The following is a 70,809-nucleotide window of genomic DNA, read 5'->3' on the forward strand; positions in this document are numbered from 1 at the left end:
AAGCCGTTGGCGCTCACCATCTCCGTGGTCCTGTCTTTGCCACCACCAGCTGGGCTGACCCTCCAGCTGTCTGAGCGGGGGTTGTAGCGCAGCAGCACGTAGCGCAGGGTGCCCCCCGTCACGTAGATCTCTCCATCGCACACCGTGGCCGTGTGGGCCACGGCGAAGGTGTCGTGGGGCAGGGGGGCTGTGAAGGTCCAGCGGTCCTGCCGGGGGTTGTAGCGTTCCACGGTGTGGAGGCATTCGCCACCAATGGCGTAGAGGTGGTTGTCCAAGGCCACGAGCTTGCAGCGTGGCCGGGCTTGGTTCAGGGGACAGATCTCCCTCCAGGTGTTAGTCAGGGGGTCGTAGCAGAAGACACGGTTGGAGCATCGCTGTGCCCGGCCTGTGCCTTCAAAACCGGCCACCACAAAGAGGTAGTTGAACATGCTGCACATGGCACAGCCCCGGGAAACCACCTCTGGTGGCATGTGACAGAGGGGATGCCAGCGGTCTTCTCCGTCATCATAGGAGCAGAGGCGGCTGGCGTGGAGGTCGGGCTCCTTCACGTTGACATCAGCTACGACCATACACTTCTTCCCCTTCATCCTCTGTGACAAGATGAGTTCCCTCTCACGAGCATTGAGGCGGCTGTAGATGGAATGTGTCCTCAGGACCTGCAGGTAGTTGTCACTCATCACCTTGTAGGCAGCCTTCTGGAGGTGGACAAGCTTCTGTGCTTTGGCTGTGCAGAGGGCCTCATAGCAGTTCCCCAGGTCCAGGTGGGTTGGTGGTGGCATGTGGAAGAAGCTGTCGCTGGCCACCAGCCCTGGCTGAGGGCTTGCTGGAGGTGTGACAGCTGCTTCCATGACCCCAAAACCCTCCATGGGCAGCTGGAGGTGGGGGCTGTTGGCAATCTGGAGGATGCTGTCCTTGTGGACAGGAGATGGTGGCTCGGGGGAAACATCCAAGCTCACTGTAGGTGGTGGGACTGTGGAAGAAGTGGTGGAATCCCACACTGCCAAAGCTGTGTCCAGCTCCTGGGTTGCAAAGCCCCGCAGCTCTTCATTGACCCCCTCCAAGCTGTGGTGCTGTGGTGTTCTCAGAGGGATGTAGGAAGGCCTCTTTGACACTGACTGGGAGATAGATTGGACGTAGTAGTCGTAGACTTTGCCTTTGAGGCTGGGGACTGGCTGCCCAGCCCCATCCTTCACCCGCTGCTCACTGATGTAGTTTTCCTTCACCTGGATCTTCGCAATTGAGGAGAAAGAATAGGAGGCATCTGATCCCGTGTTGCTTGTCATCATTGTTAGCCCCAGGTCCGAGGTGACACTGAGGGTCTGGATGGTCCCCCTGCACTCCTGGGTCTCCTGGATCACATCTGTGGCAGCCAAATTCTGCTCCATGCTTTGGGTGCAGCCATCACCTGCCATCTGGGGATCAGTGATCCCATAGGAAAGCCCAGTGTCTGGGGCAAGCATGCCCTCCTCCCCACGGCCACTCAGCGGTTTGGCCATGTCCCCAGGGCCAAAAGAGCTTGGCTCACATCCTGGCTGGCTTGCCAGATCACTTCCCAGCTTATTTCCTGGCTTGCTTGTCAGATTACTTCCTAGTTCAGTTCCCAGCTGGCTTGACAGATCACTTTCCATCTTACTTCCCAGCTTGCTTGCCAGATTACTTCCTGACTCACTTTCCAGTGTACTTCCTAGCTCACTTCCCATCTGGCTTGTCAGATTACTTCCCATCTTACTTGCTGGCTTGCTTACCAGGTAACTTCCCAACTCGCTTCCCAGCTCAGTTCCTGGCTTGATTGCCAGATTACTTCCCCACTTGCTTCCCAGTTCACTTCCTGGCTTGATTCCTGGCTTGCTTCCCAGCTCACTTCCCAGTTCACTTCCCGGCTTGATTCCTGTTGCACTTCCCGACTTACCTCCCATCTTGCTCCCCCTCGTGACCATCCCACCTCTCCCTCGAGACAACCCCAGATCAGAACCCCTCTCCTCTCCATCCTCTTCCTCCTCACCCCTTGGCAGTCCTCCATCCCCCTGGAAAGGCGTGTGCCGTGGTGTCCCAGAGGCACTCCCACTGCCGCTTCCTTGGCCATCCCCACCATCCCTCCTCACCTCCTCACCAAACACCCTCCTCCGGCGCAGACCCGCTGTGCCATCCCCATCCGGGGCAGCGTTTTCCCTCTGTTCTCCTCCCGGGTCAGACGGTGGGATTTTGGTCCCAGCAAGCGAACGGGCCTTATAAAACCTGTATGCCAAAGTCAGGAGGAGGAAAGCAGCAGCGGAGAGGACCAGCTTGCCAGCCAGCTGCATGTCGGACTGCCAGGGCAGGGTTATCCGCTGGGGCATTATTCCATGCTGGGAATGCAGAGGAGCCGATTAATGATTGCCGGAGCGAGCCCGGAGCGTGGAGCTGAAGGTTTGGGGCAAGGTGACTTTGTGCTGGTGAAGTTGGCAGGAGGTTCCCGGACAAGATTTGCATGTTTGGGATGGGTTGGGCTCCGAGGGAAAGGTGCAGCCCGGAGCTGGTGGCACAGGGGTGGCTTTATTAGCTTGGTAAACAGAGAGGCTCAGAGCAAGGCAAAGGGAAGCATGAAAGGGAGGAAAAGTATCTCCTCTGCCCAGCCTGGTGGGCTGGCTTTCATTTTACTATTTAAAAAGGATTAGAATGGGAAAAGAACTTATTTTTCTTCATCCAGGCAAGATTCCTTGTTCTGGGGTGCAGGCTTGGGGAAAGGAGGGGGAACCAGCCTGATATCAGGGAGACCTTTGGGCGGATGCTGAGCAGCTGCTCTGCGGCAGAGGTGGGTGACTAATTCTGTAGCCTTCGTTTGTGTCACGCTAGCTAATGAAGGGTGATGGGAAACAACATGAAAGCTTCTGGGGGTCTCTTTGAGACCAGCTTGGAAGTGGTGGGGGAATTAGGAGCTGGGGGCTTTGGGAGGAGGGAAAAAAATCTATCACTGAAGAGGAAATAAAGGCAGGAGTGAAACTGTGGCTTGTGGCCACCACCTTTGGAGACCTGTTTCTGTGTGCATGGGGGAGAGGGCTGAACAAAGGAAAGTAAACAAAATCAGTGGGACCAGGAAGAAATTTGTGGTGGGAAGGGATGGGAGAGGTGTGGGTCATCATTTCGAAGGGATGCGCTGCTGTGCGTGGGAAGTCCACAGGGGCTGGAGTCGCTGTGGGGAAACTGAGGCACGGAGGATGGCAGATTGTGTTATGCTTGCTGGCTTTTCTCCCCCTGGAAAGGTGTTGGTGATGTCTGGTTCTGATCTGAATTTCAAAGAGTTAGGGGAATCGTTGTCTCTCTCATTCCCAAGGCAGCTGGGTCCCCATGCCTGGGCCGCAGTGGGGGGGAGCAGAGAGGAGGGGGCCTGGAGAATGGGATCCCTCTGCAACCGCCGCCAAGTGAGCTGAATTCAAAGGGATAAAATTAATTTCCTTTTCCCTGAGGGGTATGTCTTGCATGCTGAGAGATGCATAAAGAAGCGAGGCTCTACAAGGCAGCAAAGAAACAGCCCAAATGTGGGTGGGGGGGGTGGGTGGCTGCTCCTCTTGGTATGCAGGGACTCACTTCTCACTGCCTTGGTCTTGATCTGGTGGGATTTGTTGGAGAAATGAGCACAGGGGATGCGAAAGCAAGTTCTTGTATGAGGTGTGGGTGATGTGGTCCCACCTGCATGGGTTAGGGGTATGTGAGGTGGGAGGAGGTCTAATGGGTGATGGGTGCTCATGCTGGGTATCCACAGCCTCCCAAACCACATCCCGTGCAGTGTCTGACCTTCACCAGCCATTGAGTGAGCTCAAGTGCTGCCTTTTGCCATGGGGGAGGAGAATTCGAACCTCCTTGGGGCACATTCCCCACCATCACTATCAACTGGAAGTGCTGGGGTGCTGAATGTCACCTGATGGCATTGCAGGGGGGCTGTTGTGGTGCTGAAGGGGGAGGCACTAAACTTGCAGGGATGGTTGTTAGGTGGAGGACCACATGCTAATTGTATTTTTATATACACACACGATCCCTGCTGTGAAGGGGATGAGTCCACCAGCAGCTTTCAGGGGTACCTTTGGGAAGCCATCACCTTGTGTGGGTGCAGCGTGGGGGGAGAAGTAGCAACCAGGAGGCTGGGGAATGAGGATGTTTAGATGAAGCGCTGGACTTTGGAGCAGGATAAGTGCTGGTGTGACACATCCCTTGGGCACATATTGAGCTCATGCCAGGTGCCAGAACATCACCAAAACCCACCCAGCTGCTCCCCTCCATCCTATTTGTTGTGGGGACCCAAAATCTATCACTGGGGGTGCTTTGTCTAGCAAAAAACCTCTGGGAAGGGGCATCTCCGAAACCCAGAGGGGCCTGAAGCTGGGGCTGGAGCAGAGGATCAGGGATGTGCATGTGTTCCAGGGCTTGGCTAATTGGCAAAGGGTCTGGCTACACACGTGCAGCCATGACTCCCAGGTTCCTTCATCTCTCTGTGCCGTGGTTTTTAATCTGCAGGTAGATCTGCAAAGATCCTTGGGGTTGGGAGCTGGGAAGGAGGAATTGCACAGGCACTGGGCAACCCGCTCGTGAACCTGGCCATGGCAATAGCTGTGCCTGGTAATGAGGTGGGGAGGCAGGGGAGGAACTGAGTGAAGCCCAACAGCATTCCCAGCCCCACTGAGCCAGAGCATCCCTGGTTTTCTGCTCTCCCACCTTGATATCCCAAAGGGGTTTGGATGTGCCACATCCTTGAGACCTGCAGGGCTGGGCTGCCAAACCCCAAACTGGCATTATCGCCAGGATGAGCATGGTTATCCTTATCCACAGCAGGTCCTTGGGGTGGTGAACTACTTAGTGTTGGGGGAGTGGAGGCATTTTTGGCTGGCAGCGTGTTCCAGGACAGCAGGATGTGGGGACAAGAGCCCAGCTGCTGAGGTCAAGCAGTGAGGGATGAAGTCAGGAAGATCCCTGGAGCAAAAAAGCAGGTACATATCGGTGTATATTTATGTATACATTGCAGAGAGGAGGGGGATGGCTGTGTAGGAGAGCAGGGCTGTGGCCGTGGTGTCTCTGAGCAGCGGTGACGTCCTGGCACTTGTGACTCTAATTGAATGTAATTGCCTCCTCCAAATTTTGCTAAAACCTTTTCAAAGTCCCCTGAAATTAGGGACCATGGCTAACGCCACTCCTTGGGGTTTTTCAGCCCACGTCAGCCCTAAGAAGCGGCGATTAATTTTTTACAAGCTAATCATCTCTCTTAGGCAGGTTGTCAGCCGCTGATCTGTCATCTCTCATCAATAATGAAACAACCTGAGCAGCTCTTTTCCCCCCTCCAGCATCCTGCATTATTCACTGCCAGGTCCTCAAACAACGGGGTGTGTGGTGGTTGGAGAGGGGAGATGGAAGGATTTAATTGATGTCCTTTGTAATTACCTGTAGGAAGGTGGAAAGGGGTGGGGAGGCAGGGCTGGTAGGTGGTGGGAGAAGGATGAGAGAGGCAGGAGGTGAAGGCAGGGTCCAGCATCATGGGGGAGCTTTTCTTTGGATTGCTGCTTTGGTGGGATGTCATCTCTGTGTGTGTGTGTGTGTCCCCACCACCCTCAGGGGGTACTTTGGGGAAAGCAGGCAGCATCTCTACCCAAAATGAAGAGAAGGTGCTGTGTCCCCTTGCCCAATGCTTGGCCATGCTGAGACTGTCCCAGCCTACAGCCCCCCTTCTCATTCCCCAGGATAAGAGCAAGGCATCCTGAATCCATACAGAGGGATGCAGGACCACTCAGCCCACTGCTCCTCTCCCAGCTGCAGGATGGGGAGGTCCCATCACTCCTGAGCTGGCCCCAAGCAGTGCTGGACAACGGTGGCCCTGCCTCTGTAATGCTCCTCATTTCCATGGTTCCGGGCTAAAAACTGCCACATTTGCATTTAAATGGAGGTTTGGGTGTCTGTAAATCCTCATTTTTTTTCAAAGCTTGGAAGGCCTAATGGTTGTTTAATCATGTTGGGATGAGGCCCTTGGAGCATCTCCAATGCAGGGAGGAGGGTAAGAAGCATCTCCACCACAGGGTATAACTCAAGTCATGCAGATTGCCTTAAAAATATAGATTCCTCTAAAACAAGAAAGAGAGAAAAAACATAAAGAAGGTGGTTCCCTCGTGCCCAGGGAGGTGCAGTGGGCTGGAGCCATAAAACTGGTCAGGAAGGGTGCAGGGACTTGGGCAGTGGCTCCAAAGGGCTCCCCATGCTTGAATGCTGTGGTTTCAGCTGCATCGCAGCCAGCCCCAGCCTGTACCCGTGTTGCTTCCAGCCCAAGTTACAAACCCCTGGGGCTTTTGCCTCTGGAAAGGAACTCCTGAGCCTGCTGCCTGTCTGCTCAGCTCCTCGGAGGCTGGGAAATCGCTTGCAGTGAGGTTGGCAACCAGAGCACGGTAGGGACTGAATCTGCTTAATAATAATTAATCATAATAGTAATAATAATGCTGAGCAGTCGTACGGGGCTTGGAAAGATGAAGCTGCAGGCTAATCTTCGAGGACTAAAGAGTTCCCAGAGGAAAAGGCAGGGGAGAGCTGTGGCCTCTTTGCTCCTCTCTCCAGGGCTGCTGGCCTGGGGCTGGATGCTCTCTGAGAATCATGGGGAGGGAAAGCTGCTAGGCACCTCCTGGCACACGCGTGCACACAAAACCGCATGCGCACACCCCTGTACCCGCGCACACCCGCACGCGCAAGCACACACCCACACACTCAAGCACGCGCAAGCTACCGCACGCGCACACACCCGCAAGCGCACACACCCGCAAGTGCGCACACACCCGCACGCGCAAGCACACACACCCGCACGCGCAAGCACCCGTACGCGCAAGCACACACACCCGCACGCGCAAGCACCCGTATGCGCAAGCTACCGCACACCCGTACGCGCAAACACACACCCCCGCAAGCTACCGTACGCGCAAACACACCCGCACGCGCACACACCCATACGCGCAAACACCAGCACGCGCAAGCACCCGCACGCGCAAGCACACACCCGCACGCGCAAGCTACCGTACGCGCACACACCCGCACGCGCAAACACACCCGCACGCGCAAACACACCCGCACGCTACCGTACGCGCAAACACCCGCAAACACCCGTACGCGCAAGCACTCACCCGCACGCGCAAGCTACCGCACGCGCACACACCCGTACGCGCACACACCCGCACGCGCAAGCACACACCCGCACGCGCAAACACACCCGTACGTGCAAACACCCGTACACGAACACACCGGCACGCGCAAACACCCGCACACGCACACACCCGCACACACCCGCACGCGCAAGCTACCGCACGCGCACACACCCGTACGCGCGCACACCCGTACGCGCAAACACCCGTACGCGCAAGCGCACACACCCGTACGCGCACACACCCGCACGCGCAAGCTACCGCACGCGCAAGCTACCACACGCGCAAGCACCCGTACGCGCAAGCACACACGCGCAAGCTACCGTACGCGCACACACCCGCACGCGCACACACCCGTACGCGCAAGCACACACACCCGTACGCGCAAGCACACACCCGCACGCGCACACACCCGTACGCGCAAGCACACACCCGTACGCGCACACACCCGTAAGCGCAAACACCCGTACGCGCACACACCCGCAAGCGCACACACCCGCACGCGCACACACCCGCACGCGCTAACACCCGCATGCGCAAACACCCGCACGCGCACACACCCGCACGCGCAAGCTACCGTACGCTCAAGTGCACAGACCCGCACGCGCACACACCCGCACTCGCAAGCTACCATACGCGCAAACACCCGCACGCGCAAGCACACACCCCCGTACGCGCACACACCCGCACGTGCAAGCACACACCCGCACGCGCACACCCGTACGCGCAAGCACACACCCGTACGCACACACACCCGTACGCGCAAGCTACCACACGCGCAAGCACCCGTACGCGCAAGCACACACACCTGTAAGCGCAAACACCCGCACGCGCAAGCACACACCCGCACGCGCACAGACCCGTACGCGCAAACACCCGTACGCGCAAACACCCGTACGCGCACACACCCGCACGCGCACGCGCAAGCACACACCCGCAAACACACGCGCACACACCCGCATGCGCAAACACCCGTACGCGCACACACCCGCACGCGCAAGCTACCGCACGCGCACACACCCGTACGCGCACACACCCGTACGCGCAAGCACACACACCTGTAAGCGCAAACACCCGCACGCGCAAGCACACACCCGCACGCGCACAGACCCGTACGCGCACAGACCCGTACGCGCAAACACCCGTACGCGCACACACCCGCACGCGCACACACCCGCACGCGCAAACACACATACGCGCACGCGCAAGCACACACCCGCAAACACACGCGCACACACCCGCATGCGCAAACACCCGTACGCGCACACACCCGCACGCGCAAGCTACCGCACGCGCACACACCCGTACGCGCACACACCCGTACGCGCGCACACCCGCACGCGCAAGCTACCGTACGCGCACACACCCGCACGCGCAAGCTACCGTACGCGCAAACACCCGCACGCGCAAACACCCGTACGCGCAAGCACACACACCCGTACGCGCACACACCTGCACGCGCAAACACCCGTACGCGCACGCGCAAGCCCACGCCCGCAAACACACCCGCACGCGCACACACCCACACGCGCAAGCTACCGCACGCGCACACACCCGTACGCGCACACACCCGCACGCGCAAACACCCGTACGCGCAAGCGCACACACCCGCACGCACAAGCTACCACACGCGCAAACACCCGTACGCGCAAGCACACACACCCGCACACACCCGTACGCGCAAGCTACCACACGCGCAAACACCCGTACGCGCAAGCACACACACCCGCACACACCCGCACGCGCAAGCTACCACACGCGCAAACACCCGTACGCGCAAGCACACACACCCGCACACACCCGTACGCGCAAGCACACACACCTGTATGCGCACACACAGATGCGCAAACACACCCGTACGCGGACATACATGCACGCGCTCACACCACACACACCCCTCCCACACCCCCCCTTCCCCAGCACTGGTGGGGCAAACCACCTGTTTTTTTTTTCCAAACAGCCGTCCTACAGCAGGACTAATGATGTGCCCAGCAGCATGGGGTACCACAGGAATGGCCAAGCTCCACCTGTTATCTGTTTCCATGGTGACAAAGAGCCAAGAGGGCTGGAGAAGGTGGCAGGGACCAAACCCAGTGCAGCTCTTTAAACTCAGCTGGTGCCTTGGTGTGGGCACTGCCTGATGGGACGTGTGCTGCCCGCTCATGTGTGAGCGCTGACATTTGGTGTTGGGAGCCGCCTGTCACTAGAGATTGACTGTCCGGCCTGGGACAAGCGTTGTGCACAACACCCATCCTCCAGCAAAGACAATTTGCCCCCACCAAGGTCTGGATAAGGCCGGTGATCCGCAGCTTCTAGGCCCCCAGTGTTGTTTTCCATGTGCGTGCGGGCTGAGCAGGGCTGGTCCTCAGTATCCCTGATGTTGGGGACATGTGTGGTCTGTACCCTGGGTAGCTGAGACCTGGAGCAGCTCATTGCACTGGGAATGGTGTAAATGGATTTTTTAATTTTTATTTTTCTTTTTTCCAGGGAAAATCTGGTCCTTCCACCCACCAACCCCACCCAAGACCTCACAAAGACTCTGGGTACCCCACACCGGTGCTGGGTACCCCAGTATAAGGCAAAACCATTAAGCACACTTTTCAACTGGGGGAGGTTTTTCATTTTCCTTTTAATTAAATCATCTGAGGAAGCCAAGACACAGAAAGAGATCGAGACTGTAAATAGTATAGAAAAAAATGAGAGAAAAGAGAGAGAGAGAGAGCAAGAGAACTGATTGACAGAGGTGTAAATGCTGGGTGGAGCCATACGGAGGAAGAGGAGGAGAAGGAGGAGGAAGAGGCAGGCGAAGCTTCACGTTAGCTCCAGGATCACTGTTAGGGTGAGTGCCAAAACCAGTCTGAAGCCGCAGTGGCTGGTAAGTGAACCTAGGCAGGAGGAGAGAAGGGATGGGGTGGTGAGGGAGATGTGCTGGGCTCTGAGCAGGTTGGGGTCACCACCTCATCTTGGGGGGGATCCCCTTCCTCAGCTTGGTATAGAGCTTGTGTGGGGTGGGGAGCGGGTCAGGGGTGCTGCAGGGAGCATCACAGGCTCCTTTTTGGTGCAAGGACATCCCTGCTGCTGAGGTCAAGGGGAGATGCTCTCTGCATCGTCCTTCCTTCCCTTGGGGGGGGGATTTCAGGTCACAATACCAGCACCACCACCACTCACCATTGGAGTCCTCTGTTCCTCTGGGAATATTTGGGTTTTCTAATGGGAAAGAAGCAGCAGAGAGACAAATTTTACTGGGGCTGGGGTTGGAGGGGGGAAGATGAATGAGGATTTGTGGAGGGAAGGTTGACCCCCCCCCCCCCCCACCCCTGTGGTGCCACCATACCAAAAACGATGAGCCGGGTGTGGGTGTCAGTGGAGCCCAGGGGGTTCTGGGCTGTGCAGCGGTACATGGAGCCGTTGAGCTCAGCTGGCACCCGCTCCAGCACCAGTTCCTTGCCGTCGTGCTCAGCGCTGCCATCGAGGAGCCGGCTCCCCACCCTTGTCCAGGTAAAGAGGGGCTCAGGGAAGACTTCGTTCTGTGGGCAGATGGGGAGGTTCTGAGATGATGTATGTAGGTGGTGACCAAACCCCATCTTGTGTCTGGAGCAAGGGTGGGGTTGTACCAATGTAGGGACCATGATGCAAGCCAAGGCCACCAATGCAACCCCAAAAAGTGCTGGTGTGGATGCAAGGCTGGCTGGGTGTCCCCATTCCCAGCGATGGGGAGGGATGGGGATGCTGACCTGGAAGCCCTGCACCAAGATCCGCACGGTGTCTCCGACACGGGCTCTCGTTGGGGTCATCGTGATCTTCGGGCCCTTGGGAGCAACTGCAAGGGAAGAGGACAAGGGACATGAGTCAAGAGAGGGCTTTTGGGTGCTGGTGGGTGCCCTTGGGCAGGGTTAATAATGGTTTGATGAATGATTGTGGTGAGGGGGAAGCATGGCCTGTGCCAGCTGGGGGAGGTGAGCCTGATGGCAGGTGATCGATGGACAGGCTGTTGGACGTCAAAATGATTGATAGACAGGTATGCAAGGACCCTTCAGGCAGATGAATGAGAAAACTGAGATTGATGGATGAATGTAATGGGATGCATCCATGGTGAAGGATGTATTCCCTAATCAAGCCCCTCTCTGCTCAGAAACAGGGGTCAAGAGGGGTCAGGCTGGTTTGAAGCCATGGAGAAAGCACCTCAGAAAAGCATACCCATGTGGCCTCAGGGAGTATGGGAGACAGCCACAAGTCCTTGCTGGCACACAATTCCAAGCACAGCCCTGTAGAGAGGATGGGGGGGGCCCTTTTCCCGTGCCAGACTCAGAGTGCCCTTGCCCACTAACCTCCCTATTGCCACCAACCTCCCACTAATTGAGGTGGTTGATGAGCTGAAGGAAAAGAGATGGAGCACCAGCACTAAGAGGACTGTGCACACTGAAGCTTGTGCCAAAGATGGGTGGAAAGCCAACGAGGCAAAGCTCTCCAGCTCTCCAGGAGATCATTGCTAACACAGTGAGCCAACTGCCCTACTTGGCCAGGAGTTAAAACCAGTCTTCTCCACCCAGTTTGAGGGGAGGAAGGCTAGAGGAACCTAACCAGGAGGGTGCTCCAAAGCTGGGACAACCCTAGCTCAGCCTCACCTGCCAGGGAACAAGGAGAAGGCTAGGGCTTGATCATCTTTAGGGGGCACTCTGAGGCAATGAGGATTAGGGGGGAGCATCCCCAGAGCCCCTTTCTATACACAAGAGGCTCTGCACCCCGCAAGACCTTGGGGCACCCAACCTTAGAGCATCACCCCCTCTACAACCACCCCTATTGCTAGTGCTCAGCCCTGGCTTGCCCTCAGAAAAACTGCTCTTGTCCTCCAGCTCCCTGCCCCCCCTTCTGCTCCCTCCAGTGCTCTGCTTCTCCTAGAACAGTTCCCAAAGCTCTTCTCCTGTCTTGAGGGACCCGTCCCCATCCCAGTTGCAAAAAATATGAGAAAAGGGGTAATAAAAAGGGGAAAAAATGTGGTGAAAGCACAAATAAAAAGGCCAAAAAAGCCAAGAAACACCCCACCCCCATCCCCAAACCTACCCACGGTGGCTGCGCTTACCAAGCGTCACCTCGGACTGCATGGGCATGGAGAGGGCTGGGTGCTTCACCTCGCAGCTGAAGAGTGCCTCATTGTCGATTTGGGGGTTGAGGGTCCAGGTGAGGGTGGCTCGTGCCTCTACCGTCCCATCGCTGACGGGCGCGTGCGTGTGGCGGAAGTAATAGATGGGCTCCGCCACGTGCACCCAGCGCGGGAACTCCCGGCTCACCACGGTTTCGGGGATGGTTTCGGTCACGGGACCCCGCTCGGCTGCCAGCCCCCTTGGGGGGTCTGCTGTGGCTGGGGGTCTCCCGCCCCCCACCTCCCCTTCAGCCGCCAGTGATTTTGGCACCTTGGTGTCATCCAGGTCGCGGTGAAGGAGGTTACGGGGTGCCCAGCTCCCAGCGCCGGCCGGCGGCTCGGGCAGCGGGGTGGCCTCAATGGGCTCCCCATCCCGCTTGAAGTACACCTGGTAAGGGGACAGAAGGGACAGTGAGGAGTCATCCACCACCCTGGACATCCCCAGCATCCCATCCACTTGGGTCACTTTGGGTGGAGCTCCTTCCCACAGAAAGATGGGGCAGGACAAGATTTGGGGTAGCAGGCACCTATTTGCCTTATTTTGCCTCCAAGAGCAGCACATACATGTGATATATTTTATAGTGCTCTATTTTTATATTTTCTTTATATATAGGAAAGATACCCCCCACCCCCCCCCCCATCCTCGGGGGACTCACCAGCGGGGCAGGCTTGCCACCAGAGACCACACACACCAGGGTGAAGTTCTGCGCCTGGTAGCGGCTGAAGGGCGCCGGCGTGTCGGCAGCGAGGACGGAGATGGATGTCGGAGGAGCTGCCGGGGAGCAGAGCCAGGAGGTTAGCACAGCATCCTAGATCCCCACCCACCTCCATCCCCAACCTCTCATCCCCATCCCCTGGAGAGGGGGATGGGGAAAATGAGCCCAATTCCTGCTGTCCCCACACCCAGAGACACCACCCCCCACCCCCCGCCCCCCAATTGCCATTTCCCCTCTGGGGACCAGAGTCAAGGGGTTAGCACAGCATCCTCGATACCCACCCACCTCCATCCTCATCTTCAGGGTGGTAGGGAAAATGAGCCAAATTCCTGCTGTCCCCACACCCAGAGACCCCCTCCCCTAGCTATTTCCCTTCCAGTCCCACCCAGCCAGGGGCCACACTCACCCATCACATTGAGGAATACGTTCCCAGAGGCCAGGACCACCTTCTCCCTCGTGGCTCGGTCATATATCCCCACATGGCATTCATAGGGACCATTGTCCGAAATGCGAACCTCGGGGAGGCTGGGGAGGAGAGACAGGGCTCACCACTTGCTCCCCTCTGCATCCTGACCCCCTTTTCCCAGGGGATGCAGCAGCCAGCATCCGGATCTCAAGGCGTCGGGACGGCGTTGCCTCTCGCCAGCGATGGGGGATCAATAAACTATTAATAACTGCAAAGGCTGCAGGAGGGAGCTGTGTAATGCGGTTTAGCAGCTGGAGTTTACCGGCACTGACAGCTCCTCAGGAGGGTAAGTAATTGCATTATTGAAAGGAGAAGTGTAAGGGAGGTAAAGGCACCGCCGAGAGCACAAACCCACCAAGCGTGGACATTAAACGCCTGTGAACTGCTGCTGTTAGAGGCTCAGTGATGGTACAGACCACTTGGGCAACCCAACGGCTGTAGCAAAGAGTGGAGGGTAGAAAGCATCAAAAGCACAAACTCTGAGCAGCTCCAGAGCATGCTCCAACTGATATGTAATTTGGATTCTTTATATATATTTATATAGATGCAAAGCAGGAGAAGAGGAGATGTGCAAATGGATCGGTGCTGCTGGAGGTGGAAACACTCATGGCAGCTGCCTTGCTGTTTGGCAGCATTGTCCCACCTCACCAGCAGCACTGTTCCACTTCATGTGTGAGCAGCATCTCACCTCACCCAGCAGCGCATCATCCTACCTCACCAGCAGCACCGTCTCACCTCATAGGCTACCAGCATCCCACCTCACCAGCAGCACCGTCCCACTTCATGGGCTAGCAGCATCTCACCTCACCCAGCAGCATCATCCTACCTCACCAGCAGCACCGTCCCACTTCATGGGCTAGCAGCATCTCCCCTCACCCAGCAGCATCATGCTACCTCACCAGCAGCATCGTCCCACCTCATGGGCTAGCAGCATCCCACCTCACCAGCAGCACTGTCCCACTTCATGGACCAGCAGCTTCCCACTATGACAACGCAGACAGGGGCAATTCCCCCACCAAGCACCTGGCAAAGCCACCCTGTAGCTTAAACCTTCCCAACTTTTCTAGACAAACCCAGGGCTGCCGCATCCCCGCTAGGAAACATGGTGCTGTTTTGCCAGATCACTTCTGAAAGCCCCTGGCTGCCTTCCCGTGCCTCCTCCTCACCACACGAGCCCCCCGCCAATGCAAACAAGACCCCGCTGCAGTGAACAGTCACTTGGCAGCTCCTTTTAACGGCCGAGACGCTTTCAACTAAGCCTCCACCATCTGTTCCAGCCTCTAATTACCCACGCAGGAAATCATCCACACCCTTCATTAGCAGCACAGGAGGGAGGGTGGTCTCAGTCCCAACCAAGCTGGGGACCATCTCCATCCCAACGGTAGCCCCTTCACCATGAGGGACAAGCCCTTTGGGTTTGTGTACAGATCTGGGTGTAAAACTGGTCCTAACTGGGTCAGTTTGAGGCTCCTGTAATGGGTAGGGACCAGAGAAAGAGCTCTGCAATGCAAAACCGCCGCCTGCCATGTCCTTTACGTCCTCTAAGCATGCTGGAAATAAAGAAGGGGAGGAAAAAAAAGTCATATAGATATTCATAAAGCGGTGCCTTATTTGACGAGGGTGGGTTTTTAATCAGAGGAGGGGAGGGGGAAAAGAAAAATCATCATCATCATCCAGGGTTGGATATCTCCCGGCTTTGCTCTTCCACATCTGAGCAGGCAGCGTTCAAAGCCGGTATGAAAAGAGGCAGCCCTGGCAGCCCTCTGTGCTGAGCAGATAAGAGCCACGCCGCTTGGGATAACGCTCCGTGGGACGGCACCGACGTGACCGTGCCATTAAAAAGATGAAAAAAAAAGAAAAAGAGGGGAAAAAAAGAGCTGAAAATACAGAAGAATCAAATAAAAGGGAAAAAGGGAAAAAAAAAAACCTGAGTGGAAACAGCTGGGAAGCGACTGACCCATCACCAAACCCTTCCCAATTATTGCTCCTCTTCTTCACCAAGGAAAAGGCAGGAATCCTCAATAAAAAAAGCATCGAGGCAACAGAAAAAAACAAGCTCTTTTTCATCCCCTCTGAGAAATCTCCTTTCTCCCCAGGCCTGTTGCTGTTTTTCCCCTGGTAAAAAAAAATAAGGCAACTGTGTGAAAAGGCTTTTTACCCACGAACATCAGCAGCTCTACGGACGATTTGGCGGCGCTGGGCTGACGATTCCTGATGCTTTTAAGTGCTTGGTCCTAGGGCAGTGAAATTTTCTGCTCACAAATTCTATTAGTTCTACAATATGTGGTGAAAGGGAGAAAAATAGGGAGGGTTTTGATCCCCCCCCCAAAGAAATAGCAGCTGCTTTTGCCTTGCTGGGATGGTGTGATGGTTTCGTCCCTTGCTCAAGGTTGGGATGTCTTGCTCTGTGCAAGGGGAATGGTTTATCCTGCTTTAGTTCCTTGGGTTTCCTGGTGCTGCCTGCTTGAGTAAAACCCCTGGGTTTATGGCAGGGAAGCCAGGTTGTTGAGTTAGGCAGTGTGTAATCTGCTCGTGAAGCCGCCAAAACAGCCTCTAAACAATAATTAGTCGTGTCAGGAATTTGTACAGCGACGAAGCAAGCGGCTGAGCGGAGCCTGTAGTACATGGGGAAACAAAGCTCAAGGAGTGGAACAGCCCCTGAGCATCTCCTGAGCACTGTCTGAGCATCCTCCTGAGCATCTCACCTGAACATTCTCTGATCGTTGCTTGAGCAGCCCCTGAGTATATACTAAGTACACCTGAGCAACCCCTGAGCACCCTGAGCATCATCTGAGCATCCCCCTTGAGCAACCCTATAGCATCTCCTGAGCATCCTGAGTCTTTCCTTAGACTTCCCCTGAACAAACCCTGTGCATCCTCTTGAACAACCCAAGCAACCTCTGAGCATTTCCTGAACCTCCTGAGCATCCTCTGAGCCTCACTCTGAGCATCTCCCGAGTATCCCCCGAGCAAGCCCTGTGCATCCTCCCAAGAAACCCTTGAGCAACCCCACAGCATCTCCCGAGCAACATCTGACCACCCCAAGCATTTCCATAGACACATAGACATCCCCTGAGCAAACCCTGTGCATCCTCCTGAACAACCCCTGAGCATCCTGAGCAACCTCTGAGTAACTCCTCAGAAGCACCAACCATCACCTCTCCACCCATTTTCTGCTTCTTTTCTCTATATACCACAACATAGCTCTGAGCATAGCAGAAAAAAATCCTCTAAAACCCCCCAAAAAATCAAATTCCAAAGAATTTGAAAGAATTTCATGCTTGTAACATGCCCAGCTGGTGGGATGAGCCATGCTGAGCCCTTTCCAACCCATACATGGACATTTGCAGGTGCAAACCAGCACATCACCTTGAAGAAACCCCTGTATTTTCCTCACCATACACAGAATTTTTATTACCCCACGCTGGGATAAAAAGGAAAAAAAAACCCCAAAAGCTTTGAAATTAGCAAAATCTAGTTTAAAAAGGAAACAAAGGTTAAAAAAAAATATAAAATAGCACAAAATAAATACTTCACCCCAGCCTTTGGGCCTGGAATTAAGTCTCCCCCTGACATTTTTTTTTTCCAGGCTCTAGTTTTGTTTTTATAACACTGGCAATAAAGCAAGTGTGTAATTAGTAATAAAGCTGACACTCCTGCAAGTGATTTCGCACTTGTTAGAGAGGCAAAGACAAGCTTCTATGCTGCCTATTTAATATATATCATAGAATCACAGACTGGTCTGGGTTGGAAGGGACCCCAAGGATCACAGAGCTCCAACCCCCTGCCACAGGCAGGGACACCAACCTCCAGGCCTGGAGCTACACAAGGTTGCCCAGGGCCCCAGCCAACCTGGCCCTGAACACCCCCAGGGATGGGGCACCCACCCCCTCTCTAGGCAGCCTGTTCCAGCCCCTCACCACTCTCTCTGTAAAAACCTTCCCCCTAATATCTAATTTAAACCTCCCCTCCTTTGGATTTAATCCATCCCCCTTGTCCTGCCAGTCTCTGCCCTTTAACAAGCTGATTCCCCTCCTGTTCCTTTGCTCCCTTCAGGTACTGGAGGCTGCAATGAGATCCCCCCACAGCCTTCTCTTCTCCAGGCTGACCCAGCCCAGCTCCCTCAGTCTCTCTCCATAGGGGAGCTGCTCCAGCCCTCTGAGCATCTCTGTGGCTCCCCTGGACCCTCTCTAACAGCTCTACATCTTTATATATGCACATATATATTTATATCTACATATATATATATTATTTTTTTCCCTCCCAAGTTGTCTTTTTCTCTGCCTGTTTTCACCCCTGGAACTCCCCACTGGTGCCACCTTTTCCCTAGGGACAAGTAGAACCACAGGGACAGAGATCAGATGTTTGGTGAGGGCGCATTAAGGGACGGCAGTTTCTTTGTGGAGGGCTGAATCCCCACCGACAGACAAAGGGGACCCTCAAATATCACCATAAGACCCTCATCTGCCCCAAAATGGGGAAAAAAACCCCTTGAAGGCATTAAAAAGCAGCTGGCATGGAAAAGGAGGCAATATCAGGGTGACTCACCGCACGGTGGACTGGTAGACCAGATCTTCCCGCTTCCGATAATTCTCCATGTGTGAGAAGTTGGTGGAGAACATGGCATCAAAGGTGAAGATCTTCTGCTTGATGGTGCCACCATCGGTGACCTACCAAAAAAACAAGATGCCCATGGTCACTTCTGGCAAAAGCACTCCTATTTCAATTTTAAATATATTTTTCTGGTTCCTATTCTGCTTGTTCAGCTGGTTTTTTGTTCCTATTTTCCCCCTGTTCCTACTGTAATTAAGAGTCAATAAATACCACCTCGTTACTACGAGCCTGCTGAGTTTCAAAGCAAAGCCCACACGTTTCTGTCTGGTTATGGTGTTGCCAACTCCTACCTCCAGTTGTTTACTGGAGTTGGGATTTTTAAGGGGAAAAAGGCTCTTTTTAGGACCAGGGAGGCCTCGTTTCTTCCCCATTGTCCCCCCAGTGCCTTCAGGTTTCTCTTACAAGGAGCAAGGCTTAGTGGAAGAAAAGGAGAAGAAAAGGCAGAGGAAAGTAATGCAGATGGAAGATGGGCATTTTGGGGCTAGAACAGCTCAGATTGATCCATCAAAGGGTGAGAATAGTCTGGTTTTAAAAGGCCAGGCACAGGAGAAGAGGATTTTGGGGATTAATCCCCCAAAAGCAGGGAGACCCTGCTCTCCCCACCCAACACTTCTTCCCCTGCTTGGGTAAAAACTCAACTTTTGACTCAAAAAAAAAAAGGGAGAAAAGAGAAAATTTAAATCAGAAAAAGGGGAAAAAAAAAGGAAGCAAAAGGCTGTCACTAAAACTATCTCTTCAAATTTATTCTCTGAAGCTGAGGCTTTTATGGCAAAGAAAATACACACGCTGGCACAGACATGGGATAAGGAACTGCAAGAAGAATTATCAGAGCCATAAATCTCCAGCCTTGGGAACCAGGGGAAGTTTTCAAGGACACATTGGATTTTTCCCAACTTTTATTTATGCCCCAGGATGGTTTTAGGGAGAAAAACGTGGTGCTGCTCCTGGTGTATCTTCATGGAGCAGCTCAAGGGCTTTTCCAGGGATTATTTTGGGGATACAGCAGTGAAGTTGCTGTGAGGAGGGATGCTCAGGAGAAGGGGATGGGGAGTGGTGGAGATGATGCCTGTGGACTAGGTGGTTTGCAGCCACAGGAGTTCCCCAGCAAAGCTGGAAAGCACCAAATTCAATCTGAGGATGGGAATGGGAAAAATCACCCCTCAAAGCATCCCCTGTGCTGCCACTCACCGCTCAGGACCCCTCACATCCCCCCTGAGGAGGCACAGTAAGGGAAGATGCCGCAGTCCTGCTCCATCCCTGAGGGATTACAGGCAGCTAATAGGCTCCTCTGAAAAAGCACATGGAAAATAGCCTCTCTCCAGGGATTAGACCTACTTTCAGCCTTTTATCTGCACCCTGGGGTCAACTTTTGGGGGAGAGGAGCTACATATAAACTTGTCAGTGAACTCACGGGGTTGCAGGAGCAGCCAAGCCCACTGATTCTTGCTGGGGAGGGAAAATAAAAAAGAAGGGAGGATAATTTGGCAGCACCTGATGGCAATTGCCCCAAATTATGTGAGGAGCAGGAGGTAAAGGGGCACGGGGAGAGGAAAAGGCACATTTAAGGCACCAGAGCTGAGCTCAGGCAGCCTGAGGCTGCCTGCTGCATTATTTATAAACCCAAGTAAAAACCTTATTCCTGACAAAACCCCAGCAATTGCCACTGTGCAGGGAGACATTAACCTCCTGCTCCTTCCTGCTGCTGCAGAGGCAGCCCCCTCCTGCCTTTCCCCCCCCCCCATCTCTCTCACCTCTCCAGCGACCCAGCAGTTTGCTGTCCCCAAAAGACGGTGGCACCATTAATATTGTGGGAGCTTCTTGTCGGGATGCTCGGTGGGTTAGATAAGGTATCTGAGAGTGATGGATGAGGGACCAAAGGGATGAAGGGTGGGGGGAAGGATTTTGGAGGACAAAATGGGTTGTAATGCCCTATAGCACCCTGGGGCATCGGGTTCCTTCAACAACCCACACCCTCAGGCTGGATTTACACCTCCAAACAAACTCAACAAGAACTTGCTGTGGCAAGAGGGAAAATACCCTAAAAGGGGCTGCTTGGGGTGACCACAATGCTCAGTGTGCTCAGTGCTTGCAGCATCCCCAGACTGCACCTAAAGCCATGTGTGGCTGCTGGGAGAAATGCTGGAAAAACCCTCTTTTTCAGCTTTTTTCCTGCCTCCCTCTCCAGCTCGCTCAAGCACCTGCACTTAGCTCAAGTAGCTGATGTTCCTCCTCCCTCCCTGAGTTTGCTGGACCACACAGTCCTAACTTTGCTCCAAACCACCCCAAAACACCTCAGGTGGCAGATTTGTCTTCCAAAAATACACAGTCACTGATTTATTTGCCCAAACCTGGATGGTTTGATCTCAGAATGAAATCAAACTCATCTCCATCTCCCAAAAGCCAGCAGCACCCATGCCCATACCCCCCCCTCTCTCCAGCATCACTAAACCACATGCAGGATCAAATTGGTATCGCAACAGGGTTGTGCAATGTTGGGAGGTGCATCCCAGGGCTCCCCCACCACCTCCCCAGAGCAATGCCCTGGCCCAGCAGTAATAGAGAGCTCAAATAAACTGTGCTGATGCTCGTGACCTTCTTTCCCCGCCAGAGTATGAGGAATTAAAAGAGTTTCCCATACTGACATTTAAATTATCATCTCCGAGGCGCGGCGACGACCCAGCTGGCGTGGAGATGAATGGCACGAGTCAGACCTCTCACAGTCACCAGCCCAAGATCACTCCATCAGCAGCTCTGAGCCCATTTGAGAGAATTCCTCCTGCAGCCATAAAACTCCAGAGTTTTTTTCCCTTCCTGAAGGGGAGCAGGTTTATAAATGGGAGGCACAACCTGCCGTGAATTGGGTTGGCTCCAAACATTTGAGGGGATTGGGAATTGCTGGGAGATGCTTTCTGGGAGGGAGAGGTCAAAAGGAGCATCCAGCCAGCCCTGCTTCTCCTCAGCATCCCCAAATTGGCAGCCTTGAGTTTGCCAAGGCTCTGGGCTTTCCCAGTGGTATCGTATGGTGTAGGAAAGGCTCAGTGCATTGAGTGAGCTTCGCTTGGCTCCTTCACCCCATCCTCCCCCTCTCCTGGAGCCGACACTGCTGCGAGCAGTGACTTTATCACTGTCACCAGCAACATTTCCCGCTCGGAGCCACCACGGGAGATGCCGGCCGGAGCTGTAACGTCTCATTTCTCCTAATGGGCAGTGGCAGAGGAAGCCCCTGCGGGGACCGCGCTTTGTCACCATCGATCAGGCAGCTCTGAGCAGCGCCGCCAACATCTGTAATGCATCAGCCTCTGCTCGCCAGGGCTGTGGGGTTTGGAGCCCCGGGACCTTTGCTGGGCAGGGACCAGCCTGATGAGCCCTGGGATGGAGTGAAATGCTTTGCAATCCCCATGGACCACGCTGCGGAGGTGAAAAATGAGAGCAGCTTCCTGCAGGATGGGGAATGGCTTGTAGATGGGATGTGGGGCTATGGCATACAGCCCCTCACCTGCAAAGGGCACGTAAATGGGTGCTATGGAGGGAAGCACTCACACATGGGGGCTACAATAAGCAATGCCCTTGCACCATGGGTGCTAGGGACAACAGTGCTCAGGCACCCACGGGTGTCGCAGTCAATACTCAAGCTCCATGGGTACTACAATAAGCGATGCCCAAGCACCATGGGTGTCACAGTCAATGCCTGTGCACTGTGGGTGCTTCAGATAGCAATGCTCAAGCACCCGTGGGTGTCACAGTGAATACTCACCATGGGTACTACAATAAGCAATGACCAAGCACCACGGGTGCTTCAGAGAGCAATGCCCAGGCACCCATGGGTATCACAATCCATGCACATACCCCTCAGGTGCTACAATAAGCAATGCCCATGCCCCACAGGTGCTACAATAAGCAATGCCCAAGCACCCATGGGCATCACAATCAATGCCCATACCCCTTGGATGCTACAATAAGCAATGCCCATGCCCCACAGGTGCTGCAATAAGCAATGCCCAAGCACCCATGGGCATCACAATTAATGCCTGCACACCATGGGATGCTATGGAGAGCTATGCCCACGCACAGGCACTGCAGACAGCACCACCAGCCCCAGCTCTGAGTTATTCTCCTTCTTGCTAATTAAACTGAGCACCAAACTCTAATTAATCGTGGCAGAGCAACTCCCGCCAGACCCAAGGGCTCCCCCCAGTCCCCAGCACTCACTGCTGTACATCCCCAGGCCGAGCCCCCAGCCTCTGGTGGGGCAGAGGGACAAGCGAGCGTGGGCGTGCTGCTCTCTGCTGAGGAATGAAGCCCAGGAGTGAAGCCCAGCCCTTGCCTGCCACCAAAAACCTGCAAAACACCTTTCTGCAATTACCACCAGCACATCCCAGCCCCTGGCTGTGTGTACAGACCGGCTGCTGCCGGCTGCCTGCTTCCCCCGCCGCTGCCAGCTGGCTGTACAGAGCCAGATCCCAGGCTCAGAGGGATTTTACCTCCCTCTCCTGCTTCTCTATTAGTTTATTTTATTATTTTTTTCCCCTTTTTAAGAGCTCTGCACTGCTGCAAAAAAGTAATTTTCTCCCTCCCCATCCCTTGCTGCAGCGTGGCAGTGACCATACTAATCAGGTCTCCAGCAAAACCCCCCCTGAGATGCCTGCGATGGGAGCCAGCTAACAGCTTGACAGCTCCGTGTCTTCCCAGGCTCATTACAAGCTCGTTTGCAAGGATGCCACCACCCTCATCTCCTCCAAGGGTTTTTTTGGGCACTCGCCTGACGTGCCAGGGGTTCAGACCCACGTTTGAAACATGTTCTCGGGCAAAACCACACCTTCTGGAGGTGAATTTGCCATGGAGGGGGGTGGATGTTAATTAACACCTCTGTGGATGATGCCTGGTCCTGTTTTTGCAGCCAGAAAAGCCCTTTTGCTCATCGAATCTTCTGTATTTCAAGAGGCTCAGAGTGGAGGCTCATGCTGAGGGGGCTTCTGACTATCGTCCCTTGATGCCACCCCAGCTTGCCATCCCTCAGCCACGGCCACCCCAGGGGAATCACTGGAGACTGGGAGCTGCTGGTTTGCAGCACCGTGCTTCTGGGTGGTGTTTTACTGCCTTGGCCCTGGTAAGAAGACCCTTAACACCTCACAGCCTCCAGCTTCAGTGTGCACCCACCCCAACAGGTTATGCACCCACCCCATGAGTTACATACCCACCCTGTGGGTTATCCACACACCCCAAGGGTTATGCACCCATCCCATGGGTTATGTGCCCATCCCATGGGTTATCCATGCACCTAAAGGGTTATGCACCCTTCCCATGTGTTTTGCACCCACCCCATGGATTATCACCAAATGGCTTGGGTTGGAAGGGACCTTTGAAGATCATCTAGCTCCAACCCCCAATTATGCACCTGTCCCATGGATTATATACCCATCCCACGGGTTATACACCCATCCCATGGGTTATACACACTCCCAACAGGTTGTGCACCCACCCTGCACCCTGCTGGGCTATGTGCTCTCCCAAAAAGTCATGCATGCACCCCATGGGTCATGGCTACAGCTCAGGGGTTATGCACCCACCCTGTGGGTTGTGCACCCACCCCTATGCTCTACACCAAACTGCTGCCATCAAACTTGCTGCCATGCTCCCCCTCCTTTGCCTTTCCACCCCTCAACCCAACAGGCACCCCCAGAGCAGCTCTGCATCCTTCAACTCAACAAGCTCTCTCTGCTCCCTGTAAAATTAACCAAGGGAGCCCCAGCGAGTCCCCACACCACCCCGCTCTGCTGCTCCGGTGCCACGCACAAAGATGCTGTCAGGATGATTTACAAATGGTATAAATATAACTCCCCAGCCCCAGCATCTCTACTCCAGCTCGCCTGAGACCATCCGTCACCTCCTGCACAGGGGAGCTGTGACTGGGGCTTTGAGCAGCCACAAAAGTTCATGAGAAAGAGAGGAGATGGGAGGAATGGGAGGGGGGGAACCCTAAAGTTGGGAGAGAATTAGAGAATTTAGGAAAGCTTGAGATGCTCTAATTAAAACCTAACTTATTGAATGGGGGAAGCTCCCTGGGAAAGGGAAAAAAAAGGGGAAGTGGGGTAAAAAAGGTGGAAGAAAGGGGGATTTGTGTCTATAAAAATAAAAGCTGGGCTATTTTTCCCCCTCTCTCCCTCTCTCTCTGTGGTTTCTCAGAGTGCAATTTGCTTGCCTGCCCCAGCATGTCATCCTCTCTCACCAAGGGCTCCAGCATCCTTCTCTGTGTGTGTGTGTGTGTGTTGGGGGGGGGATTATGCAAATCCAGCCCCAGCTCACGAGAAAGTGGGTTAATCCAATATTACCCACTGGAAAAGGGAAGGAAAAACCCACTGGAGACAGCAGCACCGGCACGAGGAGCACCATGCAAAACCTCTCAACCCCTAAAAAAGGGGGAGATGACGCCAATTATAAGGTGTGTTTGGGACAGGTTTTGGTTTATATTTTGATATTTCTCTGCTTTCATCCCCTACACACCTAAATACACATATTTATAGCACAGAGCTGGGGCTCAAAGGAAAAACTCCCCTATGGTGCACACTGTGCTTTGGCAACTGGATATCCACCAGTCCAGAGAGCACCTCTTCCCATTCCTAAACCTGCCTGGATGTGAAGAGCTTTAAGGCAGAGATGGTCCTTGTCCAAGGAACAGAATCAAGATGGTAAAACCAAGGAAAAAAATATCTCAGAGCAAAGGGTTGGCCACTTTGTCCAACACCATCAGCCCAATTAGCTCCTTTTTTGGCCTTCTCTGTGAATAAACATGCAAGCAAAGAGCTGAGGGTTTTTTTTTTCCCCACCTTGGAAAACTTCTAAGTTTTCTCTGATTAAACCACTGGAAAAGGTTTTATTCCTGTTTGGCAGCTTATCCTGAAATCCCATGGAGGAAAGCAAAAAACACAGGGCTGGACCATCAGACCTGAGGCTCAACCAAGGCTTGGTACAGGTAGAAGTGATGCTGGGGGTGGGGAGGAGCTACAGCCTCCAAATCCACCTTCCCAAATAAAACCAGGTGTTATAAGTCCTGCTTTGCTCCATACCAGCATCCCACACCCATGAGTATTTGGGGGACAGGGAAGGTTTTGGGGGGAGGCTCAGTGCTGAGCTCTCCCATGGAGAGCCCAGCATTACTCCCCAAACCCCAAACCCCCTTAGTTTTGCCTAATTTCCCACTCAGCACAAAACCAACCCTCCTCTTTGCATCATTCCACACCCACCACAAAAACCCCAACCGGCCCCAACCCTGAGTCCAAACCCCACAGCACAGAACCAAACCTGCCCACCCCAAATCCACCCAGAAAAACTAACCAAACAGCTGGAAAAAGCCAACCACAGCCCTCAGGATGTTTCCAAAGCCACTTCACATCACTCCCCCTCCCCAGGTTTTCAAAGGCCAGGCTGCCTGCCTGCCTTGCCAGATCAATATTCCCATCAGCAAGAGCCTTGCTCGCCGCCATCCAGCCTTGACCTTCTCTTGTACAGGAGCAAAGCAGCCAGGTGGCTTCATGTCCCCAGTCCCCAAGGGCAAGGAAAGAAGCACCAGAGCCACTTACCCGGTACCAGACGATTTCCCTCATCTTCCCATCTGTCTTGAAGTTGCATTTCAGGGTGACGGCGTCTCCCACCACCACGGGCGGCAGGGGCTCGATGCTGACCGTCAGGTAGGCTGGGAAAGGTACAAGTACAAGGAGAAAAAGAGAGGTGAGCTGCTGGGGAAGGATGGGGGCAAAGTTAAAGTACTGCTCTCAAATGGGTTTATGGGATTAAGAGCTCTGCCACGAGGAGGGAATGCTGGCTCCATCCCCACAGAGGGATAATGGATGGGTGAGCCCATCTCCCCCCTTTCCAGTGGGGAATTTTGGCAGCTCCCAACATGCCAAAAAAACACCAGTTGTGGAAAACCCTCCTGACTTTATTTACCAGCTTACAGCCCCAAAATCCAGCAGCTGCCTGTTTCACTGCTTCACTCCCCACCTTCACAAAGCCACCCCAACTAACCCTGGGTGCCCAGGTTGGAAGCCTTGCCTCCATTCCCCCCACCCCCCTCCCAAACCCTGCTCCCACCAGCCACCTTCCCCACCTACAAACTCCAGCCCATCCTTCCTACCAAGACATCACCACCACCTGCCTTGCATCACTTCTCTCCCCATCACAGCCACATTGCTCCACCCAGGCTTGCTCTAAACCCCTCTCAACCACTCATTCCTCATGGGAATGGGTCCAACCAATTAATCAGAGGGTGTGCAAAGCCCCACCAGCAGCTTTACAGCCCAGCCTTGGCCGACAGCCTGCTGTTTCCCCTTCCCTCCTGCAGCCAGGCACAGGGTTTGTCCTCTCAGTGGAGGGAGAAATCAGGGCAGGGTCTGGCCATTCCCTCCCCATTTCCCCTCAATTTGATGCAAAACAAATGTGGGTGTGTGGAGGAGCCAGCATCAGAGGGCAGGTGATTATATTCAAATTTAATTGTCCTCTATTTCTTCCAGCTGCTGAAAGATGCCAGATCAACAGCCAGATGGATACTTAACATCATTACCCCAATTTCACCCTCCTGGCAGTGTCTTCAACCAGGGCACCCCAAAACCAGCCCTTAACCCCCTGCAAAATTCAGGTTTTTGGTGTTTTTTTCCCAATCCCTCCTTGCACCAGGTGCAAAAGCAATCCTAAAACCCCCCCAAAACACCCAGAAAACGACACCAGCTTTGGAAACAGGGCTCCAGAAATGATGTTTCCTTTGGGGAAGATCCCCTGGAAGGAAGGAAGGGGATTTTTAATACGTCCTGCAGCCAAGGATTGGAGGCTCACATCACTCATAAAACAACTTTGCTGGTGTTTTTGCAATAAATCTCAGCCACGACCTGCAGCAGGAGCACGCTGCACGCACACGTGCCTGCTGCAGCAGCGTGGCCTGGCATATTGAGCTGTGCAACTCAAGAAACCCTCTTTGTGCTGCTCTTGGCTTTTTTTGGGGGGGGAATTTTGAAGCAGGTTTGTTGCCACAAGAGGCTGTCTGCAAGGAAATGCAGGGGGGAAAGTGGGTTTCTTTTTGGTGGTGGTGAGTGATGGGAAGTGTTGGGCGGTGTGCATGGTGGGAGAGCATTGCTGAGTGAGGAGGGGGTCCTCACTCTGCATCATAGAATGCCATGGGTTGGAAGGGACCCCAAGGGTCACAGAGCTCCAACCCCCTGCCACAGGCAGGGACACCAACCTCCAGGCCTGGAGCTACACAAGGTTGCCCAGGGCCCCATCCAACCTGGTCTTGGACACCCCCAGGGACGGGGCATCCACCCCCTCTCTGGGCAGCCTGTTCCAGCCCCTCACCACTCTCTCTGGAAAGAGCTTCCCCCCAATCTCTCACCCTTCCCTCCTCCAGCTTCACTCCATCCCCCTTGTCCTGCCAGTCTCTGCCCTTTAACAAGCTGATTCCCCTCCTGTTTCTCTGCTCCCTTCAGGGACTGGAGGCTGCAATGAGGTCCCCCCACAGCCTTCTCTTCTCCAGGCTGAAGCAGCCCAGCTCCCTCAGCCTCTCTCCATAGGGGAGCTGCTCCAGCCCCCTGATCATCTCTGTGGCTCCCCTGGACCCTCTCCAACAGTCCCACATCTTCCTTGCATTGTGCAATACAAGGATGAGTGAGGATGCCGAGTGAAGATGCTGAGTGAGGATGAAGAGCCTGTTTCAGCCCTGAAATAGCACACAGCAAGCTGGATTTTAATATCACACCTCTGCAACCCCAGCCTGACGCCTCTCTCCTTCGCTGACGGCGACCCAAATCCCCGCCAGCAGCCGCAGACAGCGTCTTCCCAGCCTCCCTCCACGCCTGGACAGGGTTTATTTTAGCAGGCTAAAGCTGGGATTAATTCCCTGAGGCTGCCAACGCAGCACAGGGTCCCCTTGAATTCAGGGCTTTGCAGTTCTAGAGCAGCAGCGATGGGAGAGGGAGGAGGAGGAGGGATGTGAGGAAGGTCAGGCGAGGTCTCGCAGCGGGTGCCCCAGTTCCCTGTGCTTTGCTTCTTGACATTTCCCAGAGACGAGCAACAGGCAGGAAGGGAGAGGTGGGGGATGAGCAAACGCTTTGTAGCACGCTGGCATCTGCCTGAAGGAAATCAGGGATGGATCCGTGCTGGGGATGGAGAGGGAAAAGCTCTGCCTGTTCATCCCCCAGCGCTGGGAGCCTCTGGGTGAGATGACATCTCCCTCCTGCCCCCCAGCACGGATCAGCGGGGTGATTAAATAAAGCCGGCTGCAGAACCAAGGGGTGACAAAGCCTAAGGTTGCATTTCCCCTCACACACACAAATTACTGAGATGTGGGAGTTCCCAGCCTGCAAGCACAGTATCTCCGGGTGCTTTTCCATCCCTCTGCCCACAGCATCATGTTCCACACCCTGTGCACAGCTGGAGTATCCCCATCCCTGCCCAGCCAGCTGTTTTGGTGCTGGTTATAGACCATCTCCTGAAGCTTGGGGTGGCCCTGGCCACCCACCTCCACCCATATGCAGCAAATGTATTGGCACAAGCATTTACCTGAGCAAACACATCCCCAGCCTGCTCAGAAAAAGCCAAAACAGGCTTTTTTTGGTTGTTCTGCTCCCTCCACATGCTGCAAAACAACTCTGAGATGGCAACAGGGCTGCAGCCCCCCAACTCCCACCTATATGCCCCATAATTTGGGCTCAGTTGTGCTGGCCAGAGACATATGGTCTTTAAAAATCATGGAGTGTAACCTCAGAATGCTCCTGCACTGCTCCTGAGCAGGTCCTGCATGGCAAAGCTGAAGCTCTGGAGCACTGTGATTCATTGTGTTGGTATGTGGAGAGCAGAGGGACCCTGCAAGGGGCTGATGCTGGAGACCCAGCCATGCCCAGACTGGGGAGGAAGGTGAAAATCCACCCCCTCAAAGAGCATCAGCTGTCTGAATTCAGAGCAAAATCACCCCAAAAGATGAGGAAAAGGAGGAGGGAAAGAGCAGGAGCGAGGGGGAGAACAGAGAGAAACAGATGCACGGTCCCTGGAGGAGCCAGCTCCCAAAATGTGGAGGGGGGGGAAAGCAGGGAAAATAAAGCCAGGCACTGAAAAATAAAGCAGGGATCCAGATGGAGCCATCCAAAACCTGCTGTTTTTGCTGGGGCTGACACGTGAATGTCATCCCTCGACGTCCCCCCCTCCCCCTTCCCTTTGCTTCTGACAGTGGAGGATGGCAAAGTGCCACCGGTTCCCAAAATCCCCAGGTTGGTCTCATTTTAGGTTTGGATTTACTGGGGAGAAGAAACCAGCAGTGACAGGGCATGGCTGCATCTTAAGGACTTTTTTTTAAAGAGGGCTGAAGCACCAGATTTGCACCTTTCTAGGAGGAGCCCAACCCAACATCTCCATCATCCTCTGCCTTATCAGCATCCTGAAGCTCCTCTCCTTCCCCTTTGCTCTTTTTAAATAAGACATATTTCATAGGGAAAGCTGTGCTGGGCCACCCTCTGATTAGATTCTGACCTATGGAAATCCAGCCCTCTGATTAGATCCTATCCCTGGGGAGAAGAGAGTATTTTTTTGCTAGGGAGCAGTGGGAATTCTCACGACATCCAGTTTAAAGGGGGGGTGGAGGGGAGAGGAGGGAAGTGTGGGGGTGGGGAAGGGAGAGAGATAAGTGAAATGTCCTTTTAAATCAGGAGTGACACATTAATAACAGGAGCACATTGTAACGTGCTCAGTGCTTTCAATTACAGGATAGCTGCAAGGGAGCAGGGCAGGTTTCACCCGGCTGGATGCTTCCACCCAGGTGCTGGGAGAACCCCCCCCCCCCCCCTATTTCCACTCCATTTGAGCATCCCATGGGTGGGGGTTTTACACATGAGAGCAGCCAAGCCCTCCCAGCCAGGGAAATCTCTTGGGGTGCAGCAGGTGTGGCTGAACCCCTCTCCCAACGAGGCTGAGGTCTCCCCTTGTGCTGTGGGAGAGCAGCTGGGTGGGCAGTGGGCAGCCACCCAAAGGCAACCCACCACAGCACCCCTGGGTGCTTGAAAACCTGCTTTGGCAGGGGGGTTGGAGCTGATGATCTCTCCAGGTCCCTTCCAACCCCTACAGCTCTGGGATTCAGTGAACACCTCGGGGTGATGGAGCCTTTCAGCATCGTCCTGCACCACAAAGCAAACCCTTCCACATCAGCTCCACGAGCCCCGGGTATTTTTAACCTATATCTTAATTAAATAATTCATTAATTCAGCCACTCCTGTTCCCTGATTTCTCCCTTCCCAGCACTTGAAGTCACCCTCAAACCAACGCCGGGATGGAGCCGGAGGAGAGGACACGTGGGGGCGCAGTTGCCCCTTCTGCCCCCACTGTCTCTGTGTGTGTCCCCCCCTTCCCATCCTTCAGGTGCTGACATGTCCCCCTCGGCGGAGGTGATGGGGAGAGATAATATTAACACATCATCATTTTAATCAGCCTGTGATTAGCAGGGCTCATACATAATTCACACCAATTCCTCCACCACCTTCCGGCACTCACTTCTTCAAGCCAAGCTGGTATTTTGGGGTGCAAATACAAGGGGGGTGGGAAGGAAGACATAAAGGGACCAGGACCCCCCCATATAATTGCTGCAGGGCTGCTTTGAATCATTTCCCAGGTATCTGCTGCTCGGGGAAGCACTTTTCCCCTTTCTAAGGAGCCAACTGGGATGCTAAAGGATTTCAAACCACCCCCCAAAACAAAGCTGGGGGTGATCCCGCTCCCCCCCATCCTCCACCAGAGGAAGCTGATGGCCAGGACAAGAGATGACCAGCGTGCAAGGGTTCAGGGCTGTGCGTGGGGCCCTGGGGACAGGGATGTCACCCAGGCTGAGGAGCATTAAGCAAACTCACTTTGACTTGCAGCACTTTGCAACATCTTGTTCATTAAAGATTAAACGCCGGCAGTCGCTCCCGTTCCTGGGAGCAGAGCAAATACTTTCTCCCTCCCTCCCTCCCTCCCTCCCTCCCCCCCTGCTCCAGCAATGCCTTATTTATGATATTCCAAGACGATTTACAATTATAATGTGTTGCTACCTCTCCTTTCTAACCCGGGAGGGATGCAAAGGGCATGAACTGGTGAAGGATTCGCATCTGTCCCAATCCAGAGCGGCCAAATTTTGCTGAATCTTGAGGTTTTTTTTCCCCTCCCCTGGAAAGCTGCTGTGCTGAATTTTTAAATTTTGGTTTAATAAGTGGTTTGACACAGGTTTAGCAGCAGAAAGAGGAGTCAGATGTGAACAGACTGAGAAGAAAGTTAAAAATAGGTTGGGAGGGAGCCTGTTTGCCTTCCTAAAGCCAAGAGTCCCTGGAGTTTTCCTTGAATTCCCAGCCTTTCCTCCAAAAAAATCCAAAAGCTGAGTGCCAACAAAGCTGAGCATCCCCAAAACCAACCTCTTTCCACCCCAAAAAAATCATGCTGGCTATCACAAAATGAGCCTGTTCCATGAAACAAACCCCCTGGAACCCAGCATCACCCACTGTGAGGAAGAGCCCTGCTGGCAGAGAGCAAATCGTATTAATACTGTGTAAATAGGATATTAACGGGCCGACCAAACAATTAAGAGCCGGTAATTAAAATTCATCTTCCTTCACACCGCGGTGTGTTAAAGTACAAACATTTAATTAGATGCTTTTTACCTCCTTCATTTGCATAAGTGGGAGGAAACACTTTGCAGCTGTACCTCTAATTATTCGTTATGGGGAAGGGGATGGGGGGGTGGGGGTGTTGCTGGACCAAACCAATCCCTAAACCCTCAAGTATCACAGAGCCAGGAAGATGATGTATAGAATATGTACAGCTTTGCTCTATTGATATCCCTGCCTAAAGAGGATGCAGTAGGCACATCGACTTGACGGATGCTACGGATGCATCTGGTGCCTTGTTACCTCTTTGTAATGTAAATCAATAATTTCAATCAATACATTGACTGAGCACGGGCCGGTTTGGCCTTTCGACCCCTTTTAAATCAAGATTAACTGAGAAAAAACACTTCATGGGGGCTGCTGGGGACAGCCAGACCCTAAGGGCTCTCCAGCAGGGAGGGTTTAATGATCAGAATCTGTCACAGCTCTACAAAACGATGGGGTTTTAAAGCTTTACGGGTCAACATTTATTGCCAGGTCCCAATCCAAAGCTTTTTCCACCCCCTCTTTAGTTCAGTTTATACAGCCCTTTAGTTTTGGGCTGTATAAACTAAAACTAACTTCCAAAAATTTCAATGCAGGCGATAAGATCCAATTCAGATGGGACTTCTGAACACCACCCACAGCTTCCCCCTTAAATCCTGTATTTATCCTGGGGAAAAAAAAATATATCCTAAGCAAAGCTAAAAAGAAACAATGCCTAATTTTGTCATGCCATGGTACCCAGCATCACTTGTGTGCAGCCGCCTTAGCATCACAGAGAGCATCTTCAACACCATGCAATCATGTAAGGGCTTCCCAAAGAGCTATGTCAATAAATCTTAAGAAAAATCATTTTTTTTTTTAGACCAGTTTTGTGCTTGTTATGAACAGTACAGTCATTTTTACGTTCTTAAGGGCAGAGATTGGATCTTATACGCCAGTGCCTATAGCTAAGGCCTGGTATGGTGCAGCAACACCGCGGGCTGCAGAGAAACGAAGAGCGAGGCTCAAAATGGATCATGCTGGGCTAAAAACAGGTTACAAATGCTTCGGCTCAGTGGGGTTTTCATGCACATCAGCACAACCTTGGCAAGGGAAACGACCTCAAAAAGGCAGACAGGGAGAGTTTGGGCCACTTTGGGCATGGGGTGATTTGGGTTGCGGGAGGCTGGGGATGCTGCAGCATCTCCATCTCTCTCAAACACCCACCTCTGGCCCCTTCTCCACCTCCTCCTTCCAGCATTTCCCCTTTTCCCTCCCCTGCAACTCTTCTATCAACTCCTCAAGCGCCAGCTCTATCCATCACCGAAGGCTGGCTAATAAAATAGATGTAGGCACCAGCTCTCTACAAGCCCGTTGTCACCTTTGGCACGTGTCTCCAGAGAAACAAATCCACAGCAGGTAGAGCCATCCCTATCAGCAACATAGCTGGGGCACAGCCTGAAACAAAAACCACTCTAACGTCTTCATCGCGCCTTTCCTAAGCGGAGGCTCATCGGTGAGGCTGTTCCAGTTCATCGGAGCACAAGATGAGAAAGCCTGTTTCTAGCTCAGCTCCTTTTACTCACAGGACTGAGTTAGTGCTTGTACTACATCTCCGTCAAGGTGTTTGCCTGAAATCCTCGGGAAATTGGTTGTTTCAGTCAAAAGAGGGAAGTTTGGAGACAAAACGGATGGAGTGTTTGGCTGGAGCAAGCCCGTGCCCTGCTACAAGCACCCAAGCTGATGTTGGATGCGTTGTTCAGGTGCTCAGTGGATCCCTCAACCTAAAATCCAGGTGATTTCCTGGAGACAACCTCAGACACATGATGATGGTGATGAAAACCCTAAGGGTGTGAAGCGAAGGGATGCATCCTGCCCACCCCAAGAGACGTGAGCCACCATCAAGCCAAACCAGCTGAGTATGACACAAGAGATGCTCTAGGTGGTGAAGTGTGAATTCGGGGGTGAATGCAAGAAAAAGGAGGCTTGTGGGGAAGCAACTGGCACTGGACAACTGAGAGCAGCAGGATTTTGGGGGTACCTTACTGGGATGGATGTGGTAATATTACCCTTTGGGTAATATTTCAACACACACAAAGATGAAGGGGTTACCCCTAGATCATAGAATCCCAGACTGGTCTGGGTTGGAAGGGACCCCAAGGATCACAGAGCTCCAACCCCCTGCCACAGGCAGGGACACCAACCTCCAGGCCTGGAGCTACACAAGGTTGCCCAGGGCCCCATCCAACCTGGCCTTGAACCACCCCCAGGGACAGGGCATTCACCCCCTCTCTGGGCAGCCTGTTCCAGCCCCTCACCACTCTCCCTCTAAAGAACTTCCCCCTAATATCTAATCTAAACCTTCCCTCCTTTGGCTTTAATCCATCCCCCTTGTCCTGCCAGTGTCTACCCTTTTAAAAAGTTGATTCCCCTCCTGTTTGTATGTTCCCTTCAGGGACTGGAGGCTGCAATGAGGTCCCCCCACAGCCTTCTCTTCTCCATGCTGAACCAGCCCAGCTCCAAGCATTTCTTTACATGCACACACATGAAGAATGACCAGAACCCCAAACAAACCCAACCTCCACTGGGGAAGCACCCACCCAACCCCAAAACCCCCTATAAATCAACCCCCAGAAAAGAGCAATCAGCATGAAGAAGATGGGTCTCACCACCCCACGCAGACTCTCAGCAGGGTTGCTCTTGCTGCATTGATAAGTCTTCCTGATATATTGGATTTTATTAGCTGCTACCAGACCCCCCCCCTGCACAGGCTGGGAAGCCACATACATAAATTATAGATTGAATATTTATCTCCTGCCGTCGTGCAGACGTGAAGTATGTTTAGCAGCATTTACTCCAGTGCAGTAAAGTTTTATTTACAACCCCCCCTCCTCCCCTTCCCCTTCCCCTCCCCACGCTGCTGGCGTGCTCAGCGCATCACCAGCTTACGACTCACGTCTCCTAACGATGCTGGGGAGGGGCTGTAGGGGAGGGCAGGAGTGTATTTTACAGCCACATCTTCACCCTACTGATACTGCCATTAAAATATAATGCTTCAGCGCGGTGCTGAAGCACCCAGCTGTGGTTTAGAGCTGCTAAAATTGGTAGCTGTGACCTGAGATGAGGCATTGGGTTCAGGGTTGGGGGTTTTTTTTGGAAGGGGAGGATGCCTGTCATCTTTACATTGCTCATCAGCCTTCCTTTATCCCCATTTCTAGGTTATTTAAGGATTTTTTGGTGCCCTAAATGGTGTGTTGTCCCAGGAGAGGAGGGAAACCGAGTCCAGCGCAGTTAAATTCACCCCCCAAAACCCAAGCAGCATCACTGAGGCAGCACAATGCCTTTGCTGGCATCTCTTGGCCTCTCTCCAGCTGTGCAAGCAGCTGCCAGTGCCCAAATGAAGCCCAAAAATGCACCAGGGTCAACCAGGGGCTCAGATGCCTCGTTTATTTAAATGGAGACTCTGCTCCTCGTTTACACATATGCATATATGCAAATAGGGGCTGGCTGCCTGCAGCCTGCCATTTGCACTGCTTGGAACACCCCTGGTTTAAGGCAGGTTCCTCTAAACCCAACTGAACCCCAAGATTAGTCCCACCCCATGAGTTTAAAGCTGACAGATTTTGGCAAAACAATGGGTGGGAGATGCCACCTGCCCCTGCACACCCTGCGTTGTGCCTGAGCTAAACATCCATCCCTCCCCTCCCGCCCTGAATTCTCCCTCCCCCAACGAAGCAAGCCCAGTTCCTGCAGGATTTCTCACTCTCCTGTGGATTTCCTCTGTGGCAACTGGATTTGCCTTCAAGCTTTCCACCCAAAACTGCTGACACCCCTCCACCCTCAGCTCTGGAGCAGTAATTCCCTCCCGTGTGCCACTTGTGCTAATAACTCCCAGAAGAGATTTGCTTTCTCCTTTTTCAAGCAGTGCCTCACTGCAGATCCTAATTAACTCCAAGACCTGCTAACCCCCCCTCCCCAAATTCTTCCTTATTTTACCCCAATATCCCTTTACCAGCTGCTCTGTGGACCACTCCTCCAAGCACAGTAACCGCCTGTCTTTCCAGAGACTCACACTGGTGTCTCATCTTTCCCCAGCGAATCCTGAGCTCACCAGATGAGGAACTTCCTTACAACCCCAGTTACACAGAGCAGGAGCCATTCCCAGCCACCAAATTCAATGCAATGCCTCCAGGATGGTGCAGCATCCCCCCCCAAAATACCTTCGAAGATCACGGTGCCTCCTCAGCATCTGGGTGCTGGTGTTTGGGACTTGGATGCTTAGGTACTCAGCAACCACAGCAACTTCTCCCCAGGCTTGTGCATGCTAAAAATTCACACTCCCCTCTGCTTTTTCCTTATTATTAATCAATTGGCATCACAGAGAGGGCGGTGGGATCCCCTAATCTGCAGCAAACCTCTCCCCATGCAGATGTGTGTGGGGGGTTAATCTGGAATTAAGGGTGGCAGGAGAAGGAGATGCTGTAAACTAATCCTGTGCTCTGAAGGATCAAACATGGGGTTTTCTCCCCCACCAGCAAATGCTCAGACCTTCTTTTCCAGCAACAGGCTTGGCTTTCCATCCCAGCACAGAAGGGATTCCCCATGGGATGTCCTCCTGACACCTCTTTCCATGCTGGCATCAGGGAGATGCAGCATCTGGATGCTGCCCCTGAGCATGGGGTGGTTATGGAAAACCTCAGCTGGGATCAAGGGTCTCACCTCCAGCCGGTGCCAAAAGCACCACTGAGCAAAAACCACCCCAGAGATACAACTGAGGAGACAAAAAGGCCAGTTATTTGTATCTAGTCTGGTTGGTTAGAGCTCCACACTGGAGCTGGTGGATTAGATACAGATGTTGAAACCTGGGAAAGGAGGTGCCAAGTTCCCAGCAAAGGCTGATCCACTTCTTGGGTGAACTGGGCAGGGACCTTCAATACCAGGAAGAATTTCTATACTGAAAGGGCTGTCAGGCATCAGAACAGGCTGCCCAGGGAGGTGGTGGGGTCACCGTCCCTGGAGGGGTTTAGATGAAGTTCTTAAGGACATGGGCTAGAGGTGGGCTAGGCAGGGTTAGGCTGTGGTTGGATTTGGTGATCTTAAAAGTCTCTTCCAACCCCTCTGATTCTATGACCTGCTGGCAGCAGCCGATGGCTTTGTCGCTGCTTCACCCTGTGGTGGGGTGAGGATTACAACACCAGAAGCTAATTATTTGAAGCCATGGCTCATGGCATTAATCTAGGCTGGAGCATAATCCCACCAGGGCTAATTAGCAGAGCTGGAAGCAGCAGGGAGCTGCCTTTTGGAGTAACTCCCACTCTGTGCCTCAGTTTCCCTAGGTGTAAGTGGGGAGACCCTTCACAAACCCATCCGAGATCCAGCAAAAACCCCATCCCAGAGTAAGACTGAGGTATTATTAGTCTTGAATTTCCCCATCTGAACCCCCACAACCCTCCCTAAACCTCCTCTTCTCCCAGGTTTGGCAGGGTGCACTCAAGGCTTGGGGTGGGCAGAAGGGGGAAAACCAACTCATTTCACCAACAACCAAGCATGAAGGTTTAGGTTTAGCTGCTGCTGGTGGCTTTCCCACCAAGCTGAGTCCCAGCAGGATTTTGCCATGCCAAGGTGGCTCAGGAGAAGGAGGTGAGCGTGACCCAGGTGATGAATTTGCTTATTTATTTCTCTATTTGCAGGAAATCCAATTATCCCCTAGTTCTGATTGGTGCCAAATGAGGCAGCCATCGATTCTCCCCCTCCCTCCCCAGGTGTCTGCCGTGACCAATCGCTCCCCACACCATTGATTCCTGCACCATCATCCCTGGAAAGGAACGATGATGATGATGATGATGATTATTATATTAAAATTTCCCCCCCATTCTCCTCCTGACCAACATCTCTGAAGGCACAACCTTCAGCAGTGGAAAGGGGAAAACAAAGCCCCGTGCCAGGCAGACTTGCCAAGTGCTACAAAACCCACTTATTTGTGCAATTGTTGGTTTTTATCCCCAAAAATGACCTCCAGGGAGCCCGGGGCAGCCAGATGGGCACTGTCATTCACTGAGCTGTGTGCTCAAAAGCAGCCAAAGCCACCCTGCTCCTTTCCTCCACCGCTGCAAAACCCTCTGTGTGCTCACATGGGGAGCATTCCAGAGGCAGCCGGTGTCTTCTACTGGTAGTATTTGGGGGTAGGGATGGAGGGGAGAAGAGAGGGATGAAGGGAAGGATAGGCAGAGGGATAGAGGGATAAAGGAAGGGACAGAGGGAAGAGAAGATGACAGGAGGGAGCAACAAAGGGATGGTTGGATGGAGGGATGAAGGGCTGGAAGGAGGGATGGAGGGATGAAGGGCTGGAAGGAGGGATGGAGGGATGAAGGGCTGGAAGGAGGGATGGAGGGATGAAGGGCTGGAAGGAGGGATGGAGGGATGAAGGGCTGGACAGACAGATGGCCTGATGGGACTGCTACCTGCATATCATACATTACAGCAGACACAACCTACAGGGATTTCCAGCTCCAGGCTTTGGCACTGACCCAGAGACACCCCTTCACCCATTCCCAAGCACAGATTTGACCAAGGCAAATAGCAGCCACACCCCAACCTCCCCCTCATTCCTTGGCGTGGTCTTAAGTCCCTTTTCCCTTGGTACCTTCCCCAAGCCTCACCCTCCATCCTCTACCCTTCCTCCTCCCGCCTCCGCCACCCCTCTTGCTGTACAAAGCAGGATGGCTAATTTGAAGCTCCCCTCTTCCCCCCTGCTCTACGCTCAGTGATTAATAATCCCTTTGCTGTCTCCGTAATGCCGCGCTGCTAATGAGATTAAAACATATCTCCCTCTCACAGCACCGATTCATAACGCTGATTTACCGGCACTTCCCCGCTCTTACGGAGAGGATGCACATGGCTGGTACCTTAATCCCCATCTATCTCCACACCGTTGAGAAATAACTGCTAATTAATACTTCCCTGGCCCCCAGCTGCCTCCAGATCCGTGTGGCTATTGAGATTTGCCTGGCTGGTAGCCGCCGATCGCCAAGGCTGATACAGCAAACTCCCAGCCCTGCTCGTTGTTTGGGGATGTTGGCATTTTTTTTGGGGGGGGTTTCCCCCAAAATGGTGATGTCTCAGGGGTCCTCCCAGCCTGGGCTCAGATCTCCCCGAGCTGGAGCAAAGCTACAAATGGGGGACAGGCTTTTCTAAGCATTTTGTCTGGGCAGTGGGCTCATCTCCACTCATGGCTCCAACACCTCCATGGAATGACATAGAATCATAGAATCACAGACTGGTCTGGGTTGGAAGGGACCCCAAGGATCACAGAGTTCCAACCCCCCTGCCACAGGCAGGGACACCAACCTCCAGGCCTGGAGCTACACAAGGTTGCCCAGGGCCCCAGCCAACCTGGCCTTGGACACCCCCAGGGATGGGGCACCCACCCCCTCTCTGGGCAGCCTGTTCCAGCCCCTCACCACTCTCTCTGGAAAGAACTTCCCCCCCAATATCTAATTTAAACCTCCACTCCTTCAGCTTCACTCCATCCCCTTGTCCTGCCAGTCTCTGCCCTTTAACAAGCTGATTCCACTCCTGTCCCTCTGCTCCTTTCAGGGACTGGCAGCCTTCTCTTCTCCAGGCTGACCCAGCCCAACTCCCTCAGCCTCTCTCCATAGGGGAGCTGCTCCAGCCCTCTGAGCATCTCCGTGGCTCCTCTGACCCCTCTCCAACAGTCCCACATCTTCCCTGTATTGGGGCCCCAGCTCTGGACACAGGACTCCAGCTGGGGTGTCCTGAGGACAGAGCAGAGAGGGACAATCCCCTCCCTGTCCCTGCTGCTACCCCTCTGCTGATGGAGCCCAGAACATCTCCCCATGACTCCCCTGCCCCACATCCACCCCTATTCCTGCACCCACCAGCTATTTCCCCAGCACGACTCAACACCCCCAAGCCACTTTGGATCGGGACCATCCATAAATAAAACAAACAGCCACATTTTTCACCCCATTACATATTTTCCTCCTCTGCCAGGAGACCCTGGACCAGCCCTACGGCCAACCCAAGCTGTGGGATGCTTTACCAGCGACAGCAGCAAGAGCTTGGGAGGGAGAGTTTAAAAAAAAACCCAACAAAACCAACAGAGCCTCTGATCTGATGAATGTGGCAGGGGAGGCCGATGCTCTGCTTTTAATAAAACATAACGAAGCGTAGGATCATAAAATATTTCCTTTAATTCAGTGCTCCCACGAGGGTGGGGAATGGAGGCTGGGTAATGCTGGAGGCTTTCCTCGCAGCTCACCGGGGTGGAGAGCACTGCTGGGGTTGTTAAACAGCCCATTTGCACGGCTGGAAGTGCTCTCCTACCCATCTCCATCTCAATTTTGGAGGGGGGTGTGGAAAGATGGGGGGAGGGTGCATGCCTCCAGAGAGCTAAAACATCCTTTCTGCTGCGTGTTTAGAGGGGGTGCCCAGCATCATTTCACCCCATCAAGGCTTTGTGGAGTGGAAAAAGGTCAAGAAGCAACTCCAGGAGGGATGTTCCACTACCATCCTCATCCTCAGCGAGTACACCAGCCCCTGAGCACGTGTGTGCTCCATACATATATGTATAAAATTAGATATCTATATCTATTTCTCTCTCTACACACTCTCGGGGGCGGTGTGGCGTAAGTGATTAACATTCTCGCGTTAAAAATCTCTCTGCATCTGCTTTGTCCTCCACTCCGCACTAAATATAACCATTCAATATGCTCTCCCTCTCTCTCTCTCCCTCCCTTCACCAGAGAGATAACATTGTTTAAATAAGCCCTTTCAATTTTAGAGAGCCGGGTTGTTTTCTCACAGCGGGGGAGCTTTTGTAGCAGATCTGGAGGCAGAGGAGGGTGGTCCATGCAAACAAACCCCAGAGGCACCAGCAACCCTCAACTTCCAAGTGCCCAAATCCTGCCTCAGCTCCCCCTCCAAATCATTTCCCACCATGGAGTCGCCCAGATAGATTTTTTTTTTTTTCTGCTCCAAAAAAGAAGATTAAAGAGACATTTCTAGGAGCAGAAGGGTTTAATTTGGGAACTGGGCTCGCCTGAGCTTCCTCGAGCATCACTCGGCTCCCACGCCGCTGCTATAATTACGGCGGCGTAAATTCACTCCTCTGTCAGGAGGAAACCCAGCTATCTCCAGCCAGTTTGCACACATCAACGGCTTGCAAAGACCTTTCTTAGAGAAGCAAGGAAAAATAATTAAGAAGAAAAAGCTATAGTAGCACAACAAGACACAAAAAGGGCTTAAAAAGAGCCACTCTGGTCAATGCGTGTGGAAAACGTCTTGTGATCAAGTTGAAGATGGTCCAAATGGAGAGGAAATACTAGAGGGTTTTCCCCATGGATGATCATAGAATCCCAGACTGGTCTGGGTTGGAAGGGACCCCAAGGGTCACAGAGCTCCAACCCCCCTGCCACAGGCAGGGACACCAACCTCCAGGCCTGGAGCTACACAAGGTTGCCCAGGGCCCCAGCCAACCTGGCCTTGGACACCCTCAGGGATGGGGCACCCACCCTCTCTCTGAGCAGCCTGTTCCAGCCCCTCACCACTCTCTCTGCAAAGAACTTCCCCCTAATATCTAATTTCAACCTTCCCTCCTCCAGCTTCACTCCATCCCCCTTGTCCTGCCAGTCTCTGCCCTTTAACAAGCTGGTTCCCCTCCTGTTCCTCTGCTCCCTTCAGGGACTGGGAGGCTGCAGTGAGGTCCCCCCACAGCCTTCTCTTCTCCAGGCTGACCCAGCCCAGCTCCCTCAGCCTCTCTCTGTAGGGGAGCTGCTGCAGCCCTCTGATCATCTCCGTGGCTCCTTTGACCCCTCTCCAACAGCCCCACATCTTCCTTGTACTGGGGCCCCAGCTCTGGGCACAGGACTCCAGCTGGGGCCTCAGACCTCAGATGATGGTGTGGCTGGGAGCTAGTCCAGCAGTGTTATCACCCAGCCTTGGCCCTGGTTGTGATATGTGTTTTATTTATCCTTTCTGGAGCAATATCTACCCATTATATGGTACTTCATTCAGATTAGTCTGTTGTTCATCCTATACAGAGAAAGCCCCTCTCCCCAGCACCTTGTCTATATTTGGGGTGCCAGGCATGGTGAAGTTGCCCAAATACTCCCACCATGCTCTGAGCCACCACCTCCTTCTGCAAGGCAACTGGGCAGGTCAATTTTTAGTAGAAAAGTGAGAAACCAGCTAAATTCACCCAGCAGCTCTTGGGATGCTCTGAGTGATGCAAGTGGGGCATGGGGGTAGGATGTCAAAGCCTCTGCTTGTGGTGCTGTTCTTCCAATAGCTCTCAGGGAAGCTAATTCAGCAGTGAAGGAGGCTTTTCTAGGATTACAGTGTGAGAAGGATGCTTGATGGGGCGGAAAAAGTATCTCAGATCATGGTACATCAAGGGACTACCTGAACTCAGGCTGGAAAGCTTCCCAAGCGTGACTTTGAGCCCAGCTTCAAACTCCGATCTCTAGAGGTGCAGAGCTGGGGTGGAAATCTAAATCTCTTGGCCATTAAAACCTCCTTCCAGACCATTTCCAACCAAAGGAAAGATGCAGCTGAGAGCTGACTTGCCCTGAAGAAGGTGTTCATCTTTAGGAGAGGGCTCGCCAGGGTGCAGGGAGCTCAGCTGACCCATGTCCCCACCACCTCAAAACTGGGGTGAATCTGGGGTTTTCAGTGCCACCTGCTGAGTTTCTCCCTCCTCCTGCTGTTGTGGCCCATCTCAGCACTGCTGCAATGACCCAGCAGCTCCCAAAACCATCGCTCAGCACCGGTGATGGTGCCAACTCCCAGCCCAAAATTGCCCCTTTCATCATCCCCTTTTTCAAGCATCAGCAGCACCACAGGTAAAACACACCTTGGGGACCAGCTGGTGTCCTTCCCAGCACAAACACCATCAAAACAGCATCACTACCAGCAAATCCAGAGTCAGCCAGGAAACTTATCCCTAAAAAAAGCATTTCCATGGATGGCAGTCCACCTAGAAGTGAACTCAAGCACCACACACACCCTGCCACCCCAATCACTTTACTCCCTTGGGGAGAACCAAACCCCCCACCACAGAGCATCTCTGCATCCCTCCAGCCCATCCCTGTCACAACAGACACCTTTGCAAAGAAACAAACAGGTATAAATTCACGTGCAAAGTAGGTGCATCCCAAGAGAGGGTTCTCCAGCCCCTGTTTCCCCTGTCCAGCCAGATAGGACACAGCACCAGGATTTATCTACAAGTACAGAGAGGCAGAGCTGGGTTGGAATAACTGCTGCTAATCCCCTTCACATCCTCTCCCAAGTATATTGTTGAATGCATTATATAAACTGGAAATTATACAGAGGTTTGGGCAGGGCATGAACTAAATCCCCATCTCCCCTGCTCTGCTTTGTGGTGCCTCTGAGACATCGGGTCTTCAAGCCAAAACAGGATTTTGCAGATGAAGATGTGATCCCATCACCAGTAGAACCAAAATGTGGGGTCTGGAGGCTGGGAAGGGCTCGGTGATGCCACTTTTCCACCTCCACAGCCCCTCGTCCCTCTACTGGGAAAGGTGGTTTGCCTTGATATTCCTCAAACCAACTTGGTCCAACAGGAGGGTCTTTGCTGTGGATTCAGCCCAGAGCTGGGAAAAAACAACCCTTCCTTCCAAGCTCCAACCTGGGGCTGTCAGGACCCTGTTAATGATACTTTTGCTTTCAGCTAACACAAGTGCTAGTGCATTCCAAAGGACCAGCTCCAGCCCTGCTCCTGCTGCAAAGGGATGCCAACGCCGGGTGATAACCCTGAGAGATCACAAGGAATCAGCCACCCTAAAAGAACTCGAGGCCACCCCCCAAGACGAGCGTTTCAGGAGGGCTCTGACCTGAATTAGGAGGGGAATTAACCCAATTTCTCAGCCAGCTGGCAATGAAAACAAGCAGGGCAGGCACCCTCCCCCATCAAAACAGCTCTGCAGACCCGAAAAACTGGATTTTATATCATAATTCCACAGAGGGAACCAAGGAAGTGGGGTTTTTGCCCCTGCCCTTTGCTATAAACCCTCCTGCCCTCGGCACTCGGGGTGAATCCAGTCCCCCAAAGCCTTGTAAACAAGGTCGTGATTGACGGCTTATTTTGGGAAGGAGACAGGAAAAGTGGGAAGGAGATAATGTGAGCGCCAGTCATTAGTTAAAAACAAGCCCATCAGTACTCCAAGTGCCTCGGCAGAAAGCAAACAAAAGGGCAAAGAGAGCAGAGCTTGGCAAGGGAACAAAACCAGCCACATCAGCTGCATCCTCCCGGCTCCTCTGGGTTTGCAAGGGAAGAGGCTGCACCTCCTGCCTCCAAAACCCAGGGGGATCTGGGGGGCTCCTTCCCTTGCTTTCCCTCTTTGTCGCTGCCTGAGCAAAGAGGCTGATTCGTTGTCACTGGAATCGTTTCTCTCTTACAGGATAGGGGGAAATAATCCGCAAAGCACTGAGGAAATCCCATCACCCTCAGGTCCCAAGGGGGTGATGCTTCATCCTCCCTCTACCTGGTCCTACGCAGACCTTGGCTATCTCCACCCTTGCCTGGGTGAGGTTTAACTCCATCTCCACCTCCCTAGAAGGCTTTTTCCCCCTCTGCAAACGCTGCAGGAGCCTTAGCAGGATCATTGCCCCCACTTCAGCTTCATTCCCAAGCCATTAGCGCATCTGGATTAAATAAAACCTGCTCTTATCCCCACACTGCAGAGAGCTTTTCACCAGCACTTCTTAAAGTGTTTGGTGAAAAGAGCAAGGCAAGAGCCGGTCAAGCGTTCCCAGGCAAGGATTTTCTGACAAAAGAGACTATTTCTGCAAAGGCAACCAGAAAAAAGGCAAAAAGCAAGAAGGAAGAGCCCTGAGATGTCTCCATGGGAAGGGAAAGCTCGTGAGCTCAACACCGTGTCCGGATGCTCCACAAAACCCCATCGATGCAGGAGCTGAGCTGCACTTCCATGGTGCTCAAGCCTGGGTGCAGAACTAGGGTAGATCTTGCCTGGAGGCACCAGAGAGAGAGGCCACTGGGCATACACCAGGGCTGTGATGCACAGAGCGTTTAGCATACAGTATGTAGCAGACTGCATTTAGCTCATTGCATGTAGCACCTTGTGTTGAGCACACAGGATACACCATGGAGCACCTTGCATTTAGCATGTGCAGCATCACAGTGTCAGGAGTTGGAAGGGACCTCGAAAGCTCATCCAGACCCAACCCCCTGCCAGAGCAGGATCACCCAGACTAAATCCCACAGGAACACACCCAGGTGGGTTTGAATGTCTCCAGAGAAGGAGACTCCCCAGCCTCTCTGGGCAGCCTGGCCCAGGGCTCCATCACCCTCACAGGGAAAGAGTTTCTCCTTGTGTTCCCATGGAACTTCCTCTGCTCCAGCTGCACCCGCTGCCCCTTGTCCTGTCGCTGCCACCCCTGAGCAGAGCCTGGCTCTGGCCTCCTGACTCTCCCCCTTTCTGTTTAGAGACACTGATGAGGTCACCCCTCAGTCTCCTCTTCTCCAGGCTAACGAGGCCTCTCCTCACAAGGAAGGGGTTCCACTCCATCACCTTGGTGTCCCTGTGCTGGGCTCTTCTGAGGAGTTCTACATCCTTCTTGAGCTCAGGGGCCCAGAACTGGACACAATATTCCAGCTGTGATCTCACCATGACAGAGCAGAGGGGGAGCAGGACCTCTCTTGACCTACATCAGCCTTCTTAGCCATGAGGGCACATTGCTGCTCATGGTCATCCTGCTGTCCCCCATGACTCCCAGGTGCCTCTCCCCTATGCTGCTCTCCTATGCTGATCTCCACACAAGCTTCAGGCTCTTAAAAGCAAACTATGACCTGTCCTCATTTCAGGGCAGAGGGGAATGACATCCTCAACCCAAACCCTACAGCATCCCCAGGATTCTTCACTTTTGGGTGGTAATACCAAGGGATTACTTGTTGCAGCAAAGGAATGTGGGGGATAAATACCCCCAAAACTGAGCTCTAACAGATGGAGGGGCTTTAGAAATGGTCAGGGACCAGCAAACATTTAATTCATGAGGCTTTCCAGGGAGAAATGAAGCCCAGAGTATCGCTGTGCCGTGAAGATGCTCATTAGGTACAAGGCAAGGGGAAGATCCTTGCCTGTGTTAAAGGGTTTTTAAGAGCTCTGGATTCAAACTGGCAGCTCTAAACCACTACAAAACACAGCTGGTGGGAAAAGGAAAATTGGGCTAATTGGGGAAGGGCAATTAGTGTGGTTAGGAGGATTTTCAGAAGGGGCTTCAGCCGCCTGCATGGCCTGGATTTACCCAGGGAGCAAAGCACAGGCTTCATGGAGACCTGGGCTTCAGAGACACAGAAGAGGAGGACTTAAAAAGTGGTGACCCTGAGCTGAATGCAAGATTTGTTGGGGAAAAGCAGGAGGAGGAAAGGATGGAGGGAACGTGGGATGGGCTTTCCAGGTCAGCACCGTGCACTGGCAGGTGAATTAGAGCAGGTTTTGCTCCCACGTGGCGCTGAGGATGCTCCTCCTTTCCCCATTTCCCCCCCTCCCAGCACATAAAGTCCCACCCAACACCTCTTCCCTTTAAACAAGCTCAGCAGAGGAGCGAGCAGGTGGCTCCCATCACCCCAGTAAAAAGCCAAGTGCTGGTGTTTTCCTACAGAAAGGAGTAAAAGTAGTAAAATAAACTTTTCTAGGCTTGTAAGGAAGGGAAAAACCCTATGAGAAAAAGCCTTGGGGGACACACACACCCCCATACATCCCTGGGAAAGGAAAAGGGGAGAAATTCTGTTTGGTGATAAAAATAATAACTGTAAAAGGAATTTTCCAAGCTGGTTTTGGCTTGGAGAAGCAGGATGGGTATATCCATAAGGACAAGTTGCCTCAAACCCCAGCCCAAGCAAAGCCCAAAGTCCAAAAAACCCACAAAGAGCTTCAAAATAAGGAGACACACTTGAATTTCCCCCCATTTTTCCCATCACAGGATACACTGGGGTAGTGGAGGGGGGGGGAATCCAGAAGCTAAATCAAACCACTCACATAAGGACTATATAAATATCTCACTGAGATCAAACCTCGACATATTTAGCCCTCCCTTTCGTGTTTGCAAAACACAGCTCTGATTTTACACGGCTGTAAAACAAACCCCGACGAACCTTTTATGGGAATATATTTCAGGAGACAAGCTCAACGCTGGCTAATCAGCCAGCCCTGATTTCGGTGATGCCAAGAAACCATCGGTGCCCTGCTTGCAGATGAGGCTTCCCAGCTTTCCAAAAACCTTGGGGAGACCCTGGGGCTAACAGTTCCATCATTATCCCGTGGTCCAGCCGCTTGCCTCCTCCGCCTGCCCTCATTTTTCCTTCCTGACAGCTCCTTAACCCACTTAGCCCTACCCCAGGCAGCTTTTTTTTCCTGTCCAAAGAGAGAGAGAGAGAAAGATTCGAGCTTGTTCTAAGGAGAAAGCTGTATTACAAGGGGTGATGCTCCCCAGAGGGATGTATAACACGTCGGGAAGGAGCTGGCTGACCTACAGCGCAGAGAGGAAGGCAGTAGATTCATTTGGGTAAATAAAAGGGCTTTTCATTATGAGGTGATGGATGGAAACCCCCAAAAAGGCTCCCAAGGAAGGTGCAAGATGCTTTGCAGGATGGGTAGAGCTTCTGATGGATTCCCCCCCCCCCCCCCCAACAAGCTCTCCTCTGTGCTGGCAGCGGGACCTTGTTGCTCCTCCTGGCTGCAGCTGCACAACGAGCCAGCACCATGCAATATATAAGGTGATACTAAAAATAGGTGAGGTTCTCCCAAAATTGGCTTCAGAGGTGTATGGATGGTATTGCACCAGGAGCAAAGGCACTTGCAGGGAAGAGCAGAGGGAGTTTGCATGTTGGGCACATGTTGTGTCCCCCCACTGCTGCATCTTCCCAAGTGATGCAGCCAGATCCTGCTCCATCCCTTGAGAATGAAGCTCCGGGATGGGCTCTGGGATGGGCAGGGGATGGGACCTTTGTAAACACATCCTCCCTCATCCTCCCTCACAGCCACAACACCCGCAGCTCCAGCCAAGGATGCCGTCAGCCACAGAAAAGCCATCTGCCCGCTGAATTTCGGGAGCGGCGCTTGGCCCCCGCAGCCTCCTGCTGCCCTGAGCAAAGGGAGGCACCAGGATGGGGGCAGCCACCCCAAAATCAGCCTTTTTGTAATGGTTTTTTAAGCTTATTGGTGAAAAAGCAGAGTGCAAACTGGCTTTTATTTGGGACAGCGTTTCCCTGCTGAGGGTTGGAGATACCTAACACAGGACAGGGGACAGCAGCAAAGTCCCAGAGTGGTTTTAAGAGCCAAAACGTGGCTTGTTCATGTCCAAACCCAAGCTCTACCCATCAGACCTGGCCACAAGACCCTGCTGAATACCGGGATCCTCCTTCCACATCACTTCATCACCCCACAGCCCTGAGACCACCAGCTTCCTCTAGACTGACCATAAACCAGCTTTTACCTCTCCTTTCCCCCCTAAAACACACATCCCCCTCTCACCCACTCTCACAAATCATCATCAGAAAAGCAATTGCCCAATTCACAGTGATTTAAAAAATAGGAGAAAGGGAGGAAAAATGATCCACACACAGGTGATGGCCAGCTTGTCCCCTGGGGAAAAACCAGGGGGGATGCATTGTTCCTTGGAAATTAGCTACCCATGACCTTAAAAGCACACTGGAGGAGGGAAGGAGACCCAGGGGGGAGACAGGAGAGGGTTTGGCACAAGTTCTCCCCCACCCCAAACAGTGCAGGGTTTATTATGGACCGTGTGTGCGGCAGCAGGATGCTGGTGGGATGCACGGAGCAAACTGGGGAAGGGGAAGGGGGGGGGAGAAAGAGCAGCAGCCGCAGCCCGCCAGGACATAAAACCCATCAGGGGGATGCTGGAGGGATGCAGGAGGGATGCAGGAAGGATGCACAGTGCCATCCCAAGCCTGCTTCAGCCAAATCCAAGCCTGGCTCTGCAGTTTGTGGTCCCTGAGGGATGATTTTTTGGAGCTGCTGGGGAAGAATCGACTCTTTTGTGTCAACCTCTCCCCGCTCAACCCCGCAGAGCGCGGCCACTGCTCCCCCCCCACCCCCCCTCCCTGCACCCTGCAGCAGCTGAGGGCGGCTTTCCAGGGAGAAAAAAGTACATTATCAATTAAAATAATAATAAATAAAAGAGATCCAGAGCAAGCTGTGCTCATCCTTCCATAGCCCGGTGCTTGGCAGAGCCGGGTCTTGCTGTGCTCATTAAAGAGAGGCCACCTGAGACCCCGCAGCGGGTGATTTTTGGAGGGGGGGGACACACAGACATGGGGGGAAAAGAGGAGGGAAATTGCCCTCAGACACACAAGAGGTTGGATTGCATGGTTACCCCCTCAGCTTCCAGCATGTGGGGAGGGGAAAGTTTCCTGCCCTGTTAATTTGCACCTCCCGGGAACGCAGCTTTTGGGGGCAGGATGGAGGGGGGGGGGGGGGGTGTGTCTTCTCAAAACCTCTGTGGAGCGAAGCAGGGAGTTGAGGGGGTCATTGAGGAGCTCGACCAGCTGCAAACCCCCAGGATGGTGGGAATTAGGGGGGGGGGGGATTGCTTCTTGCTGCTGCATGCTCCTTCCCTCCTATCTGTAGGGTTTGGGGCACCCCACACACCCCCAAAGTGCAGGGTGGGCTGGGGTGCCGCTGGGAGCTGTAGCCCCCCCCCCAAAAAAAAAGCTGTAGATCTGCAGGACCCAGATCCCAGTACGGAGCGAGTCCAGTGCTGGGACTCACAGCCGGAGCCCCAGCACGGAGCAGCAGGGCAGGGGGGACACGGGTGGTCCCCCCCCCGCAGTGATGCTGGCTCAGGGGCAAGGGACAAGCACCCCCCCACCCCCATCTTTGCCCTGTCCCCCAACACCGGTAGCCAATTCCCACGCCCAAAGCAGCTCCCCCACTAACTGATCCCCTATTAACCGGTCCCAAATTACCCGCTACCCCATTAACAGTCCAACAGCAGCACCCCATCAATGGGTGCCCCATCACCGGCTCCAAACGGGGTGCCTGCCCCCCCACCCTGCCTCCTCTGGACCCCCCTCCCATTATTCCATAAGCCTTGGGGAGGGGATGAGGGGGTGGGGAGCCGCCGCACGCTTACCGGGGTGCAGGTGAGCACCCCATTATTTCAGCCACTAGCGGGGGGGTCCCCCTATCCCCAGGGCGGTTGAGGGGTGCGGAGAGGGGCGGGGGGTGGGGGGGGGGTTACACTCACCCAGCGTCAGGTCGAGGAGATCCCAGAGCAGCAAACAGAGGGGTAGGGGGCTCATAGTCCGCATGATGCCCTCGGGGGGGGCAGCCCCATGGGGCTCACCGGCGCCCCAGCCCCCTGCCCGGGGGGCAGGTGGGCATCGCGGCGGGGGGGGCTCAGCCCGGTTCCGCGTCCCCCACCCCCCCTGCCCCCCACCCCCAGCCCGCACCCGCCGCTGATCCCGCCGCGCTGCCGCCCTTAAGCCGATTTATTGCAGCGGGAGCGGAGCGAGCAGGAGACCGACCGCCTCCCCCCCGCTCCTCCCGACCCCCCCGCAGCTGAGCCCGCCCCAGCCCGGCCCCTGGTCCGGCCCCCGGGAGGTGCTGGAGGGGGCGGGAGCGCTGGATGGGGGTGCAGGAGAGACAGAGAGAGAGTGTGCGGTATATGGAGAGGGGATGCGGGGAGGGGGGATGCGGGGGGAACGCGGAATATAGAAGGGGGTGTATGGGGCGGGGGGGCGGTGTATGGAGGTGGGGGAAGGGATGCACAGCCCAGAGCAAGGGGGTTGCAGGAGGGGATGCTGGTCTGCGAGGCTAGCGCGGTGTATTGGGGGGGTTAGGAAGGTGCGGGAGGAACGGGGGCACTGTGTGGGGGCTCGGGGTGCAGGAGGGGGTGCGAGGCGTTTTGTTGGGCGCAGGAGGGGAAAAGGCGATTGAGGGAGGGGATGCAGGAGGGGACGTGCGATCCAGGCAAGGGAGCACTGGTCTGGGGGAAGGGAGCATAGGAAACCTGCTGGATGCAGGCAGGGATGTGGGGTGCAGGAGGGGGCAGGGCTGCAGGCAGGGATGTGGGGTGCAGGAGGGGGCAGGGCTGCAGGCAGGGATGTGGGGTGCAGGAGGGGGCAGGGCTGCAGGCAGGGATGTGGGGTGCAGGAGGGGGCAGGGCTGCAGGCAGGGATGTGGGGTGCAGGAGGGGGCAGGGCTGCAGGCAGGGATGTGGGGTGCAGGAGGGGGCAGGGCTGCAGGCAGGGATGTGGGGTGCAGGAGGGGGCAGGGCTGCAGGCAGGGATGTGGGGTGCAGGAGGGGGCAGGGCTGCAGGCAGGGATGTGGGGTGCAGGAGGGGGCAGGGCTGCAGGCAGGGATGTGGGGTGCAGGAGGGGGCAGGGCTGCAGGCAGGGATGTGGGATGCAGGAGGGGGCAGGGCTGCAGGCAGGGATGTGGGGTGCAGGAGGGGGCAGGGCTGCAGGCAGGGATGTGGGGTGCAGGAGGGGGCAGGGCTGCAGGCAGGGATGTGGGGTGCAGGAGGGGGCAGGGCTGCAGGCAGGGATGTGGGGTGCACATAGGAGAGGGATACAGGCAGGGATGGGGAGTGCAGATGCAGGCAGGGATGTGGGGTACACATAGCCAGAGAGGCAGCAAGTTTCCATCTGTCCCCCCATCTTCATACAGCATTTCCCCTCTCCCTGCACCCACCAGCAGCAGGATCCAGCCCTGGGGCCATTCAGTGCCCCCTCAGAACCACACGCCAGCGGGGGATGAACATCCCTCCATGGCCCCACTTCACAGGTGACCTTGTTTTCCTCCAACTTCCCAGATCTAATTAGTTCCTGGATGGAGGGGAAGATGCGACTGCTCTGTATGAAGAGCCCAGGTAGGGAGCAGGATGGCCTGCGGCTCACAGGCAGCCACAGCAGAAGACAAGATTAGGGGGGCTGGAGGAAGCTTTTCCTCAAGGTTGGAGGCCTCTTTCTGTTGCTATCTCACCTCAGAAGCAGCACTTCCCAAAACCACACCTCTTTTCTCTGCAAAACCACCTTTATCACCATTGCTTAGTTTTTTTCCCTGGGTTCACGTGGTCACCCTGTCCCCCCAACACTCCAGCTTAACCTTACTGCTTCCCCAAAATCACATGAAAGCCCCTCATTTCCAGCAGCACAAGCCAGCCCAGTGCAAGAAAACTAATCCAAGCATCCTCTTTTGAGGATTATATTTGCATTAAGAGAAAAAAAAACCAACAACCCAACAAAAAAAGCATCAGGGCAAAAGATTTCCCTGGGATGGAGATGCAGGACAGCCCCTGTGCCAAGACTTGGCCACAACAGATGACACTGATGGAAAACTGGTGGGTTAGGGCTTGTTGCTTAAATAACCACCCTGAAAGAAATCAGGGAGGGAAGAAAGATATGAGATAAAAATCAATTAGTTGCTGAAATTCCTTTGAACGAGCTGGATTTGCTCTTCCTTCTCCCTCTGCTTCTCATCCTCTGGGAAAAGCCTCAGTTTGTTCTTGCATGGAGCTGTCTGGAAATCAAATCTTGCTTTATTTGACTGTAGATTTGATAGACCCCCTCATCCTCCCCCCTGAGAGACATCGCCTTTTCTTCACTCTCTGGGGAATTTAACAGCCTGGGGAGGAAGAACCAGTGCTGGAGGGGCTGTAACCCAGCAAACCCAGCAGACCCTAAAAAAGCTTCAGCCTAACTAGCCGGCCCTGAGGTAAAACTGAGTTCAGCCAAGCCAAGCACACTGCTGCTGCTGCCTGAGAGCAGCTCTGCTGGGTTAACAGCCCGCGCTCGACCCAAATGGTGCTGTCAGCTTCTGTAAGAGCTGCTGCTCCCAGATGCCTCTGCTGAGAGGCTGGGTTCTTCCCTTCCCTCGCTGAGCTGTGCTGAGCTGTGTATCCTCAGCCCCAGCGCTGCACTGTCTCCTCTCTCGCTCCCATCCCCAGCAAGCTGGAATAACCCTGGTTTAATTTTTCCCCCCACCTCTGTTGCAATAAGCCATGGGTGAGGGGCTTAAGGGGGCAAAGGTTTTAGGTTTGGAGGGAGAGAATCACAGAGTCATTGTAGGGGATGGAAGGGGTCTTGAGACATCACAGAATCACAGGATTTGGAAGGGACCTCCAGAGCTCATGGGGTCCAACCCCCCCTGCCAAAGCAGCTCCCCAGCTCATATTGCACAGGTTGGTGTCCAGACAGGGCTGGAATCTCTCCAGAGAAGGAGACTCCACACCCCCTGGGCAGCCTGTCCCAGGGCTCCCTCACCCTCACTGGGGAAAAGTTCTTCCCCATGTTGATGTGGAACTTCCTGTGCTCCAACTTGCAGCCATTGCCCCTTGTCCTGTCCCCACAGACACTGAAAAGGGGCTGCCCATTTCCCCCTGCATCCCATCCTTCAGATATTGATAAACATTAATGAGGTCCCCCCTTAGTCTTCTTTTCTCCAGACTGAACAGCCCCAGCTCACTCAGCCTTTCCTCACAGTGGAGATGCTCCAGGCCCTTCATCATCAGGTCCAACCCCCAAGGGTCATCGAGGTAAAAGCGATGCAGAGATGTTTTCTAGCTGCACTCTGAGGTACCCCCTTGCAAAATTAAAATGAAAACTAAAACCAATAGTAATAACAACAGCCCCATGCCTTTCCAAGGTGAGTTTTGGCCCCTTGCAGCTCTGGCTCTGCCTTTTGACTGCACAACCTTCCCCTGGAGCAGAAGCGACGACCTGGTGAGGGAGGCAGAAACGAAATATCCCCAAACATTTAGAGCAGGACTTGTTTTCCTTTGGCAAAGCATCTTTGGCAGCCTCCAGATTTAATATTCAAGTGCAGGGAAACCCAGAGAGAAGCGAGCAGGCCATCAGCCGGGTCCCCAGGACATTGGAGGAGACAGTAAGTGATGTAAATTGCTGGATAAAAATATTGCCGTTTGTATTAGGTGTCTGGCTTGGTTGAGTTTCGCCTGGGTTTTAATTTCGTGTGAATACAGCGGCTGGTAAGAGCTACTCAGTTGACAGCCCTGGGGGTTTTTGGTCCCCTGGAAAGGCATGAAATGAGCTGAGCCGATGGGGAGAGAGGCTCTTTTTCTGGTCAAATGCAGCAATCCAGACTCTGTGTGTGTGTGTGTGTGTGTTGGAGGGGGGGGATATTCCATGTTTTATAAGATAAATAAATCACTGCTCGCTCACAGCCCCATCCCACTGCAAAAGGGGCATCACATCCTAAATACTAATAACATCACCATTTTTGGGGGTGGAACTATCATCCTCCAGCCCTGTCCTCCTTATCCGCATGAGGGATGGATCCAGCTTGGAAAACTAGGTCCAAAGCCTCATCCTTGACATCCTTTGGGAGCAGCTTAAATCCAGGGCAGGGGATTGTGGGTGAGTCTCCTCCATCTGTCCTTGGTGACCCCAATTCGGCACAAAACCAGGCTCTGAAAGGTGAAATTCCTCAGCTCCTCTTTCCTGACCTTTCCAGAAGAAGCCCGTGTACTAATTAGCCGAGTAATAACGTGGTGAGGATGCGATTCCTCATTAGCTGTTGAGAGATTCCCAGCTACATGACTGATATGCATCTACAAGAAAATTAACTCGGGCACGAGGGCTCCGTAATCAAGATTAATGAGGAACCAGGCAAAGAGCAGCACGTGGCTCCCCCATTGCCCTTTGTGGGGAGCCGAGTGTCTCCCAGATTGGGGCGAATCCCAAATTGGAGGGATGTTCTTTGCTAAAGAGACATCAGGTCACCCCAAGAGCATCATCATCCCAGCGCCTGGGATCAGCTACATCCCACGGTCCCCGTTGCGAAGCCATCGGGAGGGAGAGGAGGTATTTTCTGTGGTGCACTGAGAGCAGCCTTTCCTTTTCCCATCCATTTTCCCTGTCTCAAAGCCAAAGCACGATGGGGTAATTAGCCACACATCACACCCATTAGCATTCTCCTTGGCTAATTACCCCATGGAAATACCTACCCTGGCTATGACTGTTCCCAAACCCCAGCCCATCCCTTTTTCACATCCCTCGTTGGCTTAAAACCCAGGGGCAAAATTAAATCAAGCCACAGGTGCCCGACTTCAAATAATCCATTTTTCCTCCTCTCAAACAATTTTTCATCAAAACCAGAAATGCCAGCAGTCAAAAAGCCAAAAAACACCCCCCCCCCCCCCGCCCCAATCCAACCCAACAAACCATCATCACAGGATGACCCATCGCGCCGCATTTAACCTGTAACATTTCCCTACGCTGCAGGAGCCCAAGGTCTGGCTTTTCCCACCCACAACATCCATTTTCCAACAATAAAACCCCACTGTAGAATGAAACAACTGAAACACAGCTTTTGTTTTTCCCCTGGAATTCCTGCCAGAAGTGTTTCTTAGCAAAGCAGCTGGACCTGAAGCACCATTTTCCCAGTTTAAATAAATATATACATAAGAATATCTCCTTTCATTTATTTTTACTGTATCACTGAGTGCTGAACTCTCTTGACCCAGCCTGCTCTGGCCAGGTAACATGAAACACTTGAGCCCCTGCGATGGAGGAGGGAATTAAAGTGATTTTTTCAAAGCTTTTCTCCTCCCCTGACAAGCTGAGCGCTGGAAAAACCCACGAGGAGAGAAAGAGCATCGTTGTGCTAGTGAGGGGCTCCCCATAGCACACACGTTGTAATTAATAAGCTATAATTAATAGACTATAATGAATACACAATAAGCTGTAATTAATATTGATGCAGAAGGGTGGGAGCAAACCCTGGGGCCTCCAAATCAGCAGCTTAAATATGCATGAGAGGGGTTTTACCCCCAGAGAGCGTCAGGGGTTGGAAGGGACCTCAAAAGCTCATCCAGACCCAACCCCCTGCCAGAGCAGGATCACCCAGACTAAATCCCACAGGAATTAGGAAACCAGGTGGGTTTGAATGTCTCCAGAGAAGGAGACTCCCCAGCCTCTCTGGGCAGCCTGTCCCAGGGCTCCATCACCCTCACAGGGAAAGAGTTTCTCCTTGTGTTCCCATGGAACTTCCTCTGCTCCAGCTGCACCCGCTGCCCCTTGTCCTGTCGCTGCCACCCCTGAGCAGAGCCTGGCTCTGGCCTCCTGACTCTCCCCCTTTCTGTTTAGAGACACTGATGAGGTCACCCCTCAGTCTCCTCTTCTCCAGGCTAACGAGGCCTCTCCTCACAAGGAAGGGGTTCCACTCCATCACCTTGGTGTCCCTGTGCTGGGCTCTTCTGAGGAGTTCTACATCCTTCTTGAGCTCAGGGGCCCAGAACTGGACACAATATTCCAGCTGTGATCTCACCATGGCAGAGCAGAGGGAGAGCAGGACCTCTCTTGACCTACCAACCACCTCTCTTAATGTTTGTCTCCATCCTAGAATAACCCTTCTCCCACAGATTTGGCCCCAAAATTATTCACTTTGCTTGGGGCCCAGTGCACATGATGCTCCTGCAGCATCTCCAACTTGGAAAGAGAAAGAAAATCACCCAAGGAAACCTTTCACTTTTCTTAATAGGATGCTCATGCCAAAAAAACCCCACCTCAATCAGCCCACAACCCTAAATTCCCTCCAAGCACCTCCAAGAAACATCTCCCATGGCTAAATGAATCCTCCTAGGAGCTATATAAATATATATGTGCACACATACAGATATATATACATAGAAGACGTTGGAGAGGACGTCTTCACAGCTGTATAAATAGGTTGATGACATCTACAGGGTGGATATAAATAAGATTAAAAGTTGCAGGCACCCTTTCCACAGCGTTTTTCCCACCTCCATCCCTACACATCTTGCAGAGGGGATGGAAAACACCAGCCTCCAGCCTCCCCCAAGCCCCATTTTTGCACTAAAATGATGCTGTTTGCATATTGATACATTAACCAGCCTCAGAACCTGCTCAGGACCAGCCTCATGGCTTGCTTTTCTTTTTGCTTAGGTTGCTGGGGATTACATCCACCCCTGTCTTCACCACACTAATCACCACAAAGCCAGCTAGACACAGACAAAAAATACTCCTTTTTCCTCTTTTTTTCCCCAATAATCCTGGTTCCCAAACCCCCACTAGTGCCCAGCCAGGGCCCTTCAGCCTTCAAAATGGGTTTAAAAAATATGAAGTATCATAGCAGAGCATCCTCCCAGCAAACTCCCTTCGAGGAGGGTCACAGAGATGATCACAGGGCTGGAGCAGCTCCCCTATGGAGAGAGGCTGAGGGAGCTGGGCTGGGTCAGCCTGGAGAAGAGAAGTCTGTGGGGGGACCTCATTGCAGCCTCCAGTACCTGAAGGGAGCAGAGGAACAGGAGGGGAATCAGCTTGTTAAAGGGCAGAGACTGGCAGGACAAGGGGGATGGAGTGAAGTTGGAAGAGGGAAGGGTGAGATGAGATATTAGGGGGGGGAAGTTCTTTGCAGAGAGGGTGCTGAGGGGCTAGAACAGGCTGCCCAGAGAGGGGGTGGATGCCCTGTCCCTGGGGGTGGTTCAGGGCCAGGTTGGCTGGGGCCCTGGGCAACCTTGTGTAGCTCCAGGCCTGGAGGTTGGTGTCCCTGCCTGTGGCAGGGGGTTGGAGCTCTGTGACCCTTGGGGTCCCTTCCAAGCCAGCCCAGTCTGTGATTCTATGATTCACCAGCAACATCCCACAGGAGGAGCAAGGAGAGGGAGAGAATAACCCCCCCTCCCCACCACCAAGCTTGTCACTGTCTTTAGTGACTGGAACAAATCCGAAGTGTCGACTGGGAGCGTGTTGAACATCCAGGGAGACAAATGCCAGGCCCAGGAATAAAGATCTGCTGCTCCCGTTTATTTCCATAAGGCAATAATAACCTGTGCCTTGGCTTTATGAAGTCAAATTTGTCACAGTGGATGAGCTGTAAAAAATTGTGGAGTTGGGGGGAGGAGGGGGGGGGAAGGGAAAAAATAGAGGCTATAAATGCAATTGTAATTTTAACAGGCATCACCATGTAATTGAGAGGGGAAAGGATGGAGCCAGCGCTGGGTCGGAGCTACTTCCAGTCTCCCATGGGGTTGTTTGGCCAAGCTATGTGGCCCTTGGGATGGATCTGGTTTGAGCTTGATGGTGGCTTTGATAGGGCATGGAAGAGTCCCCAAAAAAGAGCAGAGAAAGGGGCAAATAATATTTTCTGTTCTCAACAAGACACAGCAAGTGATTAGCAAAGGAAGAAGAGCCAAACTGGGGAGCCTCAGTGCTCCTGCACTGATGAGGGAGGTTGGTCTGGGGCTTAAACAGAGATATCTCTAATTTAGGGGCTGAGGAATAATTGCTAACATATCCTTGATATCCTCCTGGGGTTCCAGGAGAGCAAGCTGCCCTTGGGTGGGCAGCAGGGATTGATTTCAAGGAGGGGGGCAAGGGGCTTGGAGCACTGGCATGAGGATGTGGGGATAACACAGAGCCAGTGGATGGATAGAGCATCCTTTGGGAGGATGGATGGCAAGGAGGAAGGTCCCAAGTGTTGGCCAAACCCCCCCAAAACAACCAAAAATAAACTTCCTCATCTTAATGGTCAGGGTCACTTTCACAGGAGAAATTTTCAGCATATAAAAGCAGAAAAAGGTGGCTGCTGCCTCAGGTGATGAGGAGAAACCCTCAAAACACCCTGCCAGCCCCCAACCCCACCCATACAACACATCCCCAGCCTCAAGCAGGAGCAGAAGATGGACAGACACACAGACAGAGGGATGACTGCCTTTTACAAGCAGAGGGCAGCTGCCTATGGGCTCAGGACTGCTGCACCTGGCCAGAAACCATCAGGATTTTAATATATTTTAGTAAAATGCATTTGGGGATCATCTCCCCACTTGTGCCTGTGCTCTGGTGGCTGCACTTTGGGGCTGCTCACTTTGCAAAGGGAGTAAGGGGTGACCTGGGGAACACGTGGACCTCCTTGACATCATTCTGTGTCCCCCCACCATGCTCCCTGGCATCATGCTGTGTCCCCAATATTTTCTAGAGCCTTTTTTCCCTTCAGGTACCAAAGCTGCCAGGGTCAGCACAGATCATCCCTGGTGTTTATTTACTGATGCCCATCGTTACCACTGGCTTGCAAAAGGCTGTCAGGTCCTTTTTGTGTCTGGTGCCTTGCTCCACCTTGCTTTTAGTTCAGGGGGGCTGATCCAGGGCTTATCCAACACAGGTTGGGGGTTTATGGGATGTTAATAGGAGAATATTAATTTTTGCATGGAAAAGCCACTCAGTAAAAGGGCTGTGCCCTGGGGAATAAGGTGGGTTCATACCTAAAGTGCTGTTTCCTCCCCAAATGGGGACTGAGGAGGGATGCTGATGGCAGCAGAAGCCTTTCCAGCCCTGCCTGCAATCCCCTTTCAACCTCAGCTGCCCGAAACCTTGGGAAAAGCCAAGGCTGGGAAGGCAGGGCTCACCAGGACCCAGCCAAACACGATGAGACAGGTCCCCTCCAGCCCTCCTCCATCTCCCTGGCACGGCAGGAGTGTGTGTGTGTGGGGGGGGTGGGTGGTGTTAGACAGCTCCTACCTCCCCCTTCCCCATTCCCCTGCCCTTAGCAAGGCAAATCCATCCCTGCTACATTTCAACAGAGGGATTTCCACAGCAGAGGTGGTGGTGGTGGGGGGGTTGTCTGAGGGTAACCCCAGCTGGCACTGGGGTGAGCAGCTTTTCAATGCTTCTCCTCACCCAACTCCAGGGGAGTGACCAGCACCCGGCGCCTGTTCAACCAGCGGCACCGCCGGGCGCAGCGCCCGGCTGTTCACATGCCAGCAAAAGCAGCATCACCCAGCATCACCCAAGCCTCCTAAAAATCTCCTCCCAGCCCCAGCTTAGGAGGTTTGTTGGATTCCCCAACCTGGACCTGTGCATCTTTCCCAGCAAAATCACTGCAATCCCTACACACCTCTGCTCCCAGTCCCCCTCTGTATTAAACACCACTGGGATAGACCCGCAGCATCAGGACCTTCCTCCTCCTCTCTTGCCTCCAGCATCCCTCTACTCACTTTACTTTCACACAGCTTTACCTCCCCAGCCCATAAATCTGCAGGTTTGAAGCAACTATAAATTTTTTACATATTGTCAAGGGAGCTCTTACAATGTCTGTATCACCTTGGGCACATAAGATGTTTCATGGAGCAGGGAACATCCATCCATCTCAGAAAGCAGTGTGTTTTTTCTGCTCTAGATGCTGACTTTAAGCACTCTCTGTCACCCAGTGAGAAATACAGATTATGGGCAACACGTGCTGACACAAACAGGGGAAATTTGGGCACTGGGGAAACTTTTCAGCCAAGTTTTCCATTTATTTCCACATGTTTGAGGCTCTTTCCCAAAGGTGTAAATGGGATTTGCTTGTTTGCATGCTTCCTCCTGCCCCCAGCAGCAAGGTATTTGCTTTCTCTGCCTTGGAAAAAAGGTGAATTATGCAAGTTCTCCCAGCAGCTGGGTTAACAAGCTCTACTGCAAGCAGGAGAGCAAAAAACCCCTCAGTTTTGACCCAAATTTTGACCAATATATGAGTCAATTCCTCAGCTTCAAGCAAGAGAAACCCACGGTGGGACTTGTAACAGTTGTGCCCACCTTCCCAGTGGTGAGGGATGGGGGAAGGAAAGGGAAAGAGATGCTTTTTGTCTCAAAAGCTTCAAAAACGGGGACCAAGCTGGCCCAAACTTTCAGGTTTGGGGCAGAAGGAAGGACAAGGAGCAGTTGCACAAGAAGGGGAAGTAGATTCAAACAGGCTGTCCAACAATCCTGCTGCAGATGCATTATGGGCTGGCTCATCACTTGCCCACACGAAGCAGAAATGAAAATAAAAGGAAAGGTATTTTTTGGGCAAGGCCAAGAGGACTCAGTGGTTCTTTGGAATGTAGGAACTGCTGCCAAATTTAGGGAAAAAAAAACCCCTAGCATCCCACCCCACCACTCATTGCCTTCACCCAATGGTAGATACTCAGAGCACGGTGGTACCAGGGGGACAGCATGGGGCCAATACACTACATTTACATTAACTGCCTGGTTTAATTGGCTGCTATTGAGAAGGACAAACCAGGCAGGATTCAGCCACCCAGTTTCAGCTCTTTCTCTCCAAGCTCAGATGCAAAGCATCCACCTGGCAGGTGGCAAAAGCTCAGCGAGCTGAATCAGGCTGTGATCTCCAAGAGCCATCCCATCACCACCGGTGCTCTCCTCCTTCATTAAGGCCACATTAAGCAACATGTTTCAAGCTCAGCACAGGCCTTTTGAGCTTAAAAACATGACCCCAAGTGCTTCCCACACTATCTCCACCTGCTTCGACTCCTTTGGGAGCGCCAGGATGGTTTCACTGCTCGAGGTTTAGAAGAAAAGGGGAAATAATAGAGGAAAAAAACCCCTCAGGATCCTGCCTCCTGGAGCATCCCTGCTTATTTTACCTTCAATATTTTCTCAACACGCTCTTCTGCGGTGGGTTTCCCCCTCCTCCCATCGCTGCTTCACCTCTCCCAGCATCGCCAGCGCTGCGGCGGCGCAGCGTGTGTATCCTACTAAAAGATATTTAATAAATATGCAAATGGCTCCTCGCATCTCCTCGGGCAGGTGAGGGGAGCCAACAGGCTGGAGTTAAGGAGTAAATCCATCCGCTGCCAAGTACCCAGAGAAGAGCAGAATAAACCCCAGCTGAAGTTTGCCTGGATAAAGAAATGCAGCTGACGGCGGCGGTGGGGAAGCTTCTCTCATTGAAAAACAAATCCAATACTCCACACCGTAGCACCCACTGGTCTAGATTTAAGTGAGCTGGAAGAGGAAACAGCTAAACCCACAGCATATAGTCTCATTATGGCCCAGACATGTGAAATTTTCCCTTTATCAAGTCAAGTTTTCCCCACTGGGCTCCTGCAGCATTTCTCAGTCCCTGATTCTTTTTCCAGGACCAGCAATGCCTGATTTCTCACCTCTACCCTGTTCTGTATTTCCCAGGTCCATAATAGCCTTTCTATCAGGTTCTCCTCTTGGATAAATAAGTCCATTCTCCACGACCAGTCTGCAGAGACAATTCTATTCTGAGGCAGACAGACTTTATAAATGCTTCCCTCAAGGAATAAATCAGTATTTCCCCCTCCCAGGCTAGCCAAAATACATGCCACACTGAGCAAACCATGGTATGGGAAGAGGTGGGCAAGCTTAGGTAGGTGTCTTACCACTCTATGCTCTTGGGCATGTTGTGGTTTTCCCCTGTTTTTCAGCCAAAACCTCATGAATCCAAGGAAGATTGTAGTCTGTATATAGGGCAGGGGTAGGAGCACAGCTCAGTTTCACCTACATCAGTGGATTTGGCCACAGGTTGCATCCCACCAACCCAGCGTAACCATTGGACTTTCCAGCCTTGAAAACTCTACAAGAGTGATGCAAAATGCCTTTTGATTCCCCTTTTCTTTGAAAGCACCAAGTGTTCCCCTTGCCAGCCACCTGCCTGCACACAGAACCCTGCCAGATGGGCCACTGCTGCCTGCAGCCAGCTCCTGCCCATCCCTGCCGGCTCTCCAGCCTTGACCCGTGTGGCCGTGCTCCTGTGGGACCAAACCCTCCAAAACCTCCCCAAATTCTCAAGAAACATATAGAGGCAGCGGGGATGGAAACACACCCATGCACTGAAGCCAGCAACAGACTGTGAGGAGGTACCCTTTACATCACATGGAGTAAAGAGCCTAAAAATGACCTTGAAAAAGAGCCAGAAACATCGGTGCTGTCAAGATGGTTCGGTCAGTTGGCTGCACAGCTCAGCATTAGCTCAAGCCACAGTGTTCACAGCCAAATATTGCAAGTGAAAATATACAGAGCTGACCTTAAACGATGCAGAAGAGCAGCCAGACCCTGTGCATCCCTCTACAAACTGAAGGAATGAGTATTATTATTATTATTTATTTTTTTAAGAGAAAGAGAAATAAGTTGAAGTCGTTATTCACAATTTCTTGTTTCAAAAGCTGTAATAAACAATGATTTTGGCTCTGCTTGGAGCTTTTGCTCCTCAGCTGGCCTTGGTGAAATGAGAGCTGGAGCTTTCAAGCAAACCCAGCAATAACAAATCAAAGCCAACCCCCACAACCCTCCTTGAAGCAGCGAGGAGGCAAAAGGGGGAAGAGCACGACCCAGCTCACCCTCAGTTAAAAAAACCACCCCAAATGGGATGGGAGCCAGTTGCTTCAGGTGAACACAACCCCTCACCTTGAGCTCAGAGAGAGAATTCTACTTTTTAAGGGGTTTTTTTTAGCCTTTGAGAGGAGACCTTGCCCTCCCTCCAGCAGTTTTACAGCGAACGTGGTGCTTGGCACCCGTCTTGATTCTGGGCACATCCACAACCCTGCCCAGCACAGGGCTGTCTTCTTCAGAGGCACGACCTCAGTCTGTAATGGGCAGTTTGATGAGGAGGAAAAGCACCTCAAGGAATTTGCAGGAAACTTGCTTTTAGCAAGGAAGCATCTCGCTCTCTCCTTTTGCTTCCTCTGTTTATGAGCTCTTTGGAGATTTGGCCAGACATCTGCTGGCAAAAGGGCATCATTCAGGGATGTCGCTACATGATAGCGGGCAAAAGAGTCACCAGCAACACCTGACCCAGATCCTTTCCATTCCTTTACAGCAGCAATGGGATCCCTTCAAAAGAAACCTTCTCCCAAGAGGATTCACAACTGAAATAGTAGAGGGGGAAAATACACAGAATCACAAAGTTGGAAAAGACCTTTAAGATCATCAAGTCCAACTGTTCCCATCCTGTGCTAAACCAGATCCCTGAGCACCTCATCTACCCCCTTTTTTAAACATACCCAGGGAAGGTGACTCAGCCCCTCCCTGGGCAGCCTGTTCCAGGCCCTGACAACTCTTTCAGGGAAGAACTTTTCCCTCACATCTGCTCTGACCCTGCCCTGGGGCAGCTTGAGCCCATTGCCCCTTGTCCCATCTCCTGTCCCCTGGCTGAAGAGACCATCGCCCACCTCTCTACAACCTACCTTCAGGTAGTTGTAGGTGGTGATAAGGTCTCCCCTCTGCCTCCTCTTCTCCAGACTAAACACCCCCAGCTCCCTCAGCTGCTCCTCATATAGATTTACCCTCCAGCCCCTTCCCCAGCCTGGTGGTGATGACATGACCTCGCCTTACTACAGCTGGAGGAGGTGAGGATGGGAGAATGAGGAAAAAGCAAACGAGGAGCAGCTGAACTTTAATATTTTTATCTAAAAGGGGATAAAAAAAAAAAAGAAATAACCCAAAAGCTCCAGCATTTGCATCAAAGTGCTTGCCTGTAACACTGCCAAAAGAAAGCAGCTGGAAAAAGGCCACGAGGAAAAGGAGCTGCCCCCTTTGCAATTCGGCTCCGCGCACGAGTTCCGGTGCGATTCCCGAGGACGCTGGGGCTTATCACTCCTGATAAGCCTCTTTTTATAGGCCTGGCAGCAAGAGGCGAGGAAGCAGTAATTAAATTTTCATGCAGAAGGGCGGCTGCTTCTGCTCTGCACCCGCGTCGGGAGAAGTCAGCGTAAACCACCGGGGTGGGCCAGCAGCAAGGGGAGTTTCGATTGTATTCAGGGCAAGGCAATAGCACTAGAAGAATTTAACACTTTTCAGCTCAAAAAACCCCACCAAACAAGTGCAAAGCCGGGAGCACATTCTTTTGCCCAGTATTAATCCACCCACCACCTTTTCCCCCCCGCTAAACGTGCACAGAATCCTGGAGAAGTTCACAAGTGTTGCAAACTCAACCTGAGTCCATCAGAGCGGCTTGTAGATGGGTAGTAAAGTCAAAGCCTGGCTAGAAAATGGCTTGGAGATGCAGGTAGACCAAAAACAGCCTTGAAAAATGGGTCTGAATGGGATTTGCAACCCTTTCAAGAGAAGCACAAGTCCATCAAGGTGATGAGCAAGCAATGAGCCATGGTGGCCTAGATGATCTAAGGATCATCTAGTCAACCCTATAGTCAACCCACTACTTGCATGAGTTTGTAATTTTGTGGGGGACCTCCACAAAAGGTGATGCTGTGATGGTTGATGCAGGCCCAGCCACTCCACACCCCCCAGGGAAACCTATTTTCCCAAAGCATGAAGATGAAAAAGAAGTTGCCAGACATGGGGACACCAACATGAGAAGAGTGTCCTTTCCTCCCAGGATGAAACCCAACCCTGACAAACACCTGCAAGCCCCAAAAAGATGGAAAGCAGAGGCAAACAAGGGATAATAATCTATTTTCAGGTGGAAGATGCAATGTGATGCCCTACTTAGGCAGGTGCTCCATCAGCCAGAGGGAAGGACTCGTGTCTATTTTATGAGGTCTTTTACTCCATTCTGCTGAGTGCTTGGCTGTCTGGAGGCTCCAGACTTCCAGTCGTTAGACGCAGTTATCTCTATGCAATTTAATTAAAGTCTAGTGTTTAATGACACAATGTGCTGCTAATTATTTTTCACTGGTTGTCAGGAGGCTTGGGGTGGGGTTTTTTTTTTTTTTCCTTCCTCTTTTTGTGGTGGTTGCAAAGCAAAATTTAATTATGGCAAAGCAAGCGTGGGGGGGACTATCTGGAGGGCTTTTTGGAAACAAAGAGCCTTAGGTGGGCAAGTGGCACATTCAGCTCTGCTCAGCAAGGAATACAAATGAAAGACATTGTCTGGAGCAAGTCAGCACCACATAGAGACAAGAAATGGGGGCCTGAGGGGCATGCCTGGCTTGGCCCACTCTTAATTGGCCAATGCAATCATGGAGAGATGTGAACAAGGCAGCATGCAAATGCATCCTAAGCTTCCACGGTGTTTCAGGGATGTGGTTTATGGAGGTGTCTAGATGATCTAAGGAGCGTTCCCTATAGTCAACCCAATACTTGCATGAGGCTGGGATTTTGTGGGTGACCTCCACTGAGCTGCTGTGATGGTTGATCCAGGTCTGGCCACTCCACACGCCCAGGGGAAAGCTCTTTTCCCAAAGCATGAAGATGAAAAAGAAGCTGCCAAACATGAGGAGGCCAACATAAGGAGAGTGTCCTTATGCCAAGACAGCAGGCAGGAGTTTTGGGGTGAGATAGAGCCTATGGGGTCCAAACAGATTGGGTCACCCCAACTTATAGCCTGAAAAGCAGAGCCAGACTGAGTTCGTTCATGCAGGACAAGACTTCTTGGATCAACGCTGTAAAATATGGACTTATGTCCTCAAAATAGCTTCCCACACAGCAAGTCAGAGTCCCTCTTTCAAGCTGTCATTTTTTGGGGGGGAGAACATGTTTGCATCTCAATCTATTCCTTCTTTCAAGCCAAATTATTCCCCCACTGGAGCCTCCATCCTTCCTAGGCTACCAAACACGTTCACCAGCAGTTTTAGCACTCCAAAGTTTCCCCTCGTCAGCAGAAGAGGGGATTTGGGAATCCTGTTTTCCCCTCCCTGCCTCCAGCCTTTGTCTGCAGGGAGATTTCCCCTCTTTAAGCCTCAGTTTCCCTGTAAAGTCGAGATAATGACGCACATTTATTTTGCAAATTGCTTTGATCTCGACTGTTGAAGGGTGTTCTGCAAGACTTAATTACATGTGTCACCACCAGCCTCTGCTGCACACATTAAAGTATCTTTAAGCCGCCTGGCAATGCCGAGGAGATCTGTGAGGAGAGAATTAAATGTGCAATATGCTCATCTGAGAGCAGAGTTTTGCAGTTTTGAAGAGGGCTGGCGAAGTTTCCCAGCTGATAAGTAGCTTGGAGAAATTCCCCAGCATTTTTTCTTTGCATGTTATTATGGTTTCCCCCTACAATACCCACCCAGCACTGCACTTGGATATGGTGGTAGGTCTAGAAGCAAAAGTTTTTCAGCAAGACAGAGGCAGATCCTGTTTTCCTGCAAATAAACCCAACTTTTGAAAGCTAAACCCTCACTGGAATAGCTTATTTTCTTGAGATCTTTGGAACACCTCACACTCAGATGGTGCAAGGTGACACCCAATAATTACAGCTGGTCAAAACATGGAGTTTCAATCCTGGGAGAAAACCTGACATCCTGAAATTTCCAGGTTTATTGCAGCTGATGGAGAAGATATTGCTGCAAAACTGCCCACAGATGCCAAGTGGAAGGAGGGGGAGGGATGTGGTGAGTCTGCATCAGCATCTCTAGAAAAAGCTGGGTGACGTTACAGAACACTTTTGGTGGAGCTTCATGCTAATGCATGATGCAACAGCAGCCAAAATATTAAAAGTACTGCAAAAAACCCATGAAATAGTCATTAAATACCCCAAACCTGTGTGACTGAGGGGCAGAACCCACAACAAGCCAGGCTGGATGATGTGTTTCCCCAGCAGCGTGGCCTTGACAAGCTGAATATTGCAAAGACATCCAAGATCGTTTGCATCCTTCTGCCCACGACTTTCTTCCTCATCAGCCATCTGCTACCCTTGAAGGGCTCGTGCTCTTTGGGGAGAGGTTTAGTTTCCATGGCTGGAAACGGTGAGAGGAGCTGGAATGAGCACAGCAAAAAACCTCCAGAAGGAATTTGGAGGTCAAGGATGGAGCCAACACATGCTTCTCCTAAGGGCTCACCACAGACTTTGCACACACAAAAGCAAAGAGAATAAGAGGAAAAAAGCCCAAAATGGCCAAAAAAAAAGAAGAGAGGAGGGGTGGAGAATCTGGAAGGGAAGAGCAAAATGCTTCCCAGGGAAAAGCATCCCATCCCCAGTTCCCACCAGCATGGCAGGGGACAGTTCAGTGAGCGGCAGTGGCAAAGGCTGGGGGAGAGCTGCTGGGGCAATTATTTTGGGGAGAGGAGCGTGGCTTGAGAAACTTGTTGCCATCCTTTGTGGATCTTTAATGAACCTTTAAACACACCAAAAAAAAAACCACCCCAACCCCTCAGCCCCAAAAACACCACCACAAAAAACCCACCCAACCAACTGAAGAGGAAAGGAAGTGAGAAGGTCTCATTAAGGCTTTTGGCAGATCTGATTAGTGGTTTTAGAGCCCTAAACAACCGTTTAATTGGTAAATCCTCCAGCAGCCAAGGAAAAGAAAGGGCCAGGCACAAAAGCCGACTGTTTTCCTTGTTGTTGGAGAACTGCTCCCTTCCTCCCCGGGGAGAGGGCAGGGCTGAGCCATGGCACTGCCAAGAAATATCAAATATCCAGCAGAAATTCCCCTTCTTCTCCCTTTAAATCCTGCTCTGTCCTTAAGTGTTGCATCAAAATTTGTGCTCCCCCATCTCCCCCTCCAGCAGAGATGCTTTATATCGTGATAACAGGCAGGACATCTGAGCCACAAGCAGGGACATCATATAAAAGCAGGGTTTAGTGCTTAGAGGAGTAATTTGGGCTGATGCTGAAGGCTGTGGCCACATCCCCAAAATACACCTGTAAACAGCCAATCGTGGCTCATTTGGGGGCTCATTAAAACTTCACAATGAGGTAAAATGGAATAATATATATATAAAAAAATAATCCCAAACAGAAGGAACCACCCTGCAGCTGCCCAGGCTGGAAGCTCAAATCCATCTTTTAGCACATCTCCAGGTGGAGATGGCCAGTGCCTCTCTTTCCTGATGCTTTCTCTGGGTTACCAGAGCTCCAAACTCCTCTGAGGAGGCTGAGCAAGTCCTCGTGCTGTGACTCATGCAGCAAACCCAATTTAGCTGCTCTCCCCCGTACCCCACGAGCTCGCCCCGTTTCCCTGTGACTCAGGATCCCTCCACATTTCAACGTTCCCTTTGTGACTCGACACCCCACACCAGCAGCAGAAGCTGCAAGTCAGGGTGCTGTTCCCTGGCAAAGTGGGGTTTGCCAGGGTGGTCCCCATCTCACCCTGCCTCCCCTCAATATCAAGACTACAACAGCATCCCTCTCAGACGGGTCCCTTGCAGCGGTGTTTTCACGCCACAGCGCGATTGCCGCCAGCTTTGACCTTTTATTTCCCCACTTCATCATCCTTTCTCGCTCTTTCAGCTTCATTTCACCATCTCCATCCTTCACCACCCTGTTCCCAGCTTGGGTTGTGCCTCCCTGCCAGAGAGATGCTGTGTCCGCAATTAAAAGCCATCCTTAGATTGGATGCTGCTCACCCCAGCATCCCTAAAGCCTGGGTACCACAGCTTCCCTGCTGGACCACTGCTGCCAGGAGCCAGAGCAAACCATCCCAGCTGAGCATCACTCACCATTCCTACTCCTCTACTTTCCCTGGGAATATTTCCACACAAACTGTGCTCTGGGAATTTTGGGAGCCCCAGCTCCTCCCTGCTTTCTGCAACTTGAGCATCCCACTGTCTGCTTCCACCCAAGTCTGCAACATTGCACTGGGGGTTAATTTGGCCCCTTGCCTTCGCTTCCATCCTTGGCCTTGAATGTCCTTTGAGCTCCTCTTAAAAAGAGATTGATTAACAGGAAATTACTCAAAGTCCTTTTAGCCAGCGCTGGTTTTGACACTGAGAAGGAAAGGAAGGGATGACAGTGCCCAAGTCAAACATTTGCCAAATTAATTCCTCTGCTAAAAATTGTTTCAGATCCCATTTTATTTATTTATTTATTAAATCCTTCATGCAGTTATTCTGCAATTAGCTGGGCTTTGCATGGGTGAGGACACACAGATCCGATTCCTGAGGAGGGGAAATATTTTAGGTAAATACCTTCTCACACACTTCACAACTCAAAGGGGAAGGGAAAAACCCAACCCCAACGGGATGCAGGAGAGTTCTGGGAGCTGAGAAACAGCCTAAAACCTCACAAGAGCATGGAGTGAGAGGGAATCTGGTCCTGGGTACCCAAAAACAGGCAGGGAGGGGGTGCAGGCAGGATGGGCAGCAGTGCCAGTGCCCACTGGCTGCTGGCCACAGCCTTGGGAAATTGCATTAGGGCTGCTGCCGCGCCGCTGCTTCCCCGCAGAACTGCTGCTGATGCATTAATGCTCCATTTAGGATCAGGGCCCATCGATCCCTCATCTCTGAATAACTAATTCAAGCCCCCTGGGGGGGTTAATATAATTCCTGCACACTTGGAAAGCTTCCCTGTCACCAGCATGCTCTCTACACCCCCCGTGTGATGAAGGCATCGGGGCTCAGCATCCCATCTCCCCTCTGGGTTCACGTTGCTGCCCTTTGCTTCTGGCAGAACACGATCACTGCCAAGGGCTTCACACACACACACAAACATAAAATAATCATAACCTGGAAATCCAGAGAGCCCAAACTGCAGCTCCTGAGGATGCTGACTCAGCAAAATACCTCTCCCCTGCAATGCTCGCTCTCAATTTTGCTCAGGTTAATTAAAGGAGAGAGAAGATCCTATCACTGGTGGTCTCAGACTTACAGTAACATGAGATGGGTCATCACCTCAAGGCAAATTAGTTGCTTTGCTTTTTCAAACCCCCAAACCACCCCCAGATTCCTCCCCCCTCCCAAAACTTCTCCCCTCCTGCTTTTCCACCCCTTCCCTTTGGTTCACCAGGAACAGATCCACATGGATCATCCCACACCAAGGCAAAGCCAACGCTACCCCACAACACCAGCTAATTTGGCAGAAAACTCCCTCCTCCCCCCAAAAAAACCCCTCTCCTGCTCAGCATCCCTGCTGCTCTGCACGCTGAGGAGCTTCCCACTCCCGCAGCGATTCCTTGTCGCTGGTGGGTGAAGCTGTTCCCACCTCATCAAGCACTGGCACGCAAGGCATTACATAACCCCACGACAACCAAGTGCTTCCAACCCCCATAAGCTGCCTATAAATAAGGAAAAAGGAGATGGGGAACCGATCCCATGGGAACCCCGTGATGGAGAAACCCACCCCACACATCCACGTGTGGTTACAGCTCCCTAGGGGAAGAGAAAGGGGAGGGTTCAACTCTTGGCTCCCATGCAGCCCAGCACAAGGGGAGGGGGAAGAAAAAAGCCCCCCCCCCCCCCCCCCCAGATTTCAACACCATGGATGAGATAAGGAGTAGCCCCAAAAAACTCTACAAGCTTGGGGCTGGCTGCCTTTCTGCTCCCCAGGGTGAGGTTGCAATACCCACTCCACTCAGGAGCTGTGTCTGATGATGGACACGGATTAAACGCCACCCAGAACTCCTCCATCCTTCCCAAATCCTCCTTCCAGAGCCAAAAAGCTGCTCTTCAAATCCCAAAAGAGCTCCTTCTGACCCCAGAACCAC

At 52.8% G+C, this 70,809-nt stretch overlaps 2 protein-coding genes across 2 annotated transcripts in view; both read right to left on the minus strand.

Annotated features, from left to right (window-relative positions):
• Nucleotides 1-2,336, minus strand: part of KLHDC7A (kelch domain containing 7A) — a gene marked incomplete at both ends in the record, with an annotated part of 2,637 nt that extends 301 nt beyond the window's left edge. Inside the window, one exon of the mRNA XM_084274486.1 lies at nt 1-2,336. This exon is cut by the window's left edge and continues 301 nt beyond it. Coding sequence (XP_084130612.1) covers nt 1-2,336 — 2,336 coding nt within the window.
• A 7,413-nt stretch (nt 2,337-9,749) lies between these two features.
• Nucleotides 9,750-50,067, minus strand: IGSF21 (immunoglobin superfamily member 21). Its single transcript, XM_084274540.1, has 10 exons — nt 49,974-50,067; nt 25,653-25,765; nt 18,010-18,131; nt 13,402-13,520; nt 12,936-13,051; nt 12,220-12,667; nt 10,874-10,959; nt 10,474-10,666; nt 10,308-10,346; nt 9,750-10,024 (listed from the first exon to the last, which is right to left on the minus strand). The coding sequence occupies exons 1-10, from the start codon at nt 50,035-50,037 to the stop codon at nt 9,951-9,953; spliced, it is 1,374 nt and encodes a 457-aa protein (XP_084130666.1). The 5' UTR covers nt 50,038-50,067; the 3' UTR covers nt 9,750-9,950.
• Between the last annotated feature and the right edge of the window lie 20,742 nt (nt 50,068-70,809).

This window comes from Gallinula chloropus, assembly GCF_964237585.1.
Source record: "Gallinula chloropus genome assembly, chromosome: 23".
NCBI classification, from domain to species: Eukaryota; Metazoa; Chordata; class Aves; order Gruiformes; family Rallidae; genus Gallinula; species Gallinula chloropus.

Bases quoted from the DNA above. Each gene is read 5' to 3' on its own strand.
- IGSF21 (XM_084274540.1), bottom strand. From the start codon at position 50,037: ATGCGGACTATGAGCCCCCTACCCCTCTGTTTGCTGCTCTGGGATCTC. The intron at 18,132-25,652 runs GTAAGTGGCTCT...TTTTTTTGGTAG, and splicing joins GGGAAATCGTCTGGTACCGG to GTCACCGATGGTGGCACCAT. The intron at 10,347-10,473 runs GTATGGTGGCAC...CTTTCCCATTAG, and splicing joins CACCCGGCTCATCGTTTTTG to AAAACCCAAATATTCCCAGA.